Source organism: Apodemus sylvaticus, chromosome 5 (genome assembly GCF_947179515.1).
Source record: "Apodemus sylvaticus chromosome 5, mApoSyl1.1, whole genome shotgun sequence".
Taxonomy (NCBI): Eukaryota; Metazoa; Chordata; class Mammalia; order Rodentia; family Muridae; genus Apodemus; species Apodemus sylvaticus.
Genome location: NC_067476.1, coordinates 19,590,529 through 19,662,617, shown reverse-complemented (window position 1 = coordinate 19,662,617; position 72,089 = coordinate 19,590,529). Strand labels below are relative to the sequence as shown.

Sequence of the window (72,089 nt, the reverse complement as noted above, 5' to 3'; positions counted from 1 at the left end):
CAACGATTCCAAGAGCTGGTTCTTTGAGAAAATCAACAGAATAGATAAACCCTTAGCCAGACTGACCAAAGGGCAGAGAGAAAGTATCCAAATTAACAAACTTAGAAATGAAAAGGGAGATATAACAACGGAAACTGAGGAAATCCAAAAAATCGTCAGATCCTACTACAAGAGCCTATACTCAACACAACTGGAGAATCTGGAGGAAATGGACAATTTCCTTGACAGATACCAAATACCAAAATTAAATCAGGACCAAATAAATCATCTAAACACTCCCATAATGCCTAAAGACATAGAAAGAGTCATAGAAAGTCTTCCAGCCAAAAAAAAGCACAGGACCAGATGGTTTCAGTGCAGAATTCTATCAGACCTTCAAAGAAGACTTAACACCAATACTCTTCAAACTATTCCACAAAATAGAAACAGAAGGAACACTACCCAATTCCTTCTACAAAGCCACAATTCCACTGATACCAAAACCACACAAAGATCCAACAAAGAGAACTTCAGACCAATTTCCCTTATGAACATCAATGCAAAAATACTCAATAAAATTCTTGCCAACCGAATCCAAGAACACATCAAAACGATCATCCACCATGACCAAGTAGGCTTTATCCCAGGAATGCAGGGTTGGTTCAATATACGGAAATCCATCAATGCAATCCACTACATAAACAAACTCAAATAAAAAAACCACATGGCCATTTCATTGGATGCTGAAAAAGCATTTGATAAAATTCAGCATCCTTTCATGCTTAAAGTCTTGGAAAGAACAGGAATTCAAGGCCCATTCCTAAACATAGCAAAAGCAATATACAGCAAACCGGTAGTCAGCATCACACTAAATGGAGAGAAACTTGAAGCAATCCCACTAAAATCAGGGACTAGACAGGACTGCCCCCTTTCTCCTTATCTTTTCAATATTGTACTTGAGGTACTAGCTCGGGCAATTTGACAACATAAGGAGGTCAAACGGATACAAATTGGAAAGGAAGAAGTCAAACTATCATTATTTGCAGATGACATGATAGTCTACCTAAGTGACCCAAAAAAACTCCACTAGAGAGCTCCTATAGCTGATAAACAACTTCAGCAATGTGGCAGGTTATAAAATCAACTCAAGCAAATCAGTGGCCTTCCTATACTCAAAGGATAAGCAAGCTGAGAAAGAAATTAGGGAAATGACCCCCTTCATAATAGCCACAAACAGTATAAAGTATCTTGGGGTGACTCTTACCAAACATGTGAAAGATCTGTATGACAAGAACTTCAAGACTCTGAAGAAGGAAATGGAAGAAGACCTCAAAAAATGGGAAAACCTCCCATGCTCATGGATCGGTAGAATCAATATAATTAAAATGGCCATTTTGCCATAAGCAATACACAGATTCAATGCAATACCCATCAAAATCCCAACTCAATTCTTCACAGAGTTAGAAAGAGCAATTATCAAATTCATCTGGAATAACAAAAAACCCAGGATAGCTAAAACTATTCTCAGCAACAAAAGAAAGTCTGGGGGAATCAGTATCCCTGACCTCAAGCAATACTACAGAGCAATAGTGTTAAAAACTGCATGGTATTGGTACAGTGACAGGCAGGAGGATCAATGGAACAGGACTGAAGATCCAGAAATGAACCCACACACCTATGGCCACTTGTTCCTTGACAAAGGGGCTGAAAACATCCAATGGAAAAAAGATGGCCTTTTCAACAAATGGTGCTGGTTCAACTGGAGGTCAGCATGCTGAAGAATGTGAATTGATCCATCCTTGTCTCCTTGTACTAAGCTCAAATCCAAATGGATCAAGGACCTCCACATAAAGCCAGACACTCTGAAGCTAATAGAAAAGAAATTGGGGAAGACCCTTGTGGACATCGGTACAGGGAGAAAGTTTCTGAACAGAACACCAATAGCGTATGCTCTAAGATCAAGAATTGCAAATGGGACCTCATAAAATTGCAAAGTTTCTGTACGGCAAAGGACACCATCAAAAGGACAAATCGGCAACCAACAAATTGGGAAAAGATCTTCTCCAATCCTACATCAGATAGAGGGCTAATATCTAATATATATATATAAAAAGAACTCAAGAAGTTAGACTCCAGAAAACCAAACAACCCTATTAAAAATGGGGTACAGAGTTAAACAAAGAATTCTCACCTGATGAACTTCGGATGGAGGAGAAGCATCTTAAAAAATGCTCAACTTCATTAGTCATTAGGGAAATGCAAATCAAAAGAACCCTGAGATTTCACCTTACACCAGTCAGAATGGCTATGATTAAAAATTCAGGAGACAGCAGGTGTTGGAGAGGATGTGGAGAAAGAGGAACACTCCTCCCCTGCTGGTGGGGTTGCAAATTGGTACAACCACTCTGGAAATCAGTCTGGCTGTTCCTCCGAAAACTGGGCACCTCACTTCAAGAAGATCCTGCTATACCACTCCTGGGTATATACCCAGAGGATTCCCCACCATGTAATAAGGATACATGCTCTACTATGTTCATAGCAGCCCCATTTATAATTGCCAGAAGTTGGAAAGAACCCAGGTATCCCGCAACAGAAGAGTGGATGCAAAAAATGTGGTATATCTACACAATGTAATACTATTCATCCATTAGAAACAATGAATTCATGAAATTCTTAGGCAAATGGATGGAGCTGGAGAACATCATACTAAGTGAGGTAACCCAGACTCAAAAGGTGAATCATGGTATACACTCACTAATAAGTGGATATTAACCTAGAAAACTGAAATACCCAAAACATAATCCACACATCAAATGAGGTACAAGAAGAAAGGAGGAGTGGCCCCTTGTTCTGGAAAGTCTCACTGAAGCAATATTCGGCAAAACCAGAACGGGGAAGTGGGAAGGGGTGGGTGGGAGGACAGGGGGAGAGAAGGGGGCTTACGGGACTTTCTGGAGTGGGGGGCTAGAAAAGAGGAAATCATTTGAAATATAAATAAAAAATATATCGAATAAAAAAAAGAAAGAAAAAGAAAACAATGAAACGAACAAAAAAAGAAGAGATTCAAATGGATAAATGTTTAAGCAATCTACTCATGCTTGGTTCCATTTTGAGAAGCACCTCTAATTTGTAGCAAACTGGAGAAATCACAAAGTATATATTCTGTTTATTTTTAACAGATTTATAAGCATAATTCAACAGTATCAGATAAACACCCTCTATTGAAACCAGTTGAAACTGGGACCCACTTAAATCTAAACTCCTTACATAAATGAGATGTTTAAGTTGCCTTTCAAGAAAAAAACATTTATTCTATGAAACAAAGATTTTGAATAGTTTGGTTTTTTACTATCTTAGAGCATACACGCACAGAGGAGACAATGATGTTTTGATGTCATAAATGCAAAATCTCCCAAGTAGAACATGATAATACTACAAAAAGCCCCACTCTTTATGAAAAAGTATTATGACTATTTATAGTTGGGCCAAACATTGATACTTTCCTTTCTCATTTTTTGATCAATTTTTAGGTACACTCTCCTTTCCTAGCACTTTCTCCACTACACTTAACATTTTGGTAACAAGTCTGAGATTTGTTTTTCCTTGGCCTCATTCTTGGTTGATCCATTGATAAAGCCCTTGTATTGTTGTCATGTGCTTGAGTGTTTGTGTGTTTATTCTTGCAAAATCCTAGGTGCACAGTATAAGCTTCTCTGTGCCTCTCTCAGTATAATCTAGTTAGGGATACACATACACATTTCCCAAGTCAATCTGCCACATTGGCATACAATTCAGACATAATGACAAATCCTTCAGCTCATTTTCTTTGCAGCAAAGTAACATGCATTGAAGACTCTGAGAAACATCTCCTGATATGACAAGAATCAAGTTTATGTACATTTATTTCTCATGGTCAATAATGTTCTAAGCTCCTCCCATGTTCTAGGTAATACCCTAAGAACAATATGCTCTTAACATTCTTACTGCAAGGGAAGATACTTCAGTTGATAGCTAAGCACAGAGAATATTTCAAATTCCATGTGAAAGATCTAAAATTGAAATCAACTCAGGGTCCTATAAAGTTCTGAAGGAGAGTCTCTTAATCCAAATCATCCAGAATCAATGAAAGTGTATCAGGAAATTGGAGAATTGACTATCAGCATGAAAGTAGAATATCAACATGAAATAAGAGAAAATCAGGAAGAGACTGTTTTCTCTACTATGTGGGAAAAATAACTATTCTGAAAGTCAAGCATTAATAATTACATAGTTTAATTTTAATGGAAAATTTTGCTCTCTTAAACTTTAGTCACAGCAGAAGTAAGAATTAGTAACAGATTCTAATTTTAAAAGCACTCTTAAGCAAATATGCTTAAGCATATAGTAATGTAACCAAGAGCTATACTTAACAATTCTGGACAAGCAGATTAGTGAATACATGAAATGATGGCAAAACAGCACACTTCAATCGCCTCTTAATGCTGAACCACTTATTCACCCTATATCTTGTCCTGCAAGGCATGTTGATTTGTGAGCTTTTAAATTATATTTTTATATATTTGTATGTATTAAGGTACCAATGTGGGCATAATTCTATCAAAGAAAATTAAATTTCCCTTCAAGTATGTCATATGAACAAAATGCTAGTTTATGTTAAATTTCACAGCTACCATAGTGGTAGTTCTTAGATTTGAGAAACAAATTGAAATATACTTTTTTTCAGTATTGAGTTTACCATAACAAATCATTCTATTATATTTCCTTTAATAAGCAGCAACAATAATAGAGAAAATAAACATATGTGTGTGTGTCTCTCTCTCTTTCTCTCTCTCTCTGTGTGTGTGTGTGTGTGTGTGTTTTCCTACAGTCAAATGAAAGAGAATCCATGAAAAGATGTTTTGTCTGTAAAGACTGATGGATTAGAATTGTGGTGAGGCAGTTGGAATATTTAAGATCCAAGTACTAATTACAATTTATCTTGGGTTAAATAACCAACCTATGTCCCCAGCTTTGTTGAACCTAACACTCTGTAACTAATAGAGAAAACAATTTTGTAATATATTATCAATACCTATTTTCTCCCAGCCAAAGGCTAAAAATGTTATCATGTTCACATTTGAGGCCAATAGTCAAGATTTTCCACTTTGTTGTAACCTCCTCTTTGATGTTTTCACCAATGTATTTAAAAAGTTATTCACTTTATAACTTTATTTATTCTGTTACTATAGGTACTTCATCAAACTACTTTCACATTGGAACATGGAATATTTTGTTCCTAGACCATGATCATTCATAATTAGCTACCAAAATCTATCATTTATCATAAACTATCTCTTATCCCTTCTGACTTGAGAGTTATGTTTCTGCCTCAACAATCACAAGTATAAAGCACTTATAAGCAATATTTATTGAACTGTCTTTGGTTACAAAGTGCTGGTTTACAGAAACATGCAGCAGCAGTCTTGATCCTGACATTGATATCCTCATATACACATCAATTTCTCTCACTGCCTGGGTTACTGCTACGTACTGCACTATCTGGGAATTATTTACTGTCTTTGCTATTTGAAAAGTTACCATAACTCTAAACACCAGAAAGAATGGCCATCACAGGAATGGACTTCCCCTTAAAGGAGTTACTAGGATGATCAAGTAGCAACAAATATCAGTATTTCAAAGAAATGCATTGTATTACATGACAAGCATGTTCTGTCATGTTTTACCAGAATGGAAGGTGGTCTCCAAACAAGGAAATGATATAACCAGCTTTAAATTTGACATATTAGATATGTCAATTTTCTCCTTAATTTTGAATTAAATGTTTTATTATTATAACAAACTATGTTTTAGGAATAACTGTTGTCCTATTCCACAATAACTTTTTAATGCATTGTGTGAGCACTCTCTAAGATCATTAGTTTCTGCTCAGAAGATTCATTGCTGAATAATTTAATCTTAAGGAGGATAGTATTAGCTTGAATGTGAGGAACAAACAAAATATGACAACCCAGCACTTAAAATATTTCTATGTATTAAGGTACCAATGTGGGCATGTGTAATTCTATCAAAGAAAAGTAAAATTCCCCTCAAGTATGTCATTTGAACAAAATGCTAGTTTATGTTAAACCCCACAGCTATCATAGTGGTAATTCTTAGATTTCAGAAACAAATGGAAATATACTTTTTTTGGTATTGAGTTTACCAAATCAAATCATTCTATTGTCTTTCCTTTCATAAGAAGCAACCCATGAATGCCTGATGGTTAATACACATGGGCTTTGCCTTCTAATGATTTTATCTCACTAGTAACTGGTTTTACCATGCAAAAAATGGCTCTGAAAGTCTCAATTTACACTGTGTGGTTGACACCATGGTAGTTTTCTACCAAAACTTTAGTTGGTGGTATATACCTAACTCTAGTTCTAATTATGTATGTTCTTGGGAACAAATAGTATCTCCCCCAGAAGTAGCACCCTTCATTCCAATCAAACGTCTTGAAAACTGAACAAACTCTTTTCTTAATGCTAGCACAGATGTGTAGTACAGCAGTTCTTATGTAGAAACCATTAGAAATGTAAACCATGAAAACACCTTTTTTTTTCTATTTTAGAGGCACATATAGAGATCAAAGTAGAACCTATGGAAATCAGATTGTCAACCTTGGTGACAAATACCCTTACTCACTGATGCACTTAGCCATACTGAGTTGCCATAGTGAAAAGAACACAAATAAGTAGGTGATAGTAGTATTAATATATATTATATTTGAGGCAATATATTTAAAATATTATCATTCTAAATGGTCAATATAAAAATCATGGATCTAAAGTTGGAATGCTTTACAGCTCTTTCAAAGTAAATCTTGACTAGTTGTTCAGTATTTGGTACTTATAGCCTGTCTCTACTGGTATTAGTCATAATTTAATCTTTTAGTTTTATGTGCCTAGAGGCTACTGTGTTGTATGACATAAACCTAGAAGCCTAGGAGATTTTAAAGGAGAATATTCACATGATTTAACAAGTGCATAATAAATGATGTAACTTCCATGATTTAACTTCACTAAGTAAGGAGGTTTTCCACCAAGGTTAATAAGTGTAATATGAACTCTAGAACTTAAGATTATATAACAAGTGAATTACCTCATACAAATATGTTTATGTTACCAGAGGTGAAAAATCTAACAAGAGAGTAAATTCATTTAACAAGAGGGGACCACAAAAAAGGAACATTAAAAGTTAAATTCATAAAAATAAAAATTTCACAAAATTAACAAAGACGGGTGTATATTATAAGTAGTCATGTTTATTTCTCAGAGTGAACTCATTTGGGTGGGTTGAATATTCTGCATTTTCAACTTATGTTACAGAATAGTATGTATTTCTATTTTAAAAAACATTTTCCAATTTCACAGATCTTTGTCTTCCTTTCTGGATTCTAACCTTTCTGCCACTACTGTATTTATTATTTCCATTTTTCTCCAGCAGCAGCCCACAAGATTAAGGTCAGTGAATTTTTAATGAAATCTTGTGTGAAGCATATAGCCATATTAAAGAGAGAGAGGGAGAAATATAAGTAAAGTTTAAACAGTAGTTCATGGTAGTTGAAGTAGACAGTTTGTTGGCATTTTGTTGGAGTTTTTGAGAATTACATTTTAAATACTTGGAGTTGTTTTAAAACAACTGTACCATTCTTGGATGCCATCTGTAATAACTGCAGCCTCTGCTGGGAGGATCAACAAGAGCTAGCAGAAGAGAAGCTTAGGGAAGATGTTTCTACAAAGTAAGCTGGACAGCTGTTTCCATAAGATTCTGAGGCAAAAAAAAAATCTGTCACTCTCATTGAACACTCATGTCAGTGGGATGTGTCAGTTAAATTGATTGTTCCAGGGAGAAGACTGAATGTTTCACAGGACAGATGCTGTAAGTGAAGTGGGGAAAGGAAATTCTATGGATGGTTCAGGTTTGTGAGTAATTTGTCTGAACTACTTGCTTAAAACTGGGTTAGTGTCCCTGCTTAGTTATGTGTATAAAGACCCATGGTCTTGTTGAGGGGAGTGAGAACAAGTCAGAAAGCGATGACTTCAGTGTTCATAGGAACCAACAAACAGAAGAGATGAAATAAAGGACCTCCACACACAGTTATGAAAAACACAAAGATCAAATAGAATGGGTTAAGTATAAAAAAAGGGTGATAGGGTAGACTGGAAAAACTGCTTTCACCATCTCCTATTCTTTCTGCAGTATTTCTCTGACTGTATAGGTAGGTCATATGTAAAGTTTAAATTAACAAAATTGTTATTTACTAAAGATTTCCTTTAGCTTTGATAAGCTTTAAAAATGATGTTTAGAGAATAGTAGAGTAAATATTCACAGGAATTGTATATATGTTATTCTAAAGTAGTAGCGATGATCTGTTCTGCCTGTCTACCACGCATCATTTATCTATTGTGCATTTGTCTTAGTTAGTGTTTCTAATGTTCCCTCAAAACACTGGAACCAAAAAGCAAGCAGAAGAAGAAAGGGTGTATTTGGTTTATACTTCAATATCTCAACTCCTCATCAAAAGAAATCAGGACAGGAACTCAAGCAGGTCAGGAACATGCAGGCAAAAGCTGAGGTAATAGAGAGTGAGGCTTACTAGAGGCTTGCTTCCCACAGTTTGTTCAGATGCTTTCTTATAGAACCCAGCACCACCAATGGAGGGACAGCAGCACCAACTATGAGCTGGGCCCTCCCACAACAATCACTAATTAAGAAAATGCTTTAGAGCTGGATCTTATGGAGACATTTTATCGATTGTGTCTCCTTCCTTTCAGATGATTCTAGCTTGTGACATAAATCTAAATAATACAACATCTATCTACCTATATCCAAATACTTTCCTTTAATTATATCTTGAATAATCAAAACACCATTTGGGAGAGGATTTGATTATAAGAAAAAGAGGCAAATATAACAGTAAAATAATTCTCAGAGTGATTTGCTTTTTCTAAATAACTTTATTGGCAATTATGTATCTAATGCCATCCCTCAATCACTCCTCCACCACAATTTCAAACGCTCTCATACAGCTTAAATGCACCTCTAATTGAGTTCAAATGTCTAATAATAATTGTCCTTACATTTCAAAAAACTTGATAAATTTCTGTTGAAAACCTCATTTTACCCTAACCAGTTGTATGACTTACATTCTGTATTTTATATCCTTTCACTATAATATAAAGGGCATGTCTAAAATCTAGAATTTTATATGGATTAAGGAAGAATCTTGAAAGGCAAAATATGATGACCCATCAAGACACAAGATGAGATTCCTGATCTTATAGATGCCATGTTGTTTTGCTATCTTTCTCTTGCAATAATTCAGTTTTCACAGTTACCTGTAATATGTGTAGGGTTGTAGGCCCAGTGTCCACTCCACCACTGGGCACGGCAGCTGGGGAGGGCAGACATGGGGAGTTTGACTGCTCTTATACCATGCTGTTACCACCTGGGTGGGTGTAGGCTGTCGCTGAGGCACCACTCCATGTGTACGGATGCCCAGTCTGATGTCTGAGAAAGCTGGAGCTGGTTGGGGAGTCTCCGGGCCTGCAGCAAGACTGCAGCCATGGGGTTCTCTGACCCTCAGACAACCAAGTGTCACTAAAAGTCCCAGATGAGCAGAGAACAGAGTAGAGGCCCTTGGACTGGATCTAGCCCAGGGCAGGAGGGGAATGGAGAGCTCCAGCTAGTCCCACAAGGAAAGTCCTTGGCTTGATAGGTGGCGGGTTTGTTGGCAGTTGTGGCTGGAAGTACAGAGAGGCCTTCTGTGAGAGATTAGAAGGTGGTTTTGTAGGCAAAGACCTTCTCCATGGCTCCCCATCCCTGATCTGGATGGAATGAGGTAGTCCATGGTTTTAAGGCATTTATTGTTATAGTGGAAAATAATTGTGTAAAATTATTCACCACTTCAAGAGTGGGCCTGAGATTAAATACCTTTTGCAGGGAGGAAAGTCTGGGAAGGGAAGTTTATCAGCTATGCCCTCCAGGCCTCTAGATACCTCATTAGCATGGATTACTGTCTTAAGCAAATCACCCCAGGTCATATCTCTTTACCTGTTGTCTTGGTCTGAGAAGGTAGGGATGCCTAGTCTACATGTTGAAGGGCTTGGGGCCATGCCCTTTTATGTGACTGATGGCTACAAATCTATGGGGGTGGGGCCTTTGGCATGTGACAGGAGCTTACTGCCCAGGAGGAGGTGAAGCTCCTACCATCCCTTGCAGGTCTCCAGGGCCTCAAAGTCTTTACCTCAACTGAGGATCAGGCTACCTCTGCCTGTCCACTGCCGCACAATATGTGCACTATCTCCAGCACACTTTAACTCCACAAAGATTCCTTCTGCCAAGGAGCTAATTCTTTTTAATTTGGGCTTTGAAAACTGTCTTCCTTACAAAGGTATCACCACTCTTACTATATAGATGCATAGATTTCCCTAGTACAAGAAAATTCATTACTTGTATCTCTATATCTAATATGGCAGAGAATCACAGTCATATACTAATTCGCCTAATGATGTTTTAACATATTTCAGCATCATGTATTTGGCAATGCTATAATGTTGTCAATATGTAACTAATAGCCAATATTCAACATAGTGATTGCTAAGCAGCAGGGGAAAGTCTACCTTTATAACAAGTAATAGATTATGCATTATTAATATAAAATTATCTTCTTAGCCTCATTTTGGAGATAAGAAAATTAGTGCTCTAAAAGGTGACCTGCCCATGACTTCTATGTGAGTAATAAAAGTGACCCATGTTATGATTCAAAAACCTTTCTTTCAAACAATCTCACTTTACATTGTTGTTAATTTTTGAATGTCTCACTTAGAAATCTTTATAGATTTTAGTTGATACAATGAATTAAAAGAGTTTGGGGTCATACCTCCCATGCCTGGATACAGTAGGTTTTAGGCATTCATCATTTGACATTATTTATTGCCCAACATGTGTTAATACCTCTAGGAGTCCTTCTTGTTTTTCTACTGCTGAGAAAATGAGATCAGACAAATATATAGTAGAACAATGTCAAGCTGAATGAGACTACGATTTGAAAAAAAATATGCCTCATTGGATAAAACTGAATGTGTACCTCTAATAAGCCTCAGTTGTATGCTTTACATTATAATATTTACTTTGGTTTGCTGGTTAGAATTCTAATATAAGAATATTTTGGCAATGACTATACATTAATGTGCACTATTACCATAACATATTTGATAATAGGAGAGTTAGTCAGCTGTATGAATAAGTTAAGAATAGACTTAAAGCAGCAAGTGATATATGTGTTATAGAGTCTGAATCAGAGATTCAAATGGATATAAAGAAGGAGTATTGTGTATACAAGAGTGCCTGAAGGCATATCCTCAGGATATGTCATGCTGGACAGGATATGAAGAGCCCATGGGAGAAATAAGTGGCTAGTTTGCTTGACAGGTTTCAAAAGGGAGCAAAAACACCTCTGAAGGCAGAATTTTATAGTTGAGGGCAACTGTACTTAAATTGATGTTTGACAGCTATGCAGCAGCCAGACTATTTTCAAGATGTATTACTTGGGTGTTTCTCACAGACAGTTACAAAAAGCCTGTCTATCATGGTTGATACTAATTGTAATAACAGTTCTTCCTAAGGCCAGTATTTTGATTCTAAGTCACTATATAAGTATTTTCCTTTCTATCATTTTGAAATATTAGCACATTGTCTATCTCTAAATCTAAGACCTTTTAAAATAGATATTAAATAAATACAGACAATATAGTGATGTTTCTTGGAGCTTGTTAACTAGACAGCAATTCTTAAAGCTTCTCACCAGTTAGTCAGTGAAAAGAGAGTAGAAAACAGCTGATCAATAGCTATGCAGCTTTCTTGAGGAGCAAATAAAGATGTGCAGTTATATCCTACTAAGACACTTGTCCTATACATACAGAAAAAAATCTTGATAGTCATGGAAAGTAGACACAAAAATAAGGTATCAGTGTGAATAGGATCCTTATTCTAGAAAATTAATGAACAGTGAACAGACCATATGCTCAAAGAAATATTGAAATATATATATTATTTGATTTATTTATTCGAATTACTTATAAGCATAATTTGTAGGATTCTTTGAAATGTAATGTGTATCTGAACTGATTAAATGAATGTTCAGCAAATCTTTGTTTAGCTTTTAAACTGACAAGGAGATCACTGATAAAGTATGACACAATCACCTCATGTGGCAGTTACTGTAGATCAAATGATTGGATGTCACTATGACCTTTTGGATTTTCTCAGTAAGCCTAATGGAGAAGAAAGAAAACAAAGTTGAAACAATCAAATCACAATACAAGAAAGCATATTAATAAATATTATGGTGCTGAGTGTTAAGAGAAAAAGATCCCATACATTCAAGACAGGGACCAATACCAACACAACAGGCTGAGTAAGAAATGTTTGTTGATCTGAACTGTCTCCACTTCTTTTCCAGGTCTGTTAGTAGACACATCTTGTTGTTTTTCTTGGCTCTACCATTTGGTGCGTCTGTCATCCAACTGTGAAAGTGGGTTATGGCATGGCATTTACTTCATTGAATCCTGTAATAAAGGATTTTGTTGTAGGTAATAAATGGCAGAACCTGAGGAAATGAAATGAGATAGAAGAATATAAAACCAAAACACTGCCCTTGAAGAGATTGTAATTCTGTGATGAAATATGACCAAGAAACACATAAATACTCCTTAGGTATGTGATGCAGAGAGCAGTGTCGAAGGCAACCAGAAATAAATTTCAATAATTATGTGATTAAGGAAGGATGTCTGAACCTTGAACGACAGACTGCATTAATTGATAGAGTAATAATAGTAAGCAACTAATGACTGGATGAACTCAAAATCTACCAGTAAATTAGGTTTCAAATGAAGTGTACATTGTAAATTTGTTTTTTGGGTGTGAAAATTAGTATAGAACACAATTATTCCTATGCAAATTTACATTGAGTATTCATTAATACATTTATGCTCTAACAAAATTTATTTTTAATCATAGTTTTCATTAAATTTTCCCAGTAGTATTTCACTATTGCAAATTGTTACCAAATAGGATTTAAAAGGGAATCTATACTAAGTTGTCTCATGTGCCAATAGGTTCTAAACTAAATGTAACAATTTGTGATGCCTTCTCTATGCCCATGTTGGTAGCTTGGTTGACTTGAAGTCTTATAAATAACAGCCAGTATGAAGTACAGTTCATAGTCTCTTATTCTCCATAGGTTGACTAACTGTTGGTCTCTGTGTTAATCACAATCTATTGTAAAAAGAACAAAAAAGAGGCGTCTCCCATGTAATAAGGATACATGCTCTACTATGTTCATAGCAGCCCTATTTATAATTGCCAGATGCTGGAAAGAACCCAGGTATCCCTCAACAGAAGAGTGGATGCAAAAAATGTGGTATATCTACACAATGGAGTACTATTCAGCCATTAGAAACAATGAATTCATGAAATTCTTAGGCAAATGGATGGAGCTAGAGAACATCATACTAAGTGAGGTAACCCAGACTCAAAAGGTGAATCATGGTATGCACTCACTAATAAGTAGATATTAACCTAGAAAACTGGAATACCCAAAACATAATCTACACATCAAATGAGGTACAAGAAGAAAGGAAGAGTGGCCCCTTGTTCTGGAAAGACTCAGTGAAGCAGTATGCAGCAAAACCAGAACGGGGAAGTGGGAAGGGGTGGGTGGGAGGACAGGGGGAGAGAAAGGGGCTTACAGGACTTTCTGGGAGTGGGGGGCGGCTAGGAAAGGGGAAATCATTTGAAATGTAAATAAGAAATATATCAAATAAAAAAAAAAGAGGTGTCTCTGATAAAGTTCAAGAGATGCACAAATGCACAAGTATAAACTGTATAATCTTTTTGTCTCAGATTTTGAGCATTTTTGTCTTATTGATTCATTTTGTATATTTGTGGTGTGAGTATGTGTATGTGTGTGTGTCTCCGTGTGTGTGTGTGTGTGTGTGTGTGTGTGTGTGTGTGTGTAGGTGTGTCTGTATCTGTGTCTTTTTTCTTTCTCTTTGTTAGTTTTGTAGTTTGCTTTGTTTTTTACTCTGGTTTGTTTGTTTTTTGTTTATTTGTTTGCCTGCTTTCTAAAGCAGAAAAAAGGTGTGGTCTTAGATGGGGAGAAGGTCTGAGGGAGTTAGGAAAGGAGAAACCATGATCAGAATATATTATATAAATATTTTTAATAATAATGATAACAATTAATAATAGTAATAATAATGCTGCTGCTGCTAATAATAATAATAATAATAATAATAATAATAATAATAATACAGGAATGTAGAGGACAGTTTAATACTATGTCTTTTGACCAGTATAAGAGATAAATGAGGTAGCTTTTCTCTTAAGGCCTAATGACCTAGCCAGCCTAGGTCATTTTAGCCAGTTAACAGTATCAGACATAATTTCTATCTCATGGAACAAGCTTTAAATCTAACAATGAAATGATTGTGTATTCCAAAGCATTTATAACACTGTTGATACAGTGGACATATTTATCCAAGCCAGTCATTATTTTAGTATCCAGGGTTCACAACTGGCTAAGGTTGTGAACTTTTTGCTCTCTTAGTAGAGAAAGAAAAAGTCCTAGCACTCACTATAAAACTACCCATTAGTCAGTGATAAAGCATCTAGGTCAGTTTCAGCTTGATTTCTTTATGTTTTGACTCAAGTATATGATTTATTTAAACATAGTCCAATAAGTGCATAAATAGTGCAATACAAAATAGCCTGAAATTTTTGAGGGTCTTTGGGGCCTCAGTGATCAACAGCACCGAAAGGGGAAATGCATACTCGGCAGTGGGTTTTAATGAGATAGCCTGTGTTGTCTGGAAGAGGCATTTAAGCTCCTTTAATGTATATAAATGCATGTCTTTTATGAAGCTTCTATTTTTATAGGCTCCCATATGGCATCTTCAGAAATCTTTATTGATAGTTATCCTTCCACATACCCACTTCTCTATACTGCATTCTCATTGTGCCTTTCTGTATCATAATGCCACTTTCTAACTTCATGTAACCTACATAGCTAATCACTCTCCTTGAAATACCCGACTTGGTCCCTTTTTACTGTCCTAATACCTTTGGCTACTCCAGGGAGTAAACACAACATACACTTTTCATTTTATTTGTTTATTTATTTACATCCCAAATGCTGTCCCTCCCACTTCTTGTGTCCCAGAGTCCCTTGATGCATCCTCCATCCTCTTCTCCATTAAGAGGATGCCCCTCCCTTGGGAAGCCCCCAATCCTGGTGCATAAAGACTCTAAATGATTAGGCACGTCCTTTCCCACTAAGGCCAGACAAGAGAGCCCTGTTGGGGAATGGATACTACAGTCAGGCTGCAGCTTTGGGGGAAAGCCTATTCATCCATTTTCTCAAATTTAACATTACTATATGAGAGAAAGAGAATATGTCACATTTGTCTTTCTGTGTCTCAGATCCCCCTTTCAGAATCATTATTTACAGTTCTATTCACTTAACTACAAGTTTCATAATTTCATTTTTCTTTATTGCTTAATAATATTCCACTGTGTAAATAGACTACATTTTTGTATTCATTCGTTGGTTGACAGACATCAAAGATGTTTCCAGTAAAAAACACAGATGAACAAGCATCTTTTTAGTAAATTATGGGGGTCTTTGGGAAAATGACTAGGAGGAGTAGATCTGATTCATATGATACATCTAAGCAGTTATTTTAAAAATTGGATACTTAGAGAAGATGAGCCTTTGGGAGCAAAAAATGTGATATAGATTATGCAAATATTAATATGTATTTTTCAATAAAAATGATTTGGGATCCAAATAGAAATTGTATTCTTTATGTACCTATGAAATAGTAGGTGATTAATTACATTGATTGCATTATGACTGGATCACATTCTTTGTGTAGGTGTATATTATGTATGCATGTGATGTGTGTATATGACCATATCCATGTATATGAGTGAAAGCATGTGTGTGTTCTGGCAGTTGTATAGCACTAAAGTGTTGTTCCTCACCTTTTACCTTCTTTTTGATGACATAATTTTGTTGGTGGTTACTCTGAACACCATGCTCACTGGTTCTTGTACCTAAGGGATTTTTCTTTCTCTGCTTCTTATTTCACAGTAGGAACATAGATATATTCTACTGTACCCAACTTTATGTGGATTCTGGAGAGTTAAACTTACATCATCATGGTTGGGTGACATGAGCTTTACTCACTGAGCCAACCTCCCATTCCTGAACTTCTTTTTTAAAGGAACTTCTTTATTTTCCACATGAAAATATTGTGAAGAAATATACTTTCTTTAGCTATTGTAATTTTAAATACATTAATCCATTTGAACTTTAAAAGTAGTGGTAAACAAATGACATGGAAGAAAATAACTAGAATAAAACAGTTCTTAAACCAATGGTCAGTGTCTACAGAATGTCAGAATCGAGAATTCACATTGTACTTCATTACAAGCTTTGCTATGTGGAGGAATTACACATTTCCTAAGTTGTAGCATGCAGATATTGTAACCTCACAGAGAGAGATCAAAGGTCCATTCTTTAGTTTAAAAGATTATTTGTTCTATAAATGTATTAATATAAGTTTTCTAGAAAAAATCCGAAAGCTGGATCCCAGTATCTTTCTTTTTTAAATTGTGTGTTTTTACAGTATGTTTACATGTACAATCATATATGAGAATATATTCAGCATGTATATGCAGGAGACTACAAAAGCCAAAAGACAGCATCTGATTTTTTGAAGTAGACATAAAGGTACTTGTGAGCTACTAGAGCCACCGTGTAAGCATTGAAAACCAAACAGGATCCTCTGGAAGAGCATCAAGTGTTCATAACTGCTGGGCCATCTCTTTAGCTTGAGAAAGCAAATTCTTGTGCACACCATTGCTTTATTGTATTCTCATTCTCCAAGTGAAGCAACTGTGACCTAGAATGATTAAAGAAGGAGGGAAGACATGAAAGTCATTGTGAAGAGGCACATATATCTTCATTAGTAATTTATACATTAAAATTATTCAAGTTAAATTAAGAAAAATATTCTTTGTCACACAGATATATTCCAATATAAGGCTTATAAGAAATGAATACATATTCATAAAGGAAGTTGGTTTGATGCTCTCTTTCTTTGATAGGTCTTTGTGCAGTTTAGGTATCAGTGCAACTGTGGCTTCATAGAATGAATTGGGTAGTGCTCCTTCTGTTTATATTTTGTCAAATGGTTTGCGAAGTATTGATATTAAGTCTTCTTTGAAGGTCTGATATAATTCTGCACAAGAACCATCTGGTCCTGGCTCTGTTTTTTGGTTGGAAGACTTTCAATAACTGCTTCTTTTTTTTTTTATTAAATATAATCTTCATTTACATTTCAAGTGACAAAACCTTTCCCCAGTTTCCCCTCTACCTGAAAACCCCCCACCCCTCCTCCTACCCCCTGTCTCTAAGTATATACCCCTCTACCTGACCCACTTTACCTGCCCCCCCCCATTTCCCTTTGTTGGTGCATCTATTGAGCCTTCACCTGACCAAGGACCACTCCTCCCACTGGTGCTCTACAAGGCATTCCTCTGCCACATTTTTGGATAGAGCCATGTGTACCCTTTGGTTAATGGTTTAGTCAGTGGGAGTCCTGGGGCAAGTACTTTCATTTCCTTAAGGGTTATGAATTCCATCTAGATTTCCCTGTTTTGTTGAGTATAGGCTTTTATAATAGGATCTGATGATATTTTTAATTTCCTTAGTTTCTGTTATGCCTCCCTTTTCATTTCTGATTTTGTTAATTTAGATACTGTCTATGTGCCCTCTAGTTAGTTTGGCTAAGGGTTTATCTATCTTGTTGATTTTCTCAAGGAACAAGCCCCGAGTTTTGTTGATTCTTTCTATAAACTCTTTGTACCTACTTTGTTAATTACAGCTCTAAGTCTGATTATTTTCTGCCATCTACTCCAGTTGGGTATATTTTCTTCTTTTTCAAATCTGCTACTGGTGCTTGATCCCTCTTTTTCTTTATGGAGGCACTCAGAGCTATGAGTTATCTTTTTAGCAGTGCTTCCATTGTATCCCTTAAGTTTGGGTATGCTGTGCCTTCATTTTCATTAAATTTTAAAGTCTTTAATTTCTTTTTTATTTCTTCCCTGACCAATTTATCACTGAGTAGATAGTTCTTCAGTTTCCAGGTACCCATGACACAAACCACAAACCATATGGAGCTTAAGAAGAAGAAACAGCAAAGTGTAAATGCTTCAACCCTCCATAGAAGGGGAACAAGATAAGCACAGGATATAGAAATAGGGAGATAGGAAGGGGAGGGAAAAAGAGCAGCAGAATCAGGTATTGGAAGAGAAGAGAGAAGTACAGAGGTTCAGGAAATTGAATAGAAATATGGAGCATTGCAGGATGGGAACTGGAGGTAACCACTAGAAAGTCCCAGATGTCAGAGAAGAGAGAAGCTCCAAGTACCCGATGGAGAAGACATTAGCCAAAATACCCAACAAAGTGGAGATAGAACCTATAGAGACCACCTCGAGTAGATAGGCAAGGCATCCGGTTGAGGGATGGGCGACGCACACATATCAAAAAATTTAACCCCAAAATATTCCTGTCTAAAAGAAAGACAAAAAAATGGAACTGAGACTGAAGGAAAGGCCATCCAGAGACCACTCTACCTAGGGATCCACCCCATCTGCAGAAAACAAACCTCCAGGCTACTGCTGATGCCAAGAAGTGTTTGCTGACAGGAGCCTGGTATCACTGTTCCCTGAGATATTCCACCAGCACCTGACCTATACAGATGCAGATACTCACACCTAACCATCAGACTGAGCCTAGGGACCCCTATGGAAGAGCAAGGGGAAGAACTGAAGGAGCTGAAAGGGATTGAGATCCCATAGGAAGAACAATATCAACTAACTGGACCACCAAGAGTCTCAGGGACTAAACCACCAACCAAAGAAGATATGTAGAGGGACCCATGACTCTAGATACACATGTAGCAAAGGATGGGCTTATCTGACATCAATAGGAGGGGAGGCTCTTGGTCCTGTGAAGACTGATGCCCCAGTACAGGGGGATGCTAGAGAGGTGGGGCAGGAGTAGATGAATGCATGGAGGAATACCCTCATAGAGTCAAAGGGGAGGGGTTGGGGTTGGGAAGGTCTGTGGGGGGGTAACTGGGAAAGGGGATATCATTTGAAACATGAAGGAATGAAATGATTAATAAAAAATAAATAAAATTGAAAAAATGAAAAGATATCCCAGACTGTAAGATATAAAGTTCTCAAAATCAATATAATTCTTAAAACTTGCATCTGTAAATAAATATAATATTTATTAAAACTATATTCTTGATTATTATCAGCACAGATTTAGTACAGATTCTCAAAATTACTTTTTTGGGTTTTTTTTTGAGACAGTGTTTCAAAATTGCTTTTAACAATAATTTATTAAATTTGTTCTCTATCAAAAATATTGAATATTTTTCTATTGCAACTTACTATCATGTGATGCCATATGTAAGCCTTTTCCCCTCAGAATGTAATTGGACTGATCCTTGAGTCTGCTCATAAATTCATTCATTAAACTTACATTATTTGTTTGCCATTTTCCAGGCCCAGTTTGCTTTAAAAAAATTGGTCATTCAGGTCAGAACCTTTCAAACATTATTTCAGTGAAGTTATTTCACAGAATAAATTTGTCCACAGCTATTGGCTGAAGAGTGTTTGCCAGTAATATCAGTGCTTATCAAGTTAGTGCCTAAACTTTCTTATCAGCACACCAATATCTGATAGTCAGTAATGATGCCATGACCTTTCTCTGCTAAGATTTCCTAAGGCTCGTTGCTGAAATAAACTGCAGCCTTGAATACACCTTTACTGGAAGCAGAAAGTAACTTAGAAACAAATCTAAGCCATTGGAGCCTTGAAAGAGTAAATAACTTGAAAATAGAGGTCAAAGAATGAGAAAGAGCATGTCAGAGTTGCAAAGGATGTTGTCAACTTGTGACTCTTGAAGACCTGACCCCTGGTTTGATACATTTTTTGTGATATAGGGTATCCTTGCTTGGATCTCTAAAAACTGAGGGACCATTTTCCAAATGATGTTTTCATAGAAATTTACTAAAAGTTAAAATTCAATATTACAAGTGGAAATGTGTTACTATCACATGCAGTATGCACAAATCCTGTACACACACAAATACACACACACACACACACACACACACACACACAGAGAGAGATTTCCAGCTATTAATGTGGTCAATTCATGCCATCAAGATGTAGAATAAAATCATTACTTCTCAAAATTTAGATTATTTCAGAACAGATGGGTGGGTTAATTATCGCCATCTTGGTCTTCCTCCTCAGTTCCCTAATTCAGTAGGTCTGGGTAAGAGATTGTCTTTAACAAGGTCACAAGTCTTTCTGGAGCTGATGACTCAGAGAGACTTCCTAGAGACCTATTGGAGCAAAATGATACATAGGTTTTATTATAATCCAGTCAAAAAGTAAAAATTAATTTGGAAAACTTAGATCATTCTCTTTTAAGCTTGGACGACAGAATTTTCTAGTTTTTATCTTTCAGCTATTGACAATGTTAACCTTAAAAGGTCAAAGAGACCTCAAAGCAAAATTAATATTATAGCACCTAATGGCAAAGCATTTGCCAGAATAATAACATATTTTATTCATAAATATTATATACATTATTTTATAAAGTATCAAATTATACTTTTTCTTTCACTTAAAGTTGAGGCCAGAATTCCATCAACTAAGGCATTGCCTCTTCTGTCATTACACAATTTTATTGTGATTTTGAGCCATCCTTTAAAGGCTGAGCTATAACTCCAGCCCATAAGCGCTTAAGGCTATTTCTCAGTAGACTCATTTGTTATATATCATCAGATTTTAGTCATCTTACCTCTTTTAACTTTTGTGACAAATTTGTTCTTACCTTTAATCTTTAAGGTATATTTCTTTTATTGGAGTTTCAGCTCATTCCTAGTGTCTCAACACTAAAGCACATGCTTCAACAATCAAATGGCCTCTAGACACTTGATAACATAACATATTATTTTTCTTTATTCCACTCAGTCACTACTGACATGACTGCATCAGCAGCAATGACAGATCATCCTTACCTTTTTTAATGCTATCTATTCTCTGGTTAGCAGTTTTTCCATGTTTTGTTCATGGACTCATTTTATTTTATTTATATTTATAGTGTACCAAGAATTAAACAAAATGAATCATTGTTAACAAATAAAAATAGATACATCACGCTCTGTAAAAGAGGGATTATTCCATCTTTTTGAATGTTGTCTGAGCATCCATTGAAGGCGTTTCTAGAGAAATCAATCTTACATAATTTTTTCTTGAAATCTAATACATTATATGAATGCCCAGAAAAGTTGCTTATATTTTCAATTACATAATTCATAAATGAAATAACCTAGTCTTTGGCTATAAAGACTATAAAAGTCCTTATATTTCCTATAAAAGGCATTGGCTAATTCAAAATATCTATAATGAAAGCAATTCATTATTCTTCTTCATTACCTATCTCCTTCTCTTATAAATACACACACACACACACTCACACACACACACACACCATTCGATTAGTCTTTGGATTGCAGCAGGATTACCCATCTCAGAGATGACTTGTTCTAAATGGTAAAATGAACATTTTCTCCTGAATCTCCACATTATGATCTTTAATCAAATCCAACACATTTGCATATGTGATATAATGAAACTCTTTCGGTCTAGCCCTTCATTCCCCCTAAGGCAGAGCGACTGCCATGGCCAAGTACCTGGCCAATATCATTGTGATGGGAGTGCAGGTGGTGGGTGGAGCCTTTGCCAGGGTCCTGAGGCAGGAGTTTGAGCAAGGCAGGCAGCTGCTGATATTCAAGTTGTGCTGGGTACCAGTCTGCAGCTGCATCCAATCTCTCTGGCCTCAGCTTCCAGGAAACCCAATACATTCTCAACAACTTCAAGCTGAGCCTTGAGGAGGTCTATAAGAATTATTAACACCTATTTAAGGTGAAATATAAATCCATGGGTGACTCTTTCTTCCTGAAGTCAAAGGTTGTCTGTACAAAGGAACGCCTAGATGAGGAACTCCAAATAAAAGCCCATGAAGACAGAGAGAAAGGGCATATGCCCAAAATGTGATTGCTGGGCTCTCCACACCATACCCATTGCCTCATAATTTATAGCCTGGTAATAAATTATGTCTTTTTCCATGTTAAGAAATATGGAAAAGAACTTGAAAAAGTGCCATCAAGGAAATCTTTCTACCTGTACATTATCCATCCAGTCACAAAGGATAAATTTCCTCTATCAAAGTTACGCCTCCTTTATATGAGAACAACCTTTATTCCTGGACATGAAAGCATCATAAAATAAGTCTGTATGAACTAACCTTTATTAAATGTTTTGTACTAATTTCCTTTACATATTTACCTTGTCACAATTTATCACCAACCCAAGAATGCATAATAGTTAAAATAGCATAAAACCTCCCAAAATTAATCGTCTCTTTGTATGTTAGAATAAAAGATAATTAAAGATACTTGGAAGTGACAGATCCATTCACCATGCTATACATCTCTACCCCAATCTGCTATGCACAGAAACTGATTCCCTGTCATTACTCCAAACCAAGTAATCTGATCTGTAATGATGAGACCACAATGCCAACTTTCATTGTCTGTTTAAAAATTATTATGAGAAGCCTGTTCTGTTTTATTGAAAATCAAGAAATATCCTAGGAAGTGATCATGATTTTAAGTTTGAAATTAAACCTATAACCAAATAGCATTCCAAGAAATTCCTTGTCAGTCATGTCTGTATGAATTAATACATAAGCCTCAGAAAACTTGTTAGCTTTCCAGTAAGTTGAATCACAATTTAGTCAAAACACCTCATTGTTGCAAAATTTTAGGGTTGGCTTTGTGAGTGCTAGGTATTCATAGTTGTTTGCTTTAACTGAAAAGCTTAACTGCTGACTCTGTACATTTCTCAGCCTCTAAAGGCTTCCTCTGGCTGCCAGGCAGAAGAAACTTCTTCAATGTGGGGAGTTTACTGACAGCAGAGGAAACTTGGTAATAACGCTGGAGTCCAGCTCTTCTTCATAGTAGAGAAATTAAACCAGGTAAATATCAGCCTTGCTCAGCCTGTTGCCAATGAGATAGTTGTTGATGGCTCTTTACACACCTTTTATTCCTTGCTTTGTTCTTGGATATTCTGTAATGCATCCAGCAGTAAAATTACTACTTTAGAGAAAAATCATCCTTGTAGTAGTGAGAAGAACAGAAGGGTTGCTTCTTCAAGACAGATTTGAGAGGTGGAATATACAAACAACCTATCCATAATTTTACCAGCCATTGTAAATTATGGCATTCCTTTGATTTATCTTCAAAACTTTGATATGCTCACTTCTTGCCACCTGCCAATGAAATTTTTTCTTTGGGTATGAACCATCTCAAGTGATACACTTTCTTCTGAATCCTGTTTAGGTAGAAGTAGGGTCAGAGTCAGTAATCCCAAATTCTATCAGTATATTTGCATAAGTCCTCTGGAAAGAAATGGGCTTTCAAATAGCTTCATTTCTACTGGACATCTTGGCAGATTTTTTTCTTCTCTTCTTCAGAATGTCCACCAATTTCTGTTGAGAACATTTAGAACAAACCCTGTATCTATGGATTTTATGGATATTCACTTAAGATAATATGCTTACCGCATTTCAGCCCATTTTGAAGGCTTACTTCATTCTGTCACAATGAATGATTGCATGATGAGATATATAGGACTTCCTTCTTTACTCCTGGAGTAAAGATCCTTCACTGTGACAGCTTTCCCAAAATCCTTTCCTTCACAAAATGATAGCTCTGATTATTTAGAATGAAAAAAATTCAGCATCTTATAGTGCATCCTTCACTATGATGACAGTATTGTTCTTGTCAAACAGGTGAGTTTTTATATGGTAGGAGAACAGAAATCTTTAGCCAATTGTAGCTTATTTTTCAATAAGTAAAACATAACTGCAGTAAAGAAAATTTTGAATAAGAGAAATACAGGTGTGTGGATAATAACTAATATGTATGAATCCGAATTACTAAAGTTTTGTTTTCTTCCTCACTGACTGACTGTTAGCTAAAAGCAAGTAATCCTGTACTAGCAGTAGAGATATAGGGGAAAGAATCTTAGTATATAGCCAAGAGAATTAAAATCATCTTATTGGATATTATCATAAATGACATACAAGTCCACAATGGTTCATTTTACAAAAGCCATGGGGCTAAAACAAAACAAAAACATAGAAGCAATGTTCTATTTTTACTTGTCAGTATTATTTTTGTGCTGTCTTTCTCATCATGATGATCTGGTTCTCTGCATTCAGAGGATGTTACCAACTGAACTGTTTTGCTAGTGTTTATTTAGAAAATTAAAACAGCACCTCTACTTGACCTGTAATATTTATTTTCTATCTTAGTAGAGCTATCTATTTTATCTGACTAAGAGTATAAATCTCTCAACACACTAGCTGTGATTATAAAGAATAAACAAGTATCTGTTTGAACAGAGTATATATAAAAAGAGAGAATGTTGATCTAATTATATTCTCACTTTTAATTATAATGCACTAAAATTGAGTAAACTCATTCCAAGTAGTTCTTGGGCTGCTATGATATATTAAGGACCATTTTAAGTTCTCCTCTAGTTGAGCAAAAATTGAACAAAATCTCTTATCTTGTAAAATTTACATTTTTGGAGTAATTTCCTAAAATAGAAGACAATTATTTTAAAAAATTGAAGAAAATGGCCTCAAAAGAATTGTTTGGGTGAAAATTATGATATTAAAAGTATTATTTCAAAATAATGAATGGTAATAATATTTTAAAGATACTTCTTTGTTGTATTCCTTAGCTGCCTGCAGCTATTACGAAGTGGGTTGCTGGAACAGAAGCTGAGGGATGGATAGGGAAGGGGAGAAAAGAAGAAGGGCTAAGACAATATTCACTGATCAAAGCCAGAAACTTTAATGGCGCCAGACCTTTTAACAGTTTGGGCAAACCCTTTTCCCCAGACTCCAGGCTGAGTTCCGGTGGAAGTTGTCTAGCTTCTCTTGGAGGTCCTTGCCTTAACTGCTCAGCAGCTGGGTGGGTCACCTGCTTAATTCAGGAATTCCTAGACCTGGAGGAACAATGAATTTAACCATCACTGAGCTTCTCCACCCTAGGATAAAAATTCCTGCTGTAACCTACTTCCCTATTATGTCCTAAAGGCAGATTCCTGCCCAAGCCAGGGATTGTCCTTGACCAAAGTCAAACTCATACCTTGTGCATGACTGCCCCAAAATGGCTCTGTATACTTCTTTCTTAGTACTTACCAGGAGTCATGATTTTCTCACAAATAGTGATATATATTACAAACTTACCATCTCTTGTGAAGCTGGTATGTTTATTATTCCTAGCTTAACAATGGGAATGCTAAAGGAGTTTTGATAATTGATCACAAGGCAGACTCCTGAGAAGTGATAAAGTGAGGATTCAAATACTTTACACCAGCACCTTACAATTTAAGTATGTTTCCTCGGAGACTGAAGACAAAGTTAAGAAAAATTCTATCAGCCTTTCTGAAAACTGGGTCATCCTCTCTACCATTTGTCCTGTATACCTGGTAAGCACATTTCAGAAAGAACATTTGTGTCTGGCAGTTTGTCATGTGTGGAGTTAGTCCATGCCAGGGACATGTTGGTTGACACAACTCTGTCCTTCACAGGACTGGCCGAGTACATGTATGTGAAAGAGAGAACAGTGTGGAACAAAGACCAAGAGGCAGCTCAGTATTATGAGACCATCCAATCTTTCTGGGGAGCAGTGGTGAAGACTAGATTTCAAGAAGATGCCCTTTGGAAGAAAGTACTATATGCGATGTTGAAAAAGTCCCTAGGTCAGAAAGGTCAGCTTTTAAATGAAACAAAGAGCTGAAGTGGTTTACAGCCCCATAGTAGGAACAACAATATGAATGAACCAGCATCCTCAGAGCTCCCAGGGACTTAACCAACAACCAAAGAGTACACATGGAGGGACCTATGGCTCCAGCCACATGGGTAGCAGAGGATGGCCTGGTCAGACACCAATGAGAGGAGAAGCCCTTAGAACCTTGAAGGTTCATTGCCCCAGTGTAGGGGAATGCCAGGTCAGGGAAGCAGGAATTGGTGTGTTAGTGAGCAGGAGGACACAGGGAATGGGATAGAGGCTTTTTGGAGGGGAAACAAGGAAAGGGGATAGCATTTGAAATGTACATAAGGAAAATATCTTAAAAAAGAATGGTGCAAAGAAGAGATAGTCAGGTATGGAGGACTGTCTTAATCACAGTTCTATTGATGAAAAGAAATAACATCATGAAGGAAAATCATATAAAAAAGTTTTAGTGGGGCTTGCTTACAGTTTCAGAGGGTTTCATGATCATCATGGCAGAAAGCAAACAGACATGGAGCAGTAACTAAGAGCTTTACATAATGATATGCAGGCCACAGACAGAGGCATTAGACCTGGTATGGGTCTTTGAAACCTTGAAATTCACCTCCAGTGACACACATCTTTCAACAAGGCCAGATCTCTTTTTTCAAAGACTTGAAGAAGTTTCATTTTCCTTGTGAAATGAAATGGTACAAGATATTTCTCTTCTCCACTTCATTTTAGTCTGATACTAGAGGCTCTATATACAACATAAATATATAAATATATAAACCATAAATGTATGAATAACAATGAATATTAATGAAATAAACCATAATTTTTGATAACCTGGATTAGTGGAGAAAATTGAATTTGAGTTCTGAGCACAACTTTAACATTTCCCCATTCAATTTTTGCCCAACATAATATTTTTATTTATTTTAAAACAATATTTGGGAATTTTATACAAAACATCCTGATTGATCACTTCCCATTTTCTCAGGTCCACTTCCCAACCCTTGTATACCCCCACCAGAAAAGAAAAAAATACACCAAATCTGATTTGTGTTGCCCATATACTTATAGGAGCTTGATCAAACTCCCAGTGGCCAGCAATTTAAAGATAGCTGAGTCTTTCTCCTCCCCTCTGCCAGAAGTCATCAACTGTGCACAAATACACTTCTGTGACCCTATAACAATTTTTAAGGGCTCAAAGATGACCAGTGTTCCACATGCTGTATTAGATCTTCATAGTGTGCAACATTATGGAAAATATTTAAAAATCATATAGCAGTGGAGAACATGGACAGCTTTAAAAAGAATTCCCATCTTCTATATTGAGTTGTTAAAGAATGACACATATTTGTAACATAATTTTGGGAAGAACTTAATTTAATTAAAAGGCTCTTATAAACTAACTGTGTTTCCACAGTTATTCTAATCATAATGCAATTAACAATTGAAATTTTATACAAAATTTATATTGATCATCACTAATATTACTTTTATTATATGTTTTCATAATGTACTTTTACTCTGCTATTTGCTAAAGGACACTGTAAAAAGGACAAAACGGCAACCAACAAATTGGGAAAGGATCTTCACCAATACATCCGATAGAGGACTAATATCCAATAAACACAAAGAACACAAGAAGTTAGACCCCAGGGAACCAAGTAACCCTATTAAAAATGGGGTACAGATCTAAACAAAGAATTTTCACCTGAAGAAATTCAGATGTCCGAGAAGCACCTTAAGAAATACTCAACATCATTAGTCATTAGGGAAGTGCAAATCGAAACAACCCTGAGATTTCACCTCACACCAGTCAGAATAGCTAAGGTTAAAACTCAGAAGACAGCAGGTGTTGGCAAGGATGTGGAGAAAGAGGAGCACTCCTCCTCTGCTGGTGGGATTGCAAGATGGTACAACCACTATGGAAATCACTCTGGTGGTTCCTCAGAATACTGACATGACACTTCTGGAGGACCCTGCTATACCTCTCCTGGGTATATACCCAGAGGATTCCCCAGCATGCAGTAAGGACACATGCTCCATTATGTTCATAGCAGCCTTATTTATAATAGTCAGAAGCTGGAAAGAACCCAGATGTCCCTCAATGGAGGAATGGATACAGAAAATGTGGTATATTTACACAATGGAATACTACTCAGCAATTAAAAACAATGAATTCATGAAATTTTTAGGTAAATGGTTGGAACTGGAAAATATTATCCTAAGTGAGATAAAACCAAATCACAAACAATACACATTGTATGCAATCTCTGATAAGTGGATATTAATTAGCCCAGAAGCTAATTTGACTTATAGCCTACTCAATATGACTGGTACTCGAAACCAAACCAACAATATAGGACTAGTCAGCCATCAGTCTTAGATAAGAACCAACTGCCAGTATTTTATTAAAACAGCATAGCTTCTAATTGCATCCAAGTACTTATATCCACAATAGGCTTAGGGCAGTCAATCAGAAACTTCCTCACCATCTGGCCTAAGGCAGGTACAGTAAGTTAGCAACTGTTTCCAAGATTCCCCAGTAACAGTTTCCAGGGCCCCCAAGTAAACTAAACGCACTGGAATGTCCCCAGAACCCTAGCCAATCCCAAACACACCCAAACCCCTGCCAACCAATCAAGTAAAATGTCACCTACTCCTCCCTGGAATTCCCCTAATCTGCTTTATATTGGGACTGCCAGTTTACCTGGGTGTCACCAACTTGGTAAATGGTAGACCAACAAATGTTAGTCTTCTGCAGAATAAAACACTCTTTGTTTTTGCGTACTTTTAGTTTCTTGGGTATTATTCTCTGGTGAATCATGAACCCTTACATTTGGGATCCATCTAGGATTCACTGGAGACCCCTGTCCCAAATAATTGAGTGTTTTTTGAGTGGTAAGCCCTGGTTGTCTTTTGTCTTGTCCATCTCTGTGTTTATGTTTTGGGTTTAATCTAGAGGCTGAAAGTGACAAAGTAGACTCATATTACCCAGACAGGGGCAAGGGAGAAAGCTCCTAGCCCCTATCAGAAGCAAGAAAACTTGTTAATTCTCATCTGAGTTTTGAACTGGCTGTGGGTCTTTAGGATAGCCTTTTTATTTTGCTCTCTTTTTTCTTTTTAATTTGTTTTTTTCCTTTTATTTATTTTGCTTTTCCTTTTTATTTTGTTTTTCCTTTTATTTTGCTTTCTTTTTCCTGTGGCTTTCTTTTTCCTGTGTCTGTCTTTGTGTATTCTTTTTGTGCTTATTGTGTAAATACCTTGGAGTAACTCTAACCCAACAAGTAAAAGATCTGTATGACAATAACTTTAAGTCTCTCAAGAAAGAAATCAAAGAAGGCCTCAGAAAATGGAAAGATCTTCCATGCTCATCAATTAGCAGAATTAATATAGTAAAAATGGCAAAATGGAAAAATTATTTTCTTTGGTTCCTAGGATAGGATAAGCACTTGGCTTGGTCCTGAACCATTTCAAGGACTTTCACAAAGATGCAGAAAACTGGAGTCTAGTTTTTCATTGAAGCAAACTAATGAACAACACCCACGTTGAAAGTATTGGAGATATCAGGAATTCAAGGCCCATACCTAAGCATTATAATGCAATTTAACTCAAACCAACAGCCAATATAAAATTAAATGGAGACATAGTTGCAGCAATCCCACTAAAATTGGGGACAAGACAAGGATGCTCACTTTCCCTATATCTCTTCAATATGTACTTAAAGTGCTAGTTAGAAGACAAAGACAACAAAAAGAGATCAAGGAGATACAAATTGGCAAAGAAGAAATAAAGTTATCACTATTTGCAGATGATATGATAGTATACTTAAGCCAACTCAAAAATTCTACCAGAGAACTTCTCACCAGCTGATAAAACTCAAATAAAGCCATAGCCTTTCTTTATACAAAGGACAAGCCAGCTGAAAAAGAAGTTAGAGAAATGACTCCCTTCACAATAGCCACAAATAACATAAAATACCTTGGAGTAACTCTAACCAAACAAGTGAAAGATCTGTATGACAATAACTTCAAGTCTCTCAAGAAAGAAATTAAAGAAGGCCTCAGAAAATGGAAAGATTTTCCATGTTCATCAATTGGCAGAATTAATATAGTAAGAATGGCAATCCTACCAAAGGCAATCTACAGATTCAGTGCAATCCCCATCAAAATCCCAACACAATTCTTCAAAGATATGGAAAGAGCAATTCTCAAATTCATCTTCAAAGGCAAAAAAGAAGCCAAATAGTAAAAACAATTAGCAATAAAAGGACTGGGGGAATCACTATCCCTGACCTCAAACTTTACTACAGAGCAATAGTGGTAAAGACTACATGGTAATTGGTACAGAGACAGGCAAGTTGATCAATCAAATAGAACTGAAATCCCAAAAATAAAACCACGCACTTTTGGACACCTGATCTTTGACAAAGAAGCCAAATATATACAAAGAAAATAAAGAAAGCATCTTTAATAAACAGTGCTATTCTAATTGGCTGTCTATATGTAGAAAAATTAAAATAGATCTATACTTGTCACCTTGCTCAAGTCCAAGTGGATCAAAAACCTCAACATAAAGCCAGATACACTGAATCTAATAGAAGAGAATGTGGGAAAGAGCCTTATACTCTTTGGCACAGGAAGATATTTCCTAAACACAATTCCAATGGCTCCTGCTCTAAGATCAAGAATTAATAAATGGGACCTCATTAATCTGGAAAGCTTCTGTAAGGCAAAGGATACTGCCAATAGGATAAATCAGCAACCTATAGACTGGGAAAAAAATCTTTATTAACCCCACATCTAATAGAGGACTAATATCTGAAATATATAAAGAACTCAAGAAGCTAACCACCAAAAGAAACCCAACAAGCCAATTAAATTTAAACCCAAACAACTCAATTAAAACTAAACAGAGAATTCATAGCAGAGGAATCTTGAATGGCTGTGATGAAATTAAATGTTCAAAGTCCTTAGTGATCAGGGAACTGCAAATCAAAACAACACTGAGATTTCCCTTTACCAATCAGAATGGCTAAGATCAAAACCTCAGATGACAGCACATGTTGACCAGGATATAAAGAAAGAGGAACACTCCTCCATTGCTGAAAGGATTGTAAACTGGTACAACCACTCAGGAAATCAATCTGGAGATTCTTCAGAAAATTGGAAATAGTTTTACCTGAAGATCTAGTTATATTATTCTTGGGCATATACTGAAAAAACACCCCATCTTGCCATATGGGCATATGTTTCACTGTGTTTATAGCAGCCTTGTTTGTGATAGCCAGAATCTGGAAACAACTCAAATGTTCCACAATAGAAGAATGGATACTGAAAATGTGGTTCATTTATATAATGGGATACTACTCAGCTATAAAAATGAGGACATTCTGAATTTTGCTGGCAAATGGATGGAACTAGAAAATATCATCCTGAGTGAGGTAACTCCAATACAGAAGGACATGCATGATATGTACTCATTAATTAGTGGATATTAGCCAAAAAATGTACACAGAACCCAAAAATTCTGTCAACAAGTTGAAGGACCTAAGCGAGGATGCCTCAATCCCACTTGGAAGGGAAAATAAAGAAATCACAGGGGGGGGGTAGCAAGAGAGATACTGGGAGGGAAATGGGATGGGGGTGGGAAGAAGTGATTATGATCTGGTATTGGATGGGGGAAAGGACTGAAACCCTGAGGGACATCAGAAATAATAGAAACAGGTGACCTTGGAAGGTAGGAGGTTTGGGGGACCCTCCAGAATGTACCAGAGATCTGGGAGGTGAGAAACTTTCAGGACTCAATGGGGGGGGGGCTTTAGATGAAATGCCCTCCAATGGGTAGAGAGAACTTGTAGAGCCTACCTCCAGCAGAAAGACAGGGCATAAAGTGAGAGATGGGGTTTCCATTCAATAGTCTAAAACTCTGACTCATAATTGATCCTTTCAGAAAGAACTATAGGGATAAAAATGGAGAGGAGCCTGAGGAAAAGAAGGTCCATTGACAGGCCCCAAGTTGGATCCAGCTCAAGGGGAGGCCCCAAGATCTGACACAACTATTGAGGCTATGATGCGCTCAAATAAATGGGCCTTATTATGACTGTCCTCTGAAAGACCCAACAAGCAGAGGGTCAGATGCCGATATTTATACCCAACCAATGGACAGAAGCTGTTCACCCTTGTAGTTGAATTAGGGAAAGGCTGGAAGAAGCTGAAGAAGGCAACCCTGTAGGAAGACCAGAAGTCTCAATTAACCTGGACCCCTGAGATCTGTCAGACATTTGACCATCAACTAGGCAGCATACACCAGTTGATATGAGGCCCCCAATACATATACAGCAAAGGATTGCCGGGTCTGAGAAGATTCACCTAACTGTCAAGAGACTAGAGGTCCCAGGGAGTGGGGAGGTCTGGAGGGGTTGAGGTAGGGGTGGGGACATCTTTGGGGAGATATGGGTGGAGGGAAGAGGTGTGGGATGTGAAACAGTCAGAGGGTGGACCAGGAGGGAAATAAAATCTGGAGTACAAAAAAAGATTAAATAAAATTTTTTTAAAAATCTGGAAAAGGGGGCCATAGCTAATGTCTACATTGATAGCATTTATGCCTTTGCTATGGCTCATGTACATGGGTCCATATACCAAGAGAGAATATTATAGACTGCTGAAGGAAAAAAAACATCAAAATTAAGAACAAAATAGCTTCATTGCCTGCATTATGGTTTCCTTTTGAAGTGGTCATCATTCACAGCCCAGGGCATGAGAAAGGCACACCAAAAATAGCCAAAGGGAACTGGCTAGCTGATAAGGCAATAAAGGAGGCTGCCCAAGCTTCCACTACCAATATCCAGGTAGTTTTGCCATCCTATCACACCCAGCCATTGCTGAATATACTGTTGAATTCAAACAAGATCAGGCAAAATGCTAAGGAATTTACAGAAGAGATGGATGGTTGTTCACTTTTGAAGGCCACACCATCCTATCTGAGGAGTTTGTTAAGCAACTCACCCATCAGATTCATCAAGCTTCATACCTGAGTCACTGAAAACTGAAAAAGGTTCTACAAGTGAGAAGGTTCAAAACATTTGACATAGGATACTTTGCTAATAAGGTAATCTCACACTGTACCATCTACCATACTGTGAACCCCTCAGGTCCCAATCAAGGAGTCTTTCCAGGAACCAGAATCAGAGGCCAATAGCCAGGGGCTAATTAAAAAATGGACTATACAAAATAGATACCTTTTCAGGATGTCTAGAAGCTTACCCTACAAAGGAGACTGCAAACAGTGGCAAAGCTTCGGAATGATGTTATACCCAGGTATGTTCTACCTACCTGCATGGGTCTGAAAATGGACCATCATTCATCTCTCAGTAAATGAGGCTGTAGCACAGGTCCTGGGGACCAATTAAAAATTACATTGTGAATGCACACCCCAGAGCTCAAGGCAAGTAGAGAGGATAACACAGTCTTTGAGAGAGGCCTTGACCAAATTAACCCTTGAAACTTGTGGTGACTAAGTGTCCCTTCTATCTTATACTTTATATAGGGCTAGAAACCCTCCTATACTCTGGGCCTCAGTCTTTTTGAGATCTGATATGGGAACTACATCCCATGTCATCTAACTTTCAGTCTGATATCCTAATTGAATATGACCAACATAAGTTTTAAAATCCTTGGATACCCTCTAGAGAGTCCAGAAGCAACTCTGGCCTGCCATCTACCAGGTTTATCAGTTTGCTTCTCCCCCAACCCCTCCATCTCCACTTTTCATTGAACCAGGTGACAGAGGCTGGGGTAAGAGATTTGACCACAAGACTCTGGAACTTCAGTGAAAAGGACCTCACTTCATGATCCTGACCACTCTCCCAGATGTTAAGGGGGATAGGATCTGGATGTAGATACACCACTTCTGCATTAAGCCTGCTGGGAGAGAAATGACCAAGCAGTTGAGGTCCTAATAGGTTTTCCCACCAACTGCCACAAGAAAATGAAAGGACCATTAATCCACTGAAACTGGGAATCCAGTGCTCCTGGTCCTGCTCACGTGCTGCTTGTGCTTTGCTGCACCAGCCACTAGCCCCACTAGCCCCTGAGTCTGGTCTGGCAGATAGTTAATGCTTCATCAGGTAAAGCTGTCAACTCTATCTCCAAATTAGCTCCCCCCACCTGTACCTGGTTCCCTGACCTTCATGTAGGCCTTTGTGACCTAATAGATGAGGGATGTGACCCCTTGGATAAACAGCCCTTTCCTGGATATGGTTGCAATTTGCCCATGGCTTGAAGGAGCACATGGTCCTAGGCCTTTAGGTCTGCCTGGAGTCCTTTTTCTATGCAGCATGTGGATGGAATCTACTGAGTGGGTAAACTAAAAGTCATCCATCAAAACTATGACCTGGGTGGGTCACCTGCTTAATTCAGGAATTCCTAGACCTGGAGGAACAATGAGCTTAACCTTCATTGAGCTTCTCCACCCTAGGATAAAAACTATGACCTGATTTGGGGCTACACAGACTCTCAGAACTAGGTCCCATATAAGAAAAAGATACCCAACTTCCCAGGAGAGAAACTTAAGAATCTTGTTTTGAGGCCCTTTACTATCTGTGTACCAAGTTGGATGGTGGGGGAAGGAATGCAACAACTTTGTCATTGAACTCATGGCTGGTAAGAAGGTCGATTTGACTGCCAGTAAGACATGGGAACTTTGAAGCTTACATCTCTGGCTATGATCCCAAATACCTATGTACTGTCCAACTACTCCAATGTAGCCTCAAGAGATCCATGGTCCCCTTAGTTCCCAAATATTAGCAAGGTCAAACCAACTGCCTGGCTCCAACCTCCACCTCTGCTCACCATCCTTTAGCCCCAGGAAGTTCCCACTTCATTGAACCAACCACTTTGTAAAACTGTTCCACCTCCTGCATTACCCACTCCATTACCTGGGTTAAGAAATTATTAGAACCTGTTGTATTCCATAGCCGCTTGCAGCTATTACAAACTGGGTTGCTGGAACAGAAGTGAGGGATAGATAGGGAAGGGACAAAAAGAAAGAAGGGCCAGGACAATATTTTACTGATCGAGGTCAAAACTTTAATGTCGGTCAGACTTTTAACAGTTTGGGCAAACCCTTCCCCACAGACTCCGGGCTGAGTTCTGGTGGAAGTTGTCTAGCTTCTCTTGGAGGTTCTTATCTCGACTGCTCCTGCAGCTGGGTGGGTCACCTGCTTAATTCAGGAATTCCTAGACCTGGAGGAACAATAAGCTTAACCTTCCTTGAGCTTCTCCACCCTAGGATAAAAATTCCCCGCCTTAACCTACTTCCCTATTATGTCCCAACCCAAAGCCAGGGATTGTCCTTGGCCAATGTCAAGGACACTCAGCACTCCACCCAAGGATAAAAATTCCTGCTGTACCAAATGGAATGACTCCCAATTATGGATCTGTACAAGAACCCACTTTCCATGTTCTTAACTCCTTCCTCCCAGACTTAACACAGGAGTGTTGGTTATGCTTAATCACTTAGCCTCCATACTATGAGGAAATAGCTATGCCAGGAGACTATTAACAGACTACAGATGGTACTCAACATAGATGGCAATAACCAGATAGAGGTAGGCTGACACTGTAATCAGTAACAGGATAGGGACTCTGTATTAGAAATAAGGTACCCTCAGCCTATTCCCACCACTGCAACTGCACTGTAACTCCTATGTGCAAGATACATACTTCCCCAAGTGAATGCTTGTTGGGCTTGTACTTCATGGCTTATTCCATGAGTTTATGGTCAAGTTGCATTCTGCTATATCTTGTACCTAGGGTTATTTATTACTCCAGTGTAGCTGCCAGCAGCTACTGTGAACTGAGTTCCTGGAAGAGAAGCTGAGGGATAGATGGAGAAGCATCAAAAAGAAACAAGGGCCAGGACAACAGTTTAATGGAGGTCAGACCATTTAACAGTTTGGGCAAGCTTCTCCTTCCAAACTCCAGGGTGTGTTCTGGGGAACTGGTCTGGCTGTTCATTGGGCATTGTCTCCACTGCGCAGGCAGCTAGACAGGTTACCTGCTTAATTCAGAAATGTGTAGACCTGGAAGAACAATAAACTTCACCTTCACTCTGAGCGCTCCACCCTAGGTGGAGCAGGATCCTGAATAGGTTGGGAGAAGAAGTTCACCTTAATCAATGTCAAGTTCGTGCCATGTGGCATGACACCCTGTTATGGCTCTGTACATTTCCTCCCTTTTTATTAATTTGAAAACGAGGAGGGAGAAAACAAGTGGATAAATATGTCATAAGACAGTGGACCTTAATGGGGGGGGGAAGCATTGACCATAATTCCTCTTAAATATTATATGATGCCTTTTGCAGAGGAAGGGTAATAGGCTCCCTTATTATTTTAAGGACAGCCTCTTGATGCCAACCCCTATGCAATTAAGTGTACTTCCTGGGGACTCAGAGGCAGAAATCATGGTCCTCCCTATGCAGTACCTTGCCTCGCACCTCTCATTGGTGCCCATATCTGCTCGCCAGCAGACACACATAGATTTGAGTTCTATGTGGCTCCTAAAGGAGATCCACTTATATAAGTTTTGAAGTCAGGGGGTCTGCAAGTGTCTTTATGTCCCCGAGGTATCCAATTCCACTGTAAATTAGCAACTTAAAAGACACAAAGCCTGGTGGTGGGGGAGGTAGCTTTGTATGTCAAGAGATAAGCTGTTACTTCTCAGGAAAAGTGGAGACTATATTTTAAATTCACTCAGGTGGCTGAAGATGATTGTTAGCCATCTTAATAATTGGAATCTCCAATACTGAGTTTAATTCTAGACCAGTCTATGACTGAGTCAGCCGATCACATTAAAGGAAAGAGAAGTTATTATAACAACTCTTTATATTATTTTTTTCTAAGCTAGTTTAACAATCTCCATGTTCTGTATCACAAGGTCTATCTAAAAGCTTGAAACAAGGCAGTTTATCTAATCTGGGACATTTGACAATTAGAATAGGTCAAGAACATATACACAATATAGCTCTACTATTATCATGTCTGGGCACTCAGCAAGCCCACAAGTCAGCCTTATCTTCAGCATGCCACACCAATCACTCTGGCAGCTAGCATGCTTTGGCAACATTCTGTGGAAACACAATGTTTCCATTGTGCACAAACATGCTTTCTTCCCCAATATTAAATCAGGATCATGGCATATGTAAATTCCTTCATTTCACCCAGACATCAGTATGCCTAGTTACAGGATGCAATACACACTCAGCAAGGAGTTTCTAGGCATCCAAATTTTAAAATTTTTAAAAATATACAAGCATAATTTAAATGATATGCACAGGGATAGAATTTCCCCTCTCTTTTCCTTTTTTAAAAAGACACTGTTTTAAAATAGCCAGTTCCATTGTCTGTTGTAATTTAAGTTGGAATGCCAAGCAGATACTATAATGCAGGCAATAACTATGTAATTATAGAAAATAAATGTAGCATTTTAGTTGCTTTTTCTGTTAAAGCAGTTGCAACTAGAAAGCCTAAAAATGAATCATTAGTCACATGCAAATATTTTAATTTTCAAAATTAGAAATATGAGTATTAATTATGTGTAATAATTAATTAAATCCTCTAGAATTAACACCATTATGTTGTAGAGGTAGAAATTGAGGACACCAAGAACAAGTCTTTATAATTTGATGTGCACAAAAGATATAAAATCTTTTTGAGCCATTACCCTTTTGATGGTATAAAGAATATGCTTGTATGGACAATTGTTTCTATATAGTCTGCCTGGGAAACAAATTTCATGTGCTTTGCCTTAAGGGGTCTTGTCCAGGCACCTTTTTTTTTTTTTTAAATTAGAAACATTTTTTTATTCGATATATTTTTTATTTACATTTCAAATGATTTCCCCTTTTCTAGCCACCCACTCCCCAAAAGTCCCATAAGCCCCCTTCTCTCCCCCTGTCCTCCCACCCACCCCTTCCCACTTCCCCGTTCTGGTTTTGCCGAATACTGCTTCACTGAGTCTTTCCAGAACAAGGGGCCACTCTTCCTTTCTTCTTGTACCTCATTTGATGTGTGGATTATGTTTTGGGTATTCCAGTTTTCTAGGTTAATATCCACTTATTAGTGAGTGCATACCATGATTCACCTTTTGAGTCTGGGTTACCTCACTTAGTATGATGTTCTCTAGCTCCATCCATTTGCCTAAGAATTTCATGAATTCATTGTTTCTAATGGCTGAATAGTACTCCATTGTGTAGATATACCACATTTTTTGCATCCATTCTTCTGTTGAGGGATACCTGGATTCTTTCCAGCATCTGGCTATTATAAATAGGGCTGCTATGAACATAGTAGAGCATGTATCCTTATTACATGGTGGGGAATCCTCTGGGTATATGCCCAGGAGTGGTATAGCAGGATCTTCTGGAAGTGAGGTGCCCAGTTTTCGGAGGAACCGCCAGACTGATTTCCAGAGTGGTTGTGCCAATTTGCAACCCCACCAGCAGTGAAGGAGTGTTCCTCTTTCTCCACATCCTCTCCAACACCTGCTGTCTCCTGAATTTTTAATCTTAGCCATTCTGACTGGTGTAAGGTGAAATCTCTGGGTTCTTTTGATTTGCATTTCCCTAATGACTAATGAAGTTGAACATTTTTTAAGATGCTGCTCTGCCATCCAAAGTTCTTCAGGTGAGAATTCTTTGTTTAATTCTGTACCCCATTTTTTTTTCTTTTTTTTTTATTCGATATAATTTATTTACATTTCAAATGATTTCCCCTTTTCTAGCCCCCCCCCACTCCCCGAACGTCCCGTAAGCCCCCTTCTCTTCCCCTGTCCTCCCTCCCACCCCTTCCCAGTTCCCCGTTCTGGTTTTGCCAAATACTGTTTCACTGAGTCTTTCCAGAACCAGGGACCACTCCTGCTTTCTTCTTGTATCTCATTTGATGTGTGGATTATGTTTTGGGTATTCCAGTTTTCTAGGTTAATAACCACTTATTAGTGAGTGCATACCATGATTCACCTTTTGAGTCTGGGTTACCTCACTTAGTATGATGTTCTCTAGCTCCATCCATTTGCCTAAGAATTTCATGAATTCATTGTTTCTAATGGCTGAATAGTACTCCATTGTGTAGATATACCACATTTTTTGTATCCACTCTTCTGTTGAGGGATACCTGGGTTCTTTCCAGCATCTGGCAATTATAAATAGGGCTGCTATGAACATAGTAGAGCATGTATCCTTATTACATGGTGGGGAATCCTCTGGGTATACGCCCAGGAGTGGTATAGCAGGATCTTCTGGAAGTGAGGTGCCCAGTTTTCGGAGGAACCGCCAGACTGATTTCCAGAGTGGTTGTACCAATTTGCAACCCCACCAGCAGTGGAGGAGTGTTCCTCTTTCTCCGCACCCTCTCCAACACCTGCTGTCTCCTGAATTTTTAATCTTAGCCATTCTGACAGGTGTAAGATGAAATCTTAGGGTTGTTTTGATTTGCATTTCCCTAATGACTAATGAAGTTGAGCATTTTTTAAGATGCTTCTCCGCCATCCGAAGTTCTTCAGGTGAGAATTCTTTGTTTAACTCTGTACCCCATTTTTTAATAGGGTTGTTCGGTTTTCTGGAGTCTAACTTCTTGAGTTCTTTATATATATTGGATATTAGCCCTCTATCTGATGTAGGATTGGTGAAGATCTTTTCCCAATTTGTTGGTTGCCGATCTGTCCTCTTGATGGTGTCCTTTGCCTTACAGAAACTCTGTAACCTTATGAGGTCCCATTTGTCAATTCTTGCTCTTAGAGCATACGCTATTGGTGTTCTGTTCAGAAACTTTCTCCCTGTACCGATGTCCTCAAGGGTCTTCCCCAGTTTCTTTTCTATTAGCTTCAGAGTGTCTGGCTTTATGTGGAGGTCCTTGATCCATTTGGATTTGAGCTTAGTACAAGGAGACAAGGATGGATCAATTCGCATTCTTCTGCATGCTGACCTCCAGTTGAACCAGCACCATTTGTTGAAAAGGCTATCTTTTTTCCATTGGATGTTTTCAGCCTCTTTGTCGAGGACCAAGTGGCCATAGGTGTGTGGGTTCATTTCTGGATCTTCAATCCTTTTCCATTGATCCTCCTGCCTGTCACTGTACCAATACCATGCAGTTTTTAACACTATTGCTCTGTAGTATTGCTTGAGGTCAGGGATACTGATTCCCCCAGATTTTCTTTTGTTGCTGAGAATAGTTTTAGCTATCCTGGGTTTTTTGTTGTTCCAGATGAATTTGATAATTGCTCTTTCTAACTCTGTGAAGAATTGAGTTGGGATTTTGATGGGTATTGCATTGAATCTGTATAGTGCTTTAGGCAAAATGGCCATTTTAACTATATTGATTCTACCGATCCATGAGCATGGGAGGTTTTCCCATTTTTTGACGTCTTCTTCCATTTCCTTCTTCAGAGTCTTGAAGTTCTTGTCATACAGATCTTTCGCATGTTTGGTAAGAGTCACCCCAAGATACTTTATACTGTTTGTGGCTATTGTGAAGGGGGTCATTTCCCTAATTTCTTTCTCAGCCTGCTTATCCTTTGAGTATAGGAAGGCCACTGATTTGCTTGAGTTGATTTTGTAACCTGCCACTTTGCTGAAGTTGTTTATCAGCTGTAGGAGCTCTCTAGTGGAGTTCTTTGGGTCACTTAGGTAGACGATCATGTCGTCTGCAAATAATGATAGTTTGACTTCCTCCTTTCCAATTTGTATCCCTTTGACCTGTTTATGTTGTCAAATTGCCCGAGCTAGTACCTCAAGTACAATATTGAAAAGATAAGGAGAAAGGGGGCAGCCTTGTCTGGTCCCTGATTTCAGTGGGATTGCTTCAAGTTTCTCTCCGTTTAGTTTGATGCTGGCTACCGGTTTGCTGTATATTGCTTTTACTATGTTTAGGTATGGGCCTTGAATTCCTGTTCTCTCCAAGACTTTAAGCATGAAAGGATGCTGAATTTTGTCAAATGCTTTTTCAGCATCCAATGAAATGACCATGTGGTTTTGTTCTTTGAGTTTGTTTATGTAGTGGATTGTATTGATGGATTTCCGTATATTGAACCAACCCTGCATTCCCGGGATAAAGCCTACTTGATCATGGTGGATGATCGTTTTGATGTGTTCTTGGATTCGGTTGGCAAGAATTTTATTGAGTATTTTTGCATCGATGTTCATAAGGGAAATTGGTCTGAAGTTCTCTTTCTTTGTTGGATCTTTGTGTGGCTTTGGTATCAGCGTAATTGTGGCTTCGTAGAAGGAATTGGGTAGTGTTCCTTCTGTTTCTATTTTGTGGAATAGTTTGAAGAGTATTGGTGTTAACTCTTCTTTGAAGGTCTGGTAGAATTCTGCACTGAAACCATCTGGTCCTGTGCTTTTTTTGGTTGGAAGACTTTCTATGACTCCTTCTATTTCTTTAGGCTTTATGGGACTGTTTAGATGGTCTAGTTGGTCCTGATTTAATTTTGGTATTTGGTATCTGTCAAGGAAATTGTCCATTTCCTCCAGATTCTCCAGTTGTGTTGACTGTACCCCATTTTTTAATAGGGTTGTTTGGTTTTCTGCAGTCTAACTTCTTGAGTTCTTTGTATATATTGGATATTAGCCCTCTATCTGATGTAGGATTGGTGAAGATCTTTTCCCAATTTGTTGGTTGCCGATTTGTCCTCTTGATGGTGTCCTTTGCCTTACAGAAACTTTGTAATTTTATGAGGTCCCATTTGTCAATTCTTGATCTTAGAGCATACGCTATTGGTGTTCTGTTCAGAAACTTTCTCCCTGTACTGATGTCCTCAAGGGTCTTCCCCAGTTTCTTTTCTATTAGCGTCAGAGTGTCTGGCTTTATGTGGAGGTCCTTGATCCATTTGGATTTGAGCTTAGTACAAGGAGACAAGGATGGATCAATTCGCATTCTTCTGCATGCTGACCTCCAGTTGAACCAGCACCATTTGTTGAAAAGGCTATCTTTTTTCCATTGGATGTTTTCAGCCCCTTTTTCGAGGATCAAGTGGCCATAGGTGTGTGGGTTCATTTCTGGATCTTCAATCCTGTTCCATTGATCCGGTCCGGGCACCTTTTAAAACGATTTATTAATTTATTATATTTAAGTATACTGTAGCTGTCCTCAGACACACCAGAAGAGGGTGTCAGATCTCATCACAGGTGGTTGTGAGCCACCATGTATTCGCTGGGAAGGAACTCTAATATTTTTGTTTGTGAGCCTAACCTTTAACAGTTGATCCACTTCCCTAGCCCCTGGATCAGCTCTCAAATATCCAGAGAGAGGACAGTCATTTAAAGAACATATCTTTTTTAACTTGAATTACATTTGCATAAATAATTTAAGAATTATCAGTATCAAAAAAAAAGGAACAAGATTAAGCAATTGTAAACCATGATATATATATATATATATATATATATATATATATATATATACATATATATTCTATGTTTAATATTATGTTTAATATTATATTCTATGTTTATATTTAATATTCTATTATTAAAAGTTTTATTTTTAACATCTTAAAAATAGACCCTACAGCACCCAAATCAGTTATCTGTGCTGAAGCAGGGGGAAACTCAAAAGAACAAACATGTGATCAAATTGAAACAAATTATCTTTTGGATAACAATCATTAATTCTGCCTAAAAAGGCTTGCCATATAATAGATCAACCATGAATAATAATCAATCTGATTGCTGCTTGAAGCAAGGAAAAAAATGTTTTATCAGGCTCTTAAAACATTCCTTTTAAAATACCTTTATGATTTTTTTGTGTGTTTTTTAAATTTATTTTCCATATTCTTTGTTTACATTCCAAAGGATTTTCCCTTTCCCACTTCCCCTCTCCCCATAAGGCCCATAAGCCCTCTTTCTTCTACCCGTTCTCCAATCAACCCTTTCCTATTTCTCTGTCCTAAAAATCCCCTACAATGCTGCATCAAGCCTTTCCAGGACCAGGGCCCCTCCTGCCTTCTTCTTGGGAATGATTTGATATGAGAGTTGTGTCTTGAGTATTCAGAGCTTCTGGGCTAATATCCACTTATCAATGACTGCATTCCAATGTGTGTCCTTTTGTGACTGGGTTACCTCACTTAGGATGATATTTTTCATTTCCAACCATTTGCCTAATGATTTCATGAATTCATTGTTTTTTGTTTGTTTGTTTTTAACTTTTTTTATTTGATATAATTTATTTACATTTCAAATGATTTCCCCTTTTCTAGCCACCCACTCCCCGAAAGTCCCGTAAGCCCCCTTCTCTTCCCCTGTCCTCCCACCCACCCCTTCCCACTTCCCCGTTCTGGTTTTGCCGAATACTGCTTCACTGAATCTTTCCAGAACCAGGGGCCACTCCTCCTTTCTTCTTGTACCTCATTTGATGTGTGGATTGTGTTTTGGGTATTCCAGTTTTCTAGGTTAATATCCACTTATTAGTGAGTGCATACCATGATTCACCTTTTGAGTCTGGGTTACCTCACTTAGTATGATGTTCTCTAGCTCCATCCATTTGCCTAAGAATTTCATGAATTCATTGTTTCTAATGGCTGAATAGTACTCCATTATGTAGATATACCTTTACGATTTTATCTTACAACATTTTACCAACACACCAATATCTTTATTGAAGGATGTAAAAACTTTATTTAGAGAGGAAAAAGGCTGATTTTTCATTTACATGAACATATAACAAACTCTTTGACAAATGCTTACAGTAGCTATTTCTGAGTTATGTCTCTCATACTTATTTTGAAAACATCAAAGGCTTTAATCCTCTTGTGGCAAGCTGAAAGCAATGTCTTAGTCAATCAATTTATTTAGCCAATTAATTTATTCTAACAACTTTTGGAATTATTTACTTAAAAAATTTTAAAAGCCCATATTTAAGAACAAAGGTCTGTAATAAAATTCAATGGACAACATACACTGAAAAATTTAAGATCCTAGTATCATGTATTGAAGAAGAGACAAAACATTTTTTTTCTCACATAAGGTAAGGCTATTAGTCATTCCGTGAGGAAAAAAATATTCTAATGAAATTGCTTTAAAGTTAGCTCATTCTCTTTTAAAGTTAGAAGCAAATGCTCTTATAATTATCAGAATGTAAAGCACAGAACAACCCTTTAAATCTATAATAATTTTGTATGGATTAGGTAGGCCAAATTTTAATGCCTACATAAGTTCTACACAGCCTTATTGATCTTTCACAGATCAATAGTTTGAACTGTATTTTGAACCACACCTGGATAAATTTGTTAAGAATGTTCTTTTGGCCAGAAACTCCCTACATGGGATCTGCAAGACAAAAGCAGTTCCTCACAAGCTTCCACTGAGGCAGCTCTGAGCCTTGCAATTACTCAAATGTAATTTTTTTTCTAATCTACCCAACTCCCACCTGTCCTTGGCAAGGACATTGTATGAGGGTCCTCAAATGTAAATAAATATCTTTTAATCTGAGTCTATTGTCTAAGACCAGACCCAAACCCACCTGTGCTGCAAGGATATTGTGTGAGGGCCAAATAACAATGCCTTCCGAGGACATTGTATGGAGCCATTCTGTAGCTGCCAGCAGCTACTGTGAACTGGGTTCCTGGAAGAGAAGCTGAGGGATAGATGGAGAAGCATCGAAAAGAACGAGGGCCAGGATGACAGTTTGCCAATTGAGGCCAAAGTTTAATGGAGGTCAGATCATTTAACAGTTTGGGCAAGCCCCTCCTCCCAAACTCTAGGGTGTGTTCTGGGGAACAGGTCTAGCTGTTCATTGAGCATTGGCTCCACTGCTCAGGTAGCTGGGTGAGTCACCTGCTTAATTCAGGAATTTGTAGACCTGGAGGAAAAATGAAGTTCACCTCCACTCTAGGTGGAGCAGGATCCTGAATAGCACAGGAGAAGAAGTGCACCTTGATCAATGTCAAGTTCCTACCATGTGGAATGACACCCCGTTGTGGCTCTGTACACTCCAGGAAAGATGTCTTCAAACAAATACTACCTCCAAACAATCAGGCAAAAAGGGTGGCTGCTTCTGTTGTGTTACTAGGCTCTTTCCTTAGCATAGGGCTGGCTGGGGCTGCTAGTGTAGGGGCCTCAGCCCTAAAACTCCAAGATAAAAATTACAAGGCCCTATAGATGCTGATATACAGGAGATAGAAAAATTCATCATGGCTCTACAGGAATAGTCTTACAGAACAAGAAGCCTAGTCTTGGTATTCCTATAGCAGGGAGGACTATGAAGCCTAGATGAGCTATTTTGTTTCTATGTTGACCACTCAGGGGCAGGCAAAGAATCCATGGCTTTAGTCAGAAAGAGACTACAAAAGAGAAGAATAAAACTTAATAGTCTCGGGGGGTGGTATGAGTCCCTCTTCAACTGGTCTCCTTGGCTGACCCCCATGTCTCCACTCTGACAGTTCCTGTTTCACTAATAATGTTGGCATTGACTTGTGGTTCCTGCATAATCAATGCTTTAGTTAGGTTTATTAAGAAATGGATTTCTGAGCCAGGCAGTGGTGGTGCACACCTTTAATCCCAGGACTTGGGAGATGAAAGCAGGTGGATTTCTGAGTTTGAGGTCACCCTGGTCTACAGAGTGAGTTCCAGGACAGCCAAGGCCTCACAAAGAAACCCTATCTTGAAAAACTAAGAGAGAGAGAAAGAGAGAGAGAGAGAGAGAGAGAGAGAGAGAGAGAGAGAGAGAGAGAGGAGAAATAGATTTCTACCATTCAATTGATTATTCCCATACCACAATACCAGCCTATAGAATTATTTCAAGCATTTAAGATGGCCCATTACTCAATCATGGAATGAAAGGACCAAGAGTCTGACTCCATGACAGGCTTCAAAATGGCAGTTCAGGAGACCAGCCTAAATTTCTGTTTCCCAGAACTGGGTAAGTCTAGGCAAGTAAATTACTGAAAAAACAAAGAAATAAAAACAAGAAAGAACAAAACAAAAGGAAAAAAAACAGGTTGAGGGCATCCAATCTGGACTGAGGCTGCAGCAGTGAGTCAACAGCAGTTTCTAAGCTTCCTCAGCAACAGTCTCCAGCCCTGCCCTAGCCCACAGCCCACAGCCCATACTTCTGTAATGTCCCAGAGCCTTGGGCAATCCAAAAGACGCCCATACCCCATAGAGACTGAGCCAACCACTGAAGATAAACCTAACCTACCCCTCCCTAGATTTAATTTGCTTTAAACTCGTCCTGCTCCCTCACCTGGGCATCTCCATCTTGGCAAATGGTGGATTCCCAAATGCTGAACTTCGACAAAATAAAACAGTCTTTTCTTTTGCACACTAGCTGGGTCTGGGGTATCATTCGTTGGCAAATCATGAACCCTTCAATACAAAACTTCTCTTTGAAACAGATTGAGTACTTGTCCAGACTCTCAGTGCAGCTGGTGTTCTATCACAGTCAGAAGTAAAGGTTTATTTCTCATTTTCCTTCCAAAAATAAAAAATAAAAAACAATTTTCTGAAGCAATTAGCATTTAACTATTCATTATGCAGGAGATTTAGCATTGAGTAGAATTCTATGTAGTGTCTTACTTGAGTGTTTTGTCAGAAGAGTGCTCAGGAGCAACTGCTGGACAAATATATTTTCTGGAAATTATGTTAAAACCTTTACCAGCACTTTAAGGGCAGAATAATACTTTGATTTGATTGGAAAATCCAATCTTGTTTATAGCAACTTTAATAACATTTCCAGCACTGTCCCTTTTAAAGGACATTTGCAGAACTCTCCCAGACCATATAGACTCTCGCTCAATATCTTATTTCAGGGACTTTCATGTTGTTAGAGAGCAATAAACTTCTCAGCGCTAATTGCAGAATTCAGGGTGGAAAGAGAGAAACTATATTTAGAGACACACACTGCGCAGCTTCAAATTTATGCAATTAAAATAAATTCATTCCACAAAGCATTTGCCATTATGACTCTACCTAGATTTTTATCTTTTGTTTTCTCCCACAAAGTTGTCAGACCTCATTTTCAATTATGTACTCCTGTAATCTTAACCTCCTTATTCACTATAAATAGTAATGAAATTTTGGTGAGCTTTATAGTTCTGTATTTGTGAGAACTTATTAATGGCTTAGAGCAAAGGAGTGCCCTTTCTTTACACATTCCCAGATAAGATCCTATTTTGTGTGCCCTTGAAATCTTAGAAACAACCCCATCCTCCCTTGTGACTCAAATGGTCTAGCAGGTGATTCCTTTGTATGCTTTAATAAAGACCCACATTACTTTTAAAATTTTTAGATGTTCCTTATTAATGAATGCTTATCTCAGTTTACTAAGCTACATAAAAGCATCTCCCAAACTATTTGGTACATTTTATCTTTCAAACATACAAGAAAGTTAAATTTCTAAAATATTTCTAAGTCTATTTTAAGCTAGATGGTCTTTGTTTTTTGTCTCTCAGAAAAGTTATAAGACTGACTTAATGTCAAGAGTCTGTATTTAATTGAACTAGTAACTTGGAAAAGCACACACAAAAATATTTTATGTGTGTAATTTATGATGGAAGGAGTTAAAAGTAAAAAAATAAATAAATAAGAAAGAATAGTGAGGATATTACCATATTAAATAATATCCTGCTCTATAAAAGGACACTGATTATTTTTTAAAATTAATGTACTTTGAGGATGAAAACAGGTGATAATTGCATTAATTATAAGTAATTTGTGATTTTTTACAGATTTCTTATAGTCATTATGAATATGAAAGTTTAATATGCATTTTAAAAATGAAATGCAAAAATGTCTGTTCTTCACTTAGACTATATAGCATTAGTACTTGTCATGAAGTAAATACAATTAGCTGAAATAATTAAAAACTGTGAAAATACATTGCCTTTACGGGGTTTGGGAATGATTAGTGGGTAACATACCTACAGTGCAAACATGAGAATATGAGTTCAGATCGTCATCACATATCCATGTAAAAGCTGGATGTGATGACTGTGTCTATAGTGCCAGTAATGGAGATAGGGAGCAGAGACAGAAATATCCTGAGCTTTTTCTACTCGATTGGTCAGCTCGAGTTTCAGTGACCCTGCCTTAAACACTAAGGTGGACAATAGAGAACTCTGGTGCCCAGATGAACCCCTATACTATACCCATACACATGTGCTTATACACATTGATCACACACACACGCACACACACACACACACACACACACCACATTAAATCAATAGAATTCATTCAATTCATGAGACATAATTTGTATTTCTCTTCATGTTTCATTCTAAAAATATACAACCATAACAACCAAAGAACTTTAAGAACATCTAAAAATGTGTTTGTGAAAGGACTCCATAGACTCTAAATCTAAGTTAATTATAGCACTAAATAATATAACAGATATAATAAAAAGAATCAATGTTTGAAAACACTAGAAATTCTAATAAATCAGATGTTAGTAGTCATTTCTTTAGTTTGGGTTTTCTTACAATTTTTCAGCCATTCATTATATTAACTGTATACTATTCAAAGTGACTAAAGGAAAATAAAAACAAAATTTGTATTCTTAGAGAATATATATTAGTCAGTAATGTTAAAAAAATGATAGAAAAGAATATTATATGGTAGCTGCCAGATGCTTTTAAAGACTAGAGTAAATGGTCTAAATACTAGGAAACCCACACAAGAGGAAAATTTTTAATGCAACTTAACAGAATAACAGTTTGAGTCATTAAAATTCAGACATTAAATGAAGTAGTATTTTAGATAGCAAAGATATGAAAACATGAATGTTTGGTAGCACATAAAGGAATTGCACAGTTGTAATATCTGAAAGAAAAGTTCAAAATGCACCCAATGCTACAAAGATTCTGGATTGTCACCTGACCAAGTATTTTGGACTTTCCAGAATGTGGCACTTAGGATTAGGCAAATAGTTCTTCCAGAGAATTCAGGGATGAGTGAAGCAACATTCTGAGAGATCAGATAGAATTTTCAGAGCTTTGTCCAAATCCTTTCCACAAAAGTGGAAGTCATGTATTGTCAATGTCTCTGTGTTAATATTTATTTCTGACTTTCAATTCCTGTTGTATTGCAACAGAAAATTAAAGGAGACATTGAAGGATAAAGGACTTATTTGGCTCACAATTCCATGTTATCATTGCAAGGAAGAAACTGAAGCAGCTTTTCAAATTATTTCTAGTCAAGAGCAGAAAGCAATGGAATATTGTATGTACTCATTGCTTGTATTCATTTTGTTTTTTCCATTCCTGTTCAGTTCAAAATCCTCAACCTAGGAAATAATGTGACACAGTGTGGAAAAGTATTCCCATATAAGTTAATGTAATAAAATCTTCCACATGTATTTTTATAGGCTAATCTAATCTAGATGATCCCTCATTTAACTCCATCTATTTTTGACTGACAATAAATCTAAGTATCACAATCATCGAGATTCCCCAAAATAAACAAACATCATATTCTCAATAATAAGAATGCTCATGAATTTGAAGTAATGACAACAGAAAATAAATAAAATCTATTATAAGAATTAAGCATAGTATCTGAATTCAAAGATATATCAAGCTGGTTGACAAGACTGCTATCTTTGAGGGTATTGGAAGGGGTGATTGATATCTGAGTTAGTAGATTATAAGTTGGTGTGAAAATAGGTCTTCAATATGGGGGAACATTGTCCCAAAGGATGGAGATTCCACTGATAAAAAAGGAGGAAATTCACAGGCATAAGCAAATTCCATTCTTCTGAAATAGGTGACTTTCTGTGCATATGTGTTGACCTTGTGCTTCTAGAGATAACTTTAGCCTTTGAATGTTATTTTACATCTGTGACTCTGCAGAAATTGCTAGATTTACACCATGGAGTGTAGCTTCATCACCAGTTCAACATATTATGAGGTTTCTATATTCGTGGACTGTGAGTTCTTGATGACAACTTACAGAAGACCATTTTGAGACTATCCAGTCTCTGATCCTATAAATAAAATTGACAAATCTCTTTGTTAGTTCTACTTCTCTAGTAAACACTACTATAATAGCGAAAATTTATACTATTATTTTCAAAGAAGCCATGGAAAATGTATCATAATTTTATATTGTACATATAATCCTGTAATACAATTTGAGACATACTTTTATAAACTATACCTTGACTTTGAGAAGACTGCAAAAATTGTTTATTATATCCTCCTGTTTTAAAGAGAATCACAAAATCTTCTGAAACTTTTCTCATCTCTTATGAGTATAACTTATATTAAAATATCTATTAAGAGACCAAAAATAGAGGGAAATTTTACAAATATGATATATGAGTCCTCAACTTCTAGCTTTAGAATGCTATTAACCGATTCCACAGATCTGTAGCGTGGAACCCTAGAATGACTCTTAGACAATCACTAGAATTTAATTAATCAGGAATGCTTGTATCTGTGAGCTTGATTTTCATGGAAGAGAATGTGCAACCTATGTTCATATAGCTCATGCTAACCTCCTATAAAAAAACTTATCCCATTAAAATATTTTCTCCAGGGGGAGACTCCCAAGCCTATTGTCTAATTGTATAGGTGAGATACTCTAGTTACTGCCCCAACAGCTGTTCTTTTGATATGTACTCATTAAATTATTCTTCTGACCCTGGACAAAAGAGGGAACTCATCAACTTCCTACCAACTTGTCTCTTCAGTACCATTGTGGCTGGACACTTTGTCTATTGCAAATACTTATTGGACTTTAGTCTTCCTATATAAAAAGAAAGGATCATTCTTTTAATATAGTCACAGGAGAAAGAACCTAAAATAACTGGGCATAATTACTCATTCTCTATATATTATCACTCTAACCCGTTCTGTCTTCCAATTGTAGTATCAACAACAGCCCATATACATTGTTAACCAAAGCATTAAAGAATATTTTCTCATTTGGTTTTTAGTTCAAAATACGATATATGAAATACCCAGTTACCTTAAATATCAGTGTTTTCTCCAGTTTCAGAATTCCATCAATAATTTAGAATAATTCTTCTTATTTAGGTGTTTCAGATTACAAATTTAGACAGAGAATTTGCTACTCTTATTAAACAGATGATTGACATATGTTTTTGTTTAAGTGTGAAAAAAAAGAGCATAAACTAAACCTTTGCAGTGGAGACAGGTAAACTTTCCTGCATAGCCATTGTTTGAATTATGAGGTTTTAAATAAACAACCTCTAGTGCTGTTCTTTAGAAACTTCAAATTCCATGAACCCTCAATATATCTTTTGCTCATGCAGTCCTTTGTGTGTGTTGCCATCATTTGAACCTCTCTGATGTATCTGTTACTAATTCTCTTTCAAAAAGCATCTGCCACCAAAGAGGCACGATTTTAATACATTGATTTATCATCTTGCATGCAGGTTTTTATTGCTTGCATTTGAATATTATATTTAAGATGCTTTTGTGATTACAGATGTTTTACATATAAATTGATTTATATTCAAAAAAGTTTTTATATTTCTTAAGGAAAATACACATTCATATGTTTTACATTTTAATATCTTCTTCACTGAAAATAGCTTATAAATTGATTCTGCGATGGCAGGCTCTAGGAAATCAGCATATAGGGTTGTTTCTACTTCAGAGAGAAAGTTAACTATAGGTGTGTATTTTCTGTTCTCCTTTTCAGGGAATCCAGACTTCCTTAATTATGAAGGGAAGTTTGATAGCTATTTAATTCCCAAAATTCACTACAAAAAAAAAAAAAAACAAAACAAAACACACAAGAAAACTTTTTTATTCATAACTTTGAAACCCAAAAATATAAGACAGTTAAGTTTTCACTCCTTTTGTTACCTTTTTCTTGTTATCTCATACAAATTTGGAAATCTGAAGGATTGTATAGTGTCTGAAATAATAGCACCATCTGCTGTCTGAAATTTGACTCATTAATCAAGGATAAGGAAATGAATATAGTCAAAATAGCAGAACTGCTTGAGTCTTATAACTTCATCATTACATGCAAACCATGTAAAACTGGGAAGCCTGAACCTTAAAACTTGAAATAGAATCATGACCAGAGAGAAGCCTATGAATGACTCTTTAGTTTTTACAGACATAGGTATAGACATTATATTGCCATGGATATTATGACTGTGCTATTGTGGTACTGTAGCTAAGTGTATATTCATTTAGGTAACATAAAGAGTGAAATAACATAGGCTCATGAATAAACATGTTAAAGCAATCCCTGTTGCTAATCCACACTTCCCCATAAGTAAGCAAAAGACAGATCATTTTCGAAGCGAGGACCAACCTTTCAAGATTAATACCAGTGGGAGCTGCCTGGAGAGCTGTCTGTTCCCTATCCTTAAGTCCTTCACCCAGAGGAGTAGTATTATTTCATTTGAACTCTCAACTGTCTGAATAAATGGCCATTGAATGTGGGTCTCAGAGCTCTCATAATAATAAGCCACTAGCTATTTGAAGAACAGAGAGAAGAATTCAGCCAATCTATAATTCTCTTTCATGTTGATTTCTTTCTATAAGCAAGAGGTCAACTGTCATTCCTCTTCACACAGCTGTTTCCTTAACCTCTTAGCTGTCCCAGAACTTTCCTCCTAACTACCATCAACAGCTCTTCTTGAAACAAACTGCAAGTTGTTTCATTTACTAGGGAATGTTACGCTTTTTATCTGTCTGGTTTATCTCTTTTATATATCAATTTTCCTTAACACTACAGTCACATGCAAATGTAGTCCTCCTGTCTCAGAAACAGGACCTTATTAGAAACAGATAAATAGAGAGCTGTGCATTGTCATCAGCTGCTACCACAAAAAGAATGAATTTAAAATTGCAGGTAACTAAAAATGGAACTGGAGTTTTAAAAGAGAAACTATCTTAGTTTTACAAATTTAAGTGTAAGCTTCCTATTGGTGTTTTGTAACTTGGAAATGTAATTTTGGGGCATCACCTTAAGCATCATGCAGCTGCTGGCTGAAAATGAAGAATCTTGCCTGGCACCATTGCTGCAAGAAAAGTCTACTATAGATCAATATCATCTCTCTCTCTGTCTCTGTCTCTCTGTCTCTCTGTCTCTCTCTCTCTCTGTGTGTATGTGTTTGTGTGCATGTGTGTGTGCCTGTGTGTGTTTATGTGTGTGTGTTTGTGTGTGTGTGTGCACGCGCGCGCGCGTGTGTGTGTGTGTGTGTGTGTGAGAGAGAGAGAGAGAGAGAGAGGGAGAGAGAGAGAGAGAGAGAGAGAGAGAGAGAGAGAGAGAGAGAGAGAGGATGGTCCTGCCAACAAGGGACAGTTCTATATGATGTGGACAAAAACAAATAATCTGATTTCAGTATTGGTTCAAGTTTGCTTACATTATGTCACCTAGGGTAGAAGAAAAGTAACTATAAAGACTTGCTAGAACACACAAACTTACCCAAAATCTAAAAGGTAACAATGAAAATTCTAATATCCTGAGAGAGAAACAGACATATTTTCTATAGAGTCTCCACTTCTAACCCTGAAGAAAGGACTCACAGTTCTTAGGATCATAAGTCCATAAAATCTTTTCATAAAATTCTGTTTGACTTTTGAGAGCTTTCCAGTTATATCAATAAAATTATAAAGCAAGGTCACCAAACTTTTTATAATAGCACGGAGTCAATATTTTAAGCAGCCTGGAGTCTCTATAGCTACTTCATGTTGAAAATATGACATGGAAGCAAAGAGAAGCATGATTCAGAGCATAGTTGTGCTCCTATAAAACTTTATTCTAAACAACAAACAGCAGTTCCATACAGAGCACAGGTCTTTGTTCTTATAATCCTTACTAGTATGTTCATTAGGATGGTTCATCTAAACACATGAAACAGCTAGAAATAAGAAAGAGCAGTCCTTTATTTCAGACTCAATCATAGAGTCTGAAATAAAGGAACATAGCACCTGCTGAAAGTACGAGTCTTTGAACTCACCAGATATCCAGGGAAACAAGGAATGTTAAGCTGGCAAGATTGTGTTTTCAAAAGAAGGGAAGTTAACAATTTCTCCCATCCAACAGGTTGGGAACTGGAAGCAATTAACAACCCAATGATCTGTACTATATAGCCTATTGGGCAAGGCTATATTAAGTTCTCATGACTGGCATTAGAGATGACTAGTAATCTCAATGGCCATTACATTACCTGTATATCCAGGGTCTCTGCCAAAGTCCTGCAACTCAGAGTAGAGGTGATATTAGCCAAAATGACCTCCATGCTATCTGTATGACAATAGCCACACCATAACTTTCCCTTAGCCCTTAAGCTAATACAGAAAGCCTATGTCTAGAACCCATCTTCTTGGAAGACATGACAAGCATTTGAACTGAGAATTGATGTTATGATGCCTTTTTGTGCACCAAAGATTATATTAGAACAGGAAAATTTTCTCCAAAATGTATAGTCTTTAAATATACTGGCAAAGTTTGATCTATACTTTCTGAGTCAGGTTAGTTCGAACTAAACTTTCATTTTTCCAGCCTGCCATGGTACCTACAGAGTAGCCCCTGCCACACCACAACAGTCACCTACCCATGCTCCAGCCCAGGTCCTGAGTTGAGCTCATAATTCCAGAAAGTGAAAACTGAAGAATAAAACAGCTCAACCAAGATGACTTCAGGTACCCAGGAGTAACAACAACAACAACAACAAAAAGAAAGAAAAAGAATAAACAAACAAAGAATAGAACACAACCCTCACATCCCACAAGAAAAACAGACAACATACTCTGTGACCTCAAAAGTAGCTTATATAGAAAAAACTAGTTCCTTTGAAGGATATACTCCCCCAAAATATGCAGCCTACAAGATCTTTCATCCCTGTAAGTAATCTCAACAGATCTTAATATCATACTACCTATCAAGCAAAGTAAACTTTGTCTTGCAGTTGATTTTGACCTAAATTCCTTTATTTTTCTACATATTTAATCCAGTTGTTTTAATTATTGAAAATAGACTCTTCTCTCATACAACACAGTTTTTCATCACATCTATTCCGACTCCCATTACTCTCAAATCCACTTCCCATCCATTTTCTCTTCAAAAAAGATCAAACCTCTAATATACAGCAGCCCAACAGGACAAAGTAAAATACAATACAAAAAGAAAAAAAAAATCCCTTTCATTGAGGCTACGCAAGGTAAATCAACAAGAGAAAAAGAGTCTCAAGCAAAAGAGTTTAGGCTTTTTCTCTTCATACTGTCTGGTATGAATCTCTGCACCTGTTTCCATCTGCTGCCAGAGAAAGCATCTCTGACAACAATTTGACAAGAAAGGGATCTATGAGTATAGTGGAATATCACTAGGAATTATTTCATTGATTTTATGCCTAAGTTTGCATAGTTCTACTCTATGTTTTGGGTATCCAGTCTCCTGTCCTGGACAGCCAGGCATTGTTTTGTTAGAAAGACAGCTCAATAAGTGGATATTAGCCTAGAAGCTTGGAATACCCAAGACACAATTCACATATCAAATGATGCCCAAGTTGAAGGAAGGAGAGGTCCCTGGTCCTGGAAAGGCTCAGTGCAGCAGTGTAGGGGAATACCAGGACAGGGAATCAGGAAGGTGGATTGGGGAATAGTGGGGGGGAAGAGGGCTTATGGGACTTTCGGGGGGAGCGATCCAGGAAAGGGAAATCATTTGAAATGTAAATAAAGAACATATCAAATAATAATAATAATAATAATAAATAATAATTAATAATAATAATAATAATAATAATAATAATAATAATAATAAAAGAAAGGCAGCTTGTACAGGGACAGATCACACCAGGCCAACATAGCTCCAGGGAGACAGGAAGAAGTTTATTGGAGGAGAAGGGGAAAAGAGAAAAGGGCCAACCCCTTAGCCCATAAAGGTTGGCCAGACCTTTCTGGGGGATCAGGGCCCTCCCCACTGACTAGAGGGAAAACCTTACCAATCCACCGAACCTTGTGTGAGAATTCCAGCCATCTGATTCCAGGCGAAGGGGAGTTGTGCTGGTGGCAGACCTGTCCGAATAAGTTTTGGCCCATGGGGCTTAACCCACTTGAGAGAAGCCAGTCCACATGGTGGAGGTCTATGTGCCCCATCACGGCACATACATGATAGAAGTCTGTGTGTCACCCAGCAGTGGTGGATGGCAGTAATCTGCAGCTGCAGTGGCAGAAATCAACATGGTGGAGTCATTTGAAGCCCACATGGCATTGACAGTGGCAGCATGGGCAGCAGTGGGTGGTGGTCCACGTTGCAGTGGTGGCAGTGGTCAGTCAGTCGTGGTCACTGGTAGGTCACAGCTGCCGCTGAGGAGCTTACACCTGGGTCTATCAATCTGAGCACCAAATGTGTTAGAATGGCAGCTTGTATCTGGACACACCACATCAGGTCAGCATAATTCCATGGGAGAGGTTCATTGAGAGAGAAGGGGAAAAGAGAAAAATATGAAGGGGGACATCGAAGAAGAAGAAGGAAAGAGAGCAAGGTCAGGGGCCTCTGCCTTTATTTGGGCTGTGACATAATCACACACACACATACACACACACACACCACTGTGCACAGGTGGGTCAGCCAGAGGGCAGGGGAAGTGAAAACTGAGAATGTATTGCAGTTGTCATGGCAACAGACATACAGGTCCCTTTGTGCTCACCTAGGGATGACATCATCATTGGATTAGGAGGTGACCAGCTTCCATAAAGCAGGTCCTTGACCTTAAAGCCAGTTCCTTAACCCAACAGGTATTATAGGACCCGGACTCTCTCTAATGGAGTAGGCCTCTATGAGTGTGTATGGCTGCCACAGGCATAAGACTTTTTTGTGTAATAATGTACATATTTTTACATTCTTCCTTTAAGAAATGTCTTCTCTGTTAACATTAATGACTCCGTGATAACCTGAGACAGCTTGAGTCTGCAAGTGAAAGGTGTGACTAATGTCTCTGCAGAATGGGTGCACTTTCAGAGCAGCCCTTAAAGCTATGGAAGAAAACTCTAAAAACCTGAGATCAAAAATATATAATTTCTTGACTGTGCAAAATATAAAGGAACAAAAGCAGCTGCATTAATGAGGCGGCTTGTCAGAAAGATAAAAAGGCAGGCAAATACAAATGTAGGCAGATGCCAGAGTTCAAGGTCAGTCTGGAACGCCGGCAGTCCAGGCCCAAGTGTGGTAGAAATAGTAATTTCATGATGGTGTCCCATTCACATAGTTTATCCTTTGGGCATAACAGAGGCAGGTAGATCTCTGAATTCTTTTGCAATCTTTAAAGGAGCGAAATTAGAATACAATACCCTTTACAAATAATATTAAATATCTTGGCATAACTCTAGCCAAGCAAGGGAAAGACCTGAATGACAAATTCAAGTCTGAAGAAGAAAATTGTAGAAGACATCAGAATATACAAATATATATACTCATGGATTAGTCAGATTACCACAGTAAAAATGGCTATCTTACCAAATGTAATCTGCAGATTCAGTGCACTTCACCTCAAAATTCCAAAACAATGTTTATAGGCCTTGAATGAGCAATAATCAACTTCATATGGAAAAACAAAACCCAAGGGTAATTAAAACATTCTTGTAGAATGTAAGAACTTCTGGAGGTACAACCAACCCAGATTTCAAGCTGTTCTACAATGCAATGGTAATAAAAACTGCATGGTACTGATATAGAAACACACAGGTTAATCAATGAAATCAAATTGAAAATTCTCAAATAAATCCATACACCTATGAACACTTGATTTCTGATAAAGAAGCCAAAATTCTACAATGTAGAATAGAAAAATCTTTAACAAGTGGTTGAACAAAAATAGATACAGATCTATCATACTGAACAAAATTCAAGTTCAAGTAGATCAAAGACCCCAATATAAAATCAGATCTACTAAATCTGGTAGAAGAGAAGGGATGATATTGAACAAATTGGCACAGGAGGCAACTTCTTAAATAGAACACCAACAGTCCAGTCACTAAAGTCAACAACTAATAAATACTAGCTCATTAACCACAAGCTTCTCTAAGGTGAAGAACACTATCAAAAGAATAAAACAGCACCATACAGAATAGGAAAAGATCTTCACCAACCCTACGTCCAACAGAGGGCTGATATCCAAAATACATAAATTACTCAAGAAACTAGATATCAACAACTTAATCCAATTTAAAAGGGGGGTGAATTTCTGAACAGATAATTCTTGACAGAGGAATCTGTAATGACTGAAAACACTTAAAGCAATGTTTAACTTCCTTAATCATTAGGGGAAATGCTAATTAAAATAAATATTTTTGTCATCAGAATGGAGACCATCAAAATTCAAGTGACAGCACATGCAGGCAAGGATATAGAGCCAGGGAAACACTTCTCCATTATTGGTGGGAGTGCAAACTTGTAAAACCACTTTGGAAATCAATTTGATAGTTTCTCAGAAAACTGAAATAGTTGTAACTTAAGATCCAGCTGTATTACTCCTAGATATATGCCCAAAAGATGCTCTACAAAACCACACTTGTTCAGTTATGTTCATATCAGCTTTATGCATAAAAACCAGAATGATAATACTTTATCAAGTTTGTTTTTTTGTTTGTTTGTTTGTGAGAGAAGGTTGATCCAAGAACAGCAGTTTTGCTGAAAAAGCCACCTCAGCATAAGAGAAAACTAACAATATCTATAATCCTAGAGCTCCCCTACTACATGAGACTCAGCCAAGTCAGTTTGTTTGAATCTCCTGGTTGCATACATACATTTAGAGAGTGGCCTTGTGAATTTTGTAACTTTAGGAGCTATTTGAGCTAGTAAATTTCATTTTTTGTCCTTTGCCTTTTATGTTTCATTTATTTCCTGAGTCTTAGGGTTTCTTTCTCTTTCTTCCAGGAGAGAATGTTCTAATTTGGAAGAAAAAGCTTCACAGTAGGATGCAATATGTGTTAAGCAAAGCAGGCCAAAGAAAAAATAATGAAGAATAAGACTTAATTGGTCTTAATAATAAAGAAATAGTAACACCAGTATCTCCCAGTATATAATGATTTTATATTTCTCTTTTATTACTCCATTCTATGACTCTTAAAAAAATTGGCTCAGATATATAAGAAATATTATTAGTGTTTAGGGCAATTAAATAAATTCCCCTGGATTACACAGCAAATAAGTTAGAACTCCAGTTCTCTACTTGAACTTCTTTTATACTTTACCTTCTAACAAATTATATTTTACCAGTGATAGCATAATATATTAATGTGATTTATATAATGAGTAGTTAAAACCCAGAGTTGTCTTCTAATAATTTCATTGGTAGCCTAGAAAAAACATGGCACATTTTCATTTATTACACCCTACATGAATGTGTATCACATTTTTAAAAGTCTTTAATGAAATGTTATGATTTTTACTTATTGATCTCCAACAAATTATTTCTTGAACATAGTTTCCCCTCCCTCCTGTCCTCCAAGTGCATCCTCCATTCCTTTCCTCTCCTATAAATCTACTCCTCTTCAATGATACTTCAGAGAAGAGTAAATAGACCTCCCAGAGATATCAATCAAACACAGCATATCAAATTGAAGTAATACTCATCACATCTCCTCATATCAATGGTAGATGAGGCAACCCAATGGGAGGAAAGATGTTCTATAAGAAGGAAGAGTCATAACAGGTCCTGCTGCCACTGTAAGGAATCTCACAAGAACACCAGACTACACAACCATAAAATATATTCAGAATACTTAGATCAAACCCACTCAGAATACCTGACACTCACTTCATTCTCCATGAGCATCTTTGAGGCCAGACTAGTTGATTCTGTGGTTTCTGTGACCCCTCTAGCTCCTACATTCCTTCCTTGGCATTTTGAGCAGGATTGCCTAAATGTAAAGTTTGACTATTTCTCTTTGTATCTGCTCCCATCGGTTTCTGTATGAAGCCTTTCTAATGATAGTTATGCTGTGCCCTATTCTACAACTATATAATTTCATTGTTTTTTCTTCCCTTTCTTCCTTTCCTTCCTTCCTTCCTTCCTTCCTTCCTTCCTTCCTTCCTTCCTTCCTTCCTTCCTTCCTTCCTTCCTTCCTTCTGTCCTTTCTTTTTTTTTCTTTTTTCATTCTGGTTGTGTTTGGTTCTATCCTAGATCTCTATCCAGTTTCTGCTTCCAGACCCCCCAGGCAGTTTCAGAGATAGGATCTCTCTAGTGCCATTTGTCTCAAGTTGGATTAGTCACTAATTACTACCATATGTTGCTCTACACCCATCTTTACCACAGCACATCTTGCAGGCAGGACAAATTGTAGGTCAAAAATTTTGTAACTGTTTTTGTATCACAGTGCCTCCACTGGAAGCCTTGTCTGATCACCGAAGATGTCTCAGTCAGACTCCCTATTTTCCATTACTTGTGATCTTCACTGGGGTCATCTACACTGATTCCTGGAAGTTTCCATTGCACTAACTAGGTTTCTACCCTGTCCAGAAATGCTCCTGAATTCAACTCCTCTCTCCCACTACTCTACCCCTCATCCCATCCACACTTGATCACTGAGCCAGTGTCTTCAAGGATATTCCTCAATTTCTTTTCTATCAGGTTCAGTGATCTGGTTTTATGTTGAGATTTTTGGTCCATTTGGATTTGAGTTTTGTGCAGAGTAATAGATATGGATTTATTTTCATTTTTGTATATACTGACATCTAGTTAGAGCAGCACCATTTGTTAAAGATACTTTTTTTTCTATTATTTATCTGTGGACTTAGATAAATCAGGTGTCTATAGGTGTGTGGATTTATTGGTCTTTGATTTGATTCCATTAATCAACCTGTTTGTTTTTAGGCCAATATTATGTTGTTTTTATTACTATAGCTCCATAGTACAGCTTGAAATAAGAAATTATGTTATCTTCAGAATTTATTTTAGTACAGAATTACTTTAACTTTATTGGGTTTTGTTATTGTTGTTGTTTATTTATTTTTCCATATGAAATTGAATATTGTTCTTTCATGGTCTGTAAAGAATTGTGTTGGGATTTTAGTGGGGGATTGAAATGAATCTGTATATTGCTTTTGGTAGAATGGCTATTTTCACTATGTTATTTTGAACTGGTCTAAGAACATGGGAGATCTTTCTGTCTTCTGATATCTTCTTCAATTTCTTTCTTCAAAGACTTGAAGTTTTTTGTCATACAGTTCTTTCACATGCTAAGTTAGAATTATTTTATTATTTGTTGCTATTGTGAAAGGTGTTGTTTTCTTAATTATTTCTCAGCCTGTTGTTGTTTGAATATAGGAGGACCACTGATAATTTTTAAGGTTATCTTGCACCCAGACACTTCACTGTAGGTGTTTATCAGCTGTAGGCATTCCTATGTAGAATTTTTGGGGTTACTTATATATACTGTCATCATGGCAATACTTTGACTTCTTATTTTCAAATGTGCTTCTCTGATCATTTGCTTGGAAGAGAAATTTCTAGACTTTTTCTCTGAATTAGTGTGTATCTTTGATGGTGAGGCTTGTTTCTCACACGCAGCAAAATGATGGATTCTGTTTTTGCATCCATTCTGTTAGCCTGTGTCTTTTCACCCCTTAGGAAATTGAGTCTATTGTTATTGAGAGGTATTAATGACCAAAGACTATTAACTCCTGTTGTTTTGTTCCTGCTGCTGCTGCTGCTGTTCTATGTGCTGTTCTTTTGTTTTTCTTGTGTAACATTATTTATTTATGTGCTTTTATGGAGGTGGCTTACCTCCTGGAGTTGGAGCTTTCCTTCTAGTAACTTCTGTAATCCTTAATTTTTAGATAACTATTGTTTAAATTTGACTTTGTCATGGAATATCTTGTTTTCTGTATCTATAATGATTAAAGTTTTTGTGACTATACTAGTTGCAACTGGCATCTCTGGTCTCTCAGAGTCTGTAAGAAATCTATCCAGACCCTTTTACTTTTTAAGACTCTGTTGAGAAGGCAGGAGTAATTTTATTAGGTTTCCCTTTATACATTACTTATACATTTTCTCTTGCAGCTCTTAGTATTATTTCTTTGTTCTGTATGTTTACTATTTTGATTATTATGTGGCAAGGGTACAATCTATTTGGTGTTTTGTAAGCTTCTTGTACCTTTACAAGCATGTCCTTCTTTAGGGTAGGAAATATTTCTTCTATAATTTTGTTTAAAAATTTTCTGGGGATTTGAGCTAAAATTTGTTTCATTCATATTCCTATTATGTATCAGATTGGTATTCTCATAGCATCCCAGATTTCCTGGATGTTTTATGTCAAGAAATTTTTAGATTTAAAATTTTGGATGAATCATTAATTTCTTCTATTATCTCTTCTCAGCATGAGATTTTCTCTTTCATCTCGTGCATTCTGTTGCTTACATAGATTTTTCTTCTTCAGGATTCACTCAATTTATATTATTATTATTATTATTATTATCATTGTCATTATATTTTGCTTAGACCTTTCCATGTTCAGGTCTTAAACAATTTTAAACATTTTGTTTAATTCTTTGGGGTTTTTTCCCCTGGCTTCCTTGTCATACTTTAAGGGATTTATTCATTGCCTTTAATTGTGTGTGTATATATGTCTGTGGGTATGTGTGTGTGTGTGGTTTCTTATATTCCTGTTACAGATTTTATTCATTTCCCTTTTAAGAACCTCTATCATCTTAATAAAGTTGGGTATCTTGTGTTTTCATTGTGTCAAAAATGTTCAAGGGTTGCTGTGGTAGGAAAGTTAGACACGGATTGTGCCATGTTGCCCTAGCTGTTATTGTGATCTTACACTCGAATCTGGACATCTGGGTTTGGGATGAATATAGGTTAGGTCCCAATTTCTGTGTTTGGTTTTGTAAGATAAATGTTTTGGTCTTTGGTTTTTGTTTCTTTCACTGGTGAATTCCATACCAGTGTTTATGAGGGACCCTCTCTGACTCCAAAGCCTTCTATAGCAGTGGTTCTTCACTCTCTTAATGCTGTGACATTTTAATATAGTTCTTCATGTTGTGGTATCTCTCAACAAGAAAACTATTTCATTGCTACTTTATAGCTGCAATTTTGTTACTGTTGTGAGGTGTAATGTACATATCTGATAAGTAAGATATTTGATTTAAAACTTATATAAGTGCTAACTCTGCTACAGCACCTTGGTCAAAGAAATCCTCAACTCCGTCCACTGGAACAGGCCACCAACAAATTGCAAAGCCTTAGCTTTTGGGATGTGTGGTAATGCCTGTTATGTGAAATGTTAGTAATTTATATTTCTCCTCCAATTACAGTCTGAATGTAATCCGTGCCCATCACAGCTTTCTTTTCCTTTAGGAAAAGTGAGATCTATTTATAAGTTCGACATTTCCATTCACACAGCCCATGGTATTAGCCTTGGTTGGCTATAACTCATTTTACAGATTCCCTGTTTTAGAGTGTATTCACTTATTTAATTCAATCCATTGTTTCCTGAACAGAAAGAAATTATACATTTATTAGTAATTTTTGGTGTTACTTCGGAAATTTTATTCAATAAGTTAGTGTTTTTCACAGGTTTATTAATTTCTTATTAATTTTTAAAGTTTGATTTTTTTTACACTAATTTTGGTAAAATGGTTTGTTTTTTTTTAACATTCATGGGTAATTTTTCACCATCAAGGTTGTGTTTCAGACCTTTATAAGTTTGGTTTGTCTGTAATCATGTTGTTTATAGTTCTCTGTGAGGAAGATCACTGTGATCACTCATGGGTGAATGGGCTGTTCTCTCAGGTCTCTAGTTCTCTGTGAAGATAATATCTGGTTCTTTTCCTCAGACCAAAGCCATTCTACTTAAAGAGCAGATCTTTGCTACATCCTTCCTTAGTATATAAAACAGAACCAGGAATAAAATGCAAAACAATCCTAGGTGTCCTTCCTTAAATATCAGAAGAATCAGGGTCATCAGTGATTTGAAAGCATTCATTGTTTTCTTCTGCAGCCTTCAGTTCCATCATTTTTTTTTAAAAAAATAAGTAATATCCTAAATGACATGAAATTTAAATCTAGGTAACCACTGTTTACTTAGTTGACATAAACCATAGTTCCACTCCGTATAGTATTTCTCTATCTATCTATCTATCTATCTATTTATCTCTCCTTCTTTCTTTCACCCCTCCATCAATGTTTTTCATTATTCTTGAGAATTTCATACATGTATACAGTGAAATATGACCATGTTTACCTACCTTACATTTATTCCCTTCATCTCTTCACAAATGACCTTTAATCTGTTTCCTTGTCATTGTCATTGTCTTTTTTCTTTGATATTTCTTATGATGCCTAAGATGAACTTTTCCTTTCAAAATCTTTACCATAGATTTGTGTTTTTTCTTCTTCTGAAACAGGACTATCATAGACATATAATGACCTAGCAGTTAATCAAGATCTCCAATGCCTATGATTCTGAAAATATCCATTCTCACTAAGATAGGATATTTATAGGAGGTGAATTTGGGAAGCTGAGGGGAGGATGACCCTGTAGGAGGACCAGCAGTCTCAATTAATCTGGACTCCGGAAATCTCTCAAACACTGGACCACTAAACAGGCAGATACACCAGCTGATATGAGGCCTCCAACACATATACAGCAGAGGACTGCTGGGTCTGTGTTCAATCAGAAATGATACACTTAACCCTCAAGTGTCTGAAAGCCCCAGGGAGTTTAGAAGTCAGGTAGTGTGTGGTGTAGGGAGTGGGGACAACCTTGTGGAGACAGGGGTGGGGTGAAGAGGAAGCATGGGATGTGGAACAGTTGGAGGGTGGACTGAGGGCAGGGGAATAAAATTTTGAGTGGAAAGAAAGACAGAGAGAGGGGGGGAGGGAGGGAGGAAGGGAGGAAGGAAGAAAGGAAGAAAGAAAGATATATTTCTTCTAATATGTGCTGATAATTCTTTTCTTTTCTTTTTTTTTCATTCTCCTGGGGTCAGGCAGTCCTTTGGCTTCGTCAGAAGCTGGAGCTGTAGTGAGCACCTTGGCCTGGCCACACGTTGCCCCTAGGGCACGCTGGCATCAGAATCCCTGGACCTCCACCCCCGGCCCTTACCCCGTGGCTCCTTAGCATTCGAATTCTGAGGACTGTTTCTTCACCCAAAACTCCTTGGTCATTTATTCCCCCACCAGCTCTCTTCGAGGCCACTTTAGCCAGGGTCGTTGTCGCTCTGATATTCACCATCACCAAAAGCAGCTCAGGGAGGGAAGGATTCATCACAGTTTGATCATCAGAAGAGGCAGGAACTCAGCAGGGCAGGAACCTGGAGCCAGGAGCTGATGCAGAAGCTATGGAGGGTGCTGCTTACTGGTTTGCTCCCTGTAGCTTACAACTTGTTTTCTTACTGAACCAAGGACCACTGACCCAGGGATGGCCCCACCCACAGTGGTCTGGGTCCTCCCCAATCAATCACTAATTGAGAAAATACCCAACAGGCTTGCTTACAATCCAATTTTTTGTTATTGTTGTTGGTTTTTCTTTCTTTCTTTCTATCCCTGGCTGTCTTGGAACTCACTCTGTAGACCAGGTTGACCTCCAACTCAGAAATCTGCCTACTTCAGCCTCCCAAGTGCTGGGATTACAGGCATGCACCAGCACTGCCCGGCTATAACACACTCTATCCTCTGATACTTCTTACTACTTTATAACCATATCCTGAATATCATTGGAGGCTTAAAATCATCATGTTAACTTTTAAATTTTAACAATTTATCTCAATGTAAAAAGAAAATTTTTCTGGAAAAATCCATTCTTATCTCCATGTACTAAACTTCACTCCAAGTGGATCAAGGACCTCCATGTAAAACCAGACACACTAAAACTAATAGAAAAGAAACTGGGGAAGACACTTGAGGACATGGGCACAGGGGAAAAGTTCCTGAACAGATCACCAATAGCTTATGCTCTAAGATCAAGAATTGACAAATGGGACCTCATAAAATTACAAAGTTTCTGTAAGGCAAAGGACACTGTTAAAAGGACAAAACGGCAACCATCAAATTGGGAAAGGATCTTCACCAACCCTAAATTTGACAGGGGGCTAATATCCAATATATACAAAGAACTCAAGAAGTTAGACCCCCAGGGAACCAAATAACCCTATTAAAATGGGGTACAGATCTAAACAAAGACTTTTCACCTGAAGAAATTCGGATGGCCAAGAGGCACCTTAAGAAGTGCTCAACATCATCAGTCATTTGGGAAATGCAAATCAAAACAACCCTGAGATTTCACCTTACATCAGTCAGAATGGCCAAGGTCAAAAACTCAGAAGACAGCAAGTGTTGGCGAGGATGTGGAGAAAGAGGAATACTCCTCCACTACTGGTGGGGCTGTAAGATGGTACAACCACTTTGGAAATCAGTCTGGAGGTTCCTCAGAAAACTGGACATGACACTTCCGGAAGACCCTGCTATACCTCTCCTGGGCATATACCCAAAGGATTCCCCAGGATGCAGTAAAGACACATTCTCCATTATGTTCATAGCAGCCTTATTTATAATAGCCAGAAGCTGGAAAGAACCCAGATGCCCCTCAAAGGAGGAATGGATACAGAAAATTTGGTATATTTACACAATGGAATACTACTCAGCAATTAGAAACAATGAATTCACAAAATTTTTAAGCAAATGGTTTGATCTGGAAAATATCATCCTAAGTGAGGTAACCCAATCACAAAAGAATACACATGGAATGCAACCTCTGATAAGTGGATATTAATTAGCCCAGAAGCCCTGAATACCCAAGGCACAAATCGCATAACAAATGACTCCCATGAAGAAGTATGGAGAGGTTCCTGGTCCTGGAAAGAATTGATCTAGCATTGGAAGGGAATATAAGGACAGAGAAAAAGGAGGGATGTGATTGGAGAAAGGATGGAGAGAAGAAGGTTTATGGGACATATGGAGAGGGGGGACCCGGGAAAGGGGAAATCATTTGGAATGTAAACAAAGAATATAGAAAATAAAAATATTTAAAAAAAGCCTTCACATAAACCTAGGTTTCAACAGTTACTCATGCTTTATTCTACTCATTGGTTTCTATCATATTGGTCATGTCAGTCGTTAATACTTGTCTTGATATTAGGAGAAAAGATTTAGATGTTATTTTTAGAAGATTGAGACAAAGCATATTAGTATGTGTGTGTGTGTGTGTTTGTATGTGTGTGTGCACATGTCTTGGGATAGGCAATTACATGACTCTTTCAAGTAAATTATTAATAATCTATAATTTAGAATATAGTTCAGTGATTGTTATTATATAACACAATTTGGAGCAGTGTTCGACTTTCCTCAAAGAAACTGAGTGATGACTAGTACAAGCTCTGGTTCCCAAAAGATATTCAGAAATTGTTTTATGAATATTAAAAAATAAAATGAAAATAATCATTGGTAAGAAAAAGTATTATTAATAGAAAAGTGCAAAAGTGATAAAGGATATTAAATGGACTTCTCTGGTTTGCACTGGCTCATAAGAGCAAGTAACATGGGCAATTTAATAACACATTGGTAGAGTGAAGCAAGTCAATATGGAAGTATTTACAAGAAGGAAATAAATTTCCAAATTATGCCATTTTTTACCCCACTATCTGTCTCTACCTTTAGAGGCAGTTTTGAAACATTTCAAAGATCTTACCAATTTCTCTCTGTGGTCCTCTATGGAGCTTATATTTCATTATCTGTGATGAGACATACGAATCTGCTGTCCCATTCCTAGAAATACTAATTGGCTCTTCAAGTTGGTTTCTTTCTTTTTAGATACATGCTGTTGAACCTGTGCATTTCTTAGACTCAATTATGCCTGAGCCTTGATTTCACATTGTGACGTCGGAGTTGTTTGCATGGATGAATGTTTTCTTAGCCAGCCCTGGGTTGATATTCTCTTACTTCGTTCTTGATGCTCTTGATTTTTGAGCTTGCTTATTTTACCAAGAAGAAATCGAATGGTATTTTCTATACTGTTACATTTTCATGATCTTATAACCATAAGTGCCACTGTATCCTTAGATACCATTTCCCTTCACTATTTCTCTCTTTCTCTCTGAGTTGCCACCCCCCCCAAAAAAAATCATTGCCAAATCTAGAACTGAACACTTTGAATTGCTGAATCTACTTTGATATGGGCACAGTGATACCATTACTAATATGTTGTTTCAGATTAATAAATTCATGGACCTCATACATGACTGATTGATAAAAGTGAAGCCACACTTAAATAGCTACTGGGAATTCAGCCATAAGCATATTTAATCAAGTCATAATTGTATCAGACAATTTTGGATATGGAACATTTTATTATAAGAAGTTAACTTAGAATGTAGTTTCTCATTCAAGTCACCAAGTTTTTACAATATGCAGCAAAAAATTATTTGACTCATGGTATAAAATGTGATAACTATTTATACAATAAGACAATAAGTTACTTATAATGGCAAAAATACATTAGCTTGCATTTTTAAAACTGTACTTAGTGGACATTAATTTGGAAGCAAGTAATCTCTCCACTTACTTTCATGTTTGGTATATAATTGAATGAGAATAAGCAGTGCTTCAACAGCTAATGCTTAATGAGTTTTGCCAGTCATGAGGTAAACCTATAGCAAAAATATTGTGCCTCTAGAAAGGAAACATGACAACCCTCACAAAAAAATAATTTTTTTTTTTTTTTGGCTTTTAGAAAGTGTCATTTATTTTTTTATATATTTTTTTAAATTTATTGATATATTTATTTACATTTCAAATGATTTCCCCTTTTCTAGCCCCCCACTCCCCAAAAGTCCCATAAGCCCCTTTCTCTTCCCCTGTCCTCCCACCCACCCTTTCCACTTCCCCGTTCTGGTTTTGCCGAACATTGCTTCACTGAGTCTTTCCAGAACAAGGGGCCACGCCTCCTTTCTTCTTGTACCTCATTTGATGTGTGGATTATGTTTTGGGTATTCTAGTTTTCTAGGTTAATATCCACTTATTAGTGAGTGCATACCATGATTCACCTTTTGAGTCTGGGTTACCTCACTTAGTATGATGTTCTCTAGCTCTATCCATTTGCCTAAGAATTTCATGAATTCATTGTTTCTAATGGCTAAATAGTACTCCATTGTGTAGATATACCACATTTTTTGCATCCACTCTTCTGTTGAGGGATACCTGGGTTCTTTCCAGCATGTGGAGGCACACAGGGCTATGAGTTTTCCTCTTATCACTGCTTTCATTGTGTCCCATAGATTTGGGTATGTTGTGTCTTCATTTTCATTATGTTCTAAAAAGTCTTTAATTTCTTTCTTTATTTCTTCCTTGACCAAGGTATCATTGAGTAGAATATTGTTCAGTTTCCACATGTATGTGTGTTTTCTGTTGTTTTTGTTGCTATTGAAGACCACTTTTACTCCATAGTGATCTGATAGGCATGGGATTAGTTCGATCTTTTTATATTTGTTGAGGTCTGTCTTGTGACCAATTATATGGTCAATTTTGGAGAAGGTACCATGAGGTGCTGAGAAAAAGGTATATTCTTTTGCTTTAGGATAGAATGTTCTATATATATCTGTTAAATCTAATTGGTCCAAAGCTTCAATTAGTTTCATTGTGTCCCTGTTTAGTTTCAGTTTTCCTGATCGGTCCATTGAGGAAAGTTCAGTGTTGAAGTCACCCACAATTATTGTGTTAGGTGCAATGTGTGCTTTGAGCTTTAATAAAGTTTCTTTTATGAATGAGGTTGCCCTTGCATTTGGAGCATAGATGTTCAGTATTGAGAGTTCTTCTTGTTGTATTTTTCCTTTGACCAGCAAGAAGTGTCCCTCAGGGTCTCTTTTGATGACTTTGGGTTGAAAGTCAATTTTATCTGATATTAGAATGGCTACTCCAGCTTGTTTCCTGAGACCATTTGCTTTTAAAATTGTCTTCCAGCCTTTTACTCTAAGGTAGTGTTTGTCTTTGACCCTGAGGTGTGTTTCCTGTATGCAGCAAAGTGTAGGGTCCTGTTTAATGTATCCAGTCGGTTAGTCTATGTCTTTTTATTGGGGCATTGAGTCCATTGATGTTGAGATATTAAGGAATATTGATTGTTACTTCCTGTCATTTTTGACGTTATTTTTTAAATTTGATTGGTTAACTTCTTTTGGGTTTGATGAAAGGTTACTATCTAGCTTTTTCCAGGGTGAAGTTTCCCTCCTTGTATTGGTATTTTCCTCCTATTATCCTTTGTAGGGCTAGGTTTGTGGATAGATATTGGGTAAACTTGGTTTTGTTATGGAATATCTTAGTTTCTCCATCTATGGTGATTGAGAGTTTTGCTGGGTATAGTAGTTTTGGCTGGCATTTGTGTTCTCTTAGAGTTTGCATGAGATCTGCCCAGGATCTTCTAGCCTTCATAGTCTCAGGTGAAAAGTCTGCTGTGAACATATATAGGTCTTCCTTTATATGTTACTTGGCCTTTTTCTCTTACTGCCTTTAATATTCTTTCTTTTGTTTAGTACATTTGGTGTTTTGATTATTATGTGACGGGAGGTATTTCTGTTCTGGTCCAGTCTGTTTGGAGTTCTGTAGGCTTCTTGTATATTCATGGGTATCTCTCTCTTTAGGTTAGGGAAGTTTTCTTCCATAATTTTATTGAAGATATTTGCTGGCCCTTTAAGTTGTAAATCTTCACTCTCATCTATGCCTATAATCCTTAGGTTTGGTCTTCTCATTGTGTGCTGGATTTCCTGGATATTTTGGGTTACAACCTTTTTGCATTTTGCATTTTCTTTAACTGTTGAGTCAATGGTTTCTATGGTATCTTCAGCATCTGAGATTCTTCTCTCTCTTGTGTTCTGTTGTTGATATTTGCCTCTATGTCCCCTGATTTCTTCCCAAGGCTTTCTATCTCCAAAGTTGTCTCCCTTTGAGTTTTCTTAGTTGTTTCTACTTCTGATTTTAGATCCTGGATGGTTTTGCTTAGCTCCTTCACTTGCTTGTTTGTGCTTTCCTGTAATTCCTTAAGAGCTTTTTGTGTTTTCTCTTTCATGACCTCAGCCTATTTACCAAAGTTCTCCTGTATTTCTTTAAGTGTTTTTTGCGTTTCCTCCTTATTGGCTTTTGTATTCTCATGAATTTCTTTCAATGATTTTTGTGTTTCCCTCTCAAGGGCTTCTAACTTTTGATCCATTTTCTCCTGAATTTCTTTAAGTATGTCCTTCATGTGTTCCTGAACCAGCATCATGACCAGTGATTTTAAATCCAAATCTTGTTTTACTGGTGTGATGGGGTATCCAGGACATGCTGTTAAAGGAGAATTGGGTTCAGATGTTGCCATATTGCCTTGATTTCTGTTAGTGACGTTCCTGCGTTTGCCTTTTGCCATCTAGTTCTCACTGCTGTTAGTTGGTCTTGTCAATGCTGGACTCACCAGTGCAAACTGCCTCTTCCCAGGTGGCCTCTGGTGCACAGCTGACCTCCTTCACTGCCTGGAGACAGGGTGCTGTGACCCAGGCTGTTCAGATCCCGAAGCAGACACCTGAAGGCTCCTGCTGGGGCCTGCTGGATTCACCAGAGCACACTGACTCCTCCTAGCCAGCCTCCTGGAAGCCCCTCTTGCCTCTTGCAGGACCTGGAGATCTGGTGTTGCTGCCCAGGCTGTTCTGGATCCAGAAGTGGAGAGATCTGAGGGCTCCTACCAGAGGCCTCAGAACTGGAACCTCAGCTCCGTGCCACCAGAGCAAGCTGTGTGCTCCTAGTCTGCCTCAGGGTGCACACCAGTTCTCCTGCACTTCCTGGAGACAGAGTGCTGTGACCCAGGCTGTTCAGATCCGGAAGCAGACACCTGAAGGCTCCTGCTGGGGCCCACTGGATTCACCAGAGCACACTGACTCCTCCCAGCCAGCCTCCCGGAAGCCCCTCTTACCTCTTGCAGGACCTGGAGATGTGGCGTTGCCGCCCAGGCTGTTCTGGATCCAGAAGCCTATTTGAAGTCTTAAATGTCCATGCTATAAGTCTAACTGCCTAAATATCTTTACTATATGGAATCCAAAGGGTATTCTTCCTAGTTTATATTTTGTTCTCCAGATACCACAGACACCACAACTCCTATCTAAATGTAT

The 72,089-nt window shown here is 37.4% G+C and overlaps 1 pseudogene; it reads left to right on the top strand.

The window, feature by feature from the left end:
- The first annotated feature begins 21,857 nt into the window (after window positions 1-21,857).
- On the top strand, window positions 21,858-22,233 carry LOC127684059 (mitochondrial import inner membrane translocase subunit TIM16-like; annotated as a pseudogene).
- The last annotated feature ends 49,856 nt before the right edge of the window (window positions 22,234-72,089 follow it).